The following is a 72,089-nucleotide window of genomic DNA, read 5'->3' as shown; positions in this document are numbered from 1 at the left end:
AATTTCTATAAATTTTGTGTTTTTATGATTATGGAGTAGTTTATTGATTAGGGTTTGGTGAAAGCTCAACATTGATTGGTTGGGCATTTGTGATTGGATTTTAGGGATTTTCATGATTAAACTATTACATGTTTAAGCATTTCCAATACATGTTGCATTTAACTTGATCAATTAAGTGTTCCATGATTGGTTGGAGTAGTCTAGTTGGGTTGGAAAGGGATTAAAGACCTAAGCTTGGCTATTTGGTTGAATTAGGACTTTGATTTACCCCGGGTATGATAAGGTAGAGCGAGAGATCATCCTTGATGCTTAGGGAAATTGTTCGCGCATCGGGAGATGGTTGGAGCTATTTGTGAATTCAACGCTTATCATGCAGTGCTTGTGAATCTTCCCCGTTTTCAATTCTTTTATGTCTATTTCATGATTTTTTGTTGTTTGACCCATTCCCTAATCTGTTTTACTTTTGATTTCTTAGTTTAGTTTAATTAGTTTAGTCTATTAGGATTTTCCAAAACCCCGTTCCGACCTAGCTTGTTGTTCCATTAACATAAATTAGCGCACCTTAGTCCTTGTGGATTCCGACCTTTGCTTACCGCTTTACTTGTGTTTAGTGGTTAGTTTAGGTAATTGGTTTGATTAGGAGAGACTAGTAAAAACATAGTTTTCCCCTTGATCAGTGGCCTACACCACAGCATCAACTATAGTTTACCATCTAAGGAAATCTAGGAACTCTAGCATCTGGCACCTACAAGCTCCTACTACTCAGAAAATCTTTAAGGAGATTTAGTGTGATGTCAAGAGTAAAGGGCATAATCTGATTGGCAAGAAAGTGTCTAGTAGCAATATAGATTGGTTACATATTTTGTAATTTGTTTTCTGTGATTTAGTAGTTTAGGCTAAGTGTTCTTAGCCCTTTGGCTTGTTTTAGGTCTGTTGGAGAAGTCTTTCTCCTCTTCCCATACTTGGTTTAACATGGTTGTTGATTGATTAATAATATCTTAACTTGCTTGCCAAAAAAAAAAAAATTAATAAGACCCAACACGACTATTTTTTTTCTTATGTATAAATCACAAAAGGAAGTCAAAGGAGATTGTGTGAATATTGTCGAAACCCAATTGTGTGATGTAAATTAGAACGGACGAAGTATGAGTTATGATCTCATATGAACGTTCTTGGAGGCTTTGTAAAATTCAAGAAAAAAAATACAAAGAAATGTAAATGATTTGATCTTCTAGATGGAGGTTTCCCTGCTTGAGATCCAATTGCTTAATTTTAGAACTTGGATTTTGTGTTTGATTTTTGAAGAATTTGTATGTTGAATATTTTGAAGGTTTATGTATTTTGATGGAAAATATGAGCAGAGTTACGTTGTTGATTTGTTAGATTTTTCTCCTCCATTTTGTGTAAAAATATGAGGGTATTTATAGCAAAATGGGCGAATGCTACCAGTAGGGGCAACGCTGGGCTCCGGACTAGCGTTGAGCTTTAGGTCGGGTTCGTGCCAGGTGCCTGCCCTATAAGCAGCAGGACATCTGCAACCGTCTTTGGGGCGTTGGTTGTAATACCTCGTATTTTTATAATATTTATAAGTATATTTTATTATATTTATAAAGCATTTTACGATTAATTCGCATTTAAATAATATTTAAATGTATTTTATTTAAATGTATTTTAAATAATTAGAATATTTATTATTTAAATTAATTACGAAACGAATTTAATTCTTGAGTCGGGAAATTTAATGGGTTGCAAATGATTTTAAAGGCTTCGGGTTTTAAATGAAAATTCCAATTCGTTTTATTAAACGAGCCCAATCAAAAGAATTTAATTCCAAACTCTTGGCTAGCCCAATCATTAATTGCTAAGCCCAATTCCATTTTGCTAAGCCTAGCCCATTAAAAAAAGGAGCCTATAAATAGGACTCCTCATCATTAAATGAGCCCCTAAAATTCATAAACCCTATTTTTGCTTTGCTTGCCCCTCACTCCAACTCCCTCTTCTCTCTCTCGTCCGCCCGCACGCACGCCCGCACAGCCTCGTGCTCGTGCCTTCGTGCTGTGGTGCCATCGCCCCTGCTCCTCGAGTGCTGCGTGCCTTGTGCCGTGTGCTCGCCCGTCGCCCACACACACACTCTCGCCCTCCCTTTCTCTCGCAGCCCGCCCAGCCAGCACGCATCGCTGCTGGTGCCGTGCTGCTGTGTTGTTGTTGCTTCGTGTGCACCGCACACCCCTGCTCTCGTATATCTCTTGTGCGTCCTCGCGCCAGCTTCTGCCGCCAGAACTCTAAATTAGGTGATGATTTTAATTATGATAATCAATTATATTTTCAGATTTGAATAATGGCTTAAAGTGTTGATTTTTATTGATTTTAAAGGCGAAAAAAGTATGTTTTCGTACTAGGGATTGGTTTTGCAAATTGAGACGTTTATATTTTTGAAAAACGATTGAATTCTAAAGTTTAAATAAGGTTTTAGATTTTATAAAGTTGCTGGAAATTTAATGAACATGGAAATAATTTAAGTTTCATTATTTTGATGATAGGAGGTGATTTCTAGTTGAGTGCTCGTTATTGCAAAGTGGCCCCTACGCTTAGGTATTCAAGGTACGTACAAGTCTAGGGCGACCACACTTTTGTCAAGGACATTACATGATTGTTGATGATGTGAATTATATTATGTGGAATCATGTTTATTTTGGTGAACGATCATGTGGATTAATGTTATTGGAATTATTGAATTGTTGGTTGAACAAGCATGTTGGGATTATTATGAGTATGGATTTCATTGTCAATCATGTTGTTCAATATTTATCATGTATGGTTTGTTTCACATGCAAAGGATGATCATTTAATTATATGCTATTGTACGGGATGTCTAGCATACTTTGAGCCAATTATTCGTACCTCGTTGTACTATTTATTTTACCACATGTGAAGGGTTAGCTCATGTAAGCCACCGCACATGTAGGGTTCAGTTGGGAGTATTATGTATGAAATGAATTAGGATTTGTCGTGCAAGGGAACAACCCCTCATGTTAATGTGCATGATGTGGAGTCTCACTTTGGTGAGGAGGAACATGGTAGTAATTTCACAAGAGTCTTGCTTGGTTGATCACAAGTCTTAAAGCATTCAAATGAGATTGTTTTGGTTGTCGTTTATTAATTGTATGTGTGTATATTGTTGAGTCTTGAGTTCGCCTTCAAATAAAATATTAATAAACGTAAAGTGCAACCGGAACAAGCTTCAAAACTCTTGGAACGTATATACCTTGAGTATGAACAATGGGGGGAGTCTTGTCGGAAAGCTCGTACTCCTACTAATGATACAAGACGTTGTTTCATTTATAACATGCGCAGGAATTCCGTCGGTATGGCCCGACACTCGTTATGACCCGATTTTATTATTTATTATTTGGTGTATGGTTGGCTCCCATCACCTTTTCCTTTATGGAACTTTCTTTTGGCCCGTTCGAAGCTTATTCTAATTGAATTGTGAGTCAAGAGTCGAGTCAAGAGTCGAGTCTTGTATCCATGATTGATTGTTTATTATTATATGGCTTTTGCATGTTGATTAGTACTTAGTGAGTGATGCATGTTTTAGTTTCATTCACTCTATGCTTGTAAGTACTCAGCTTTTGCTGACTACGTGCTTTGTGTATTTTGGTCATGGCCTTTGCCTTAATGACCCTATGATGATCTATCATTTGCACTTGCATTGATGGGGAGTAGAATAATATAGCAGGTTGGTAGATCAGAATCATGTGGCTTGGGATGATCGGGAGAGTTGCATGTTTTCGTACTTTGAATATTTTTTAATAATACTTTAATTATGTATGAAATGTTTGAACTATTTATGTTTTGGTTTTTGGGCCGTTATGGTTCCAAATTGTAGGAGGCCTCAATATTACATTAATTATGTTGAAAAAATTAGTTGACATTAAGTAATTCTGGTAATAGCCTTAACCGTTATCACGGTGGCGGTAATACTTTAGTAATTCCTTTATTTTAAGTTGGAAATAAAAGCAAGGAATTATTAGGGTGTTACAAAGTGGTATACTAGAGCTTAGTTTAATTCCTTCTTTGTAGTAATCAATACTACAAAGTGGTAATCGGAGACTAATGCGGAAATTTAGGATTTTTAAATATTATTTTCCTAAAGTCAAAACGTATTATTTTGAGCACTCAATAATTTAAGGGTCAAATATTAATTATTATGGGTCGTTTGAAATAAGTTGAAAAGTTGGGACTATTATTTAATTTAATTAGTTGTCCGAAATTTTATTTTATTTTATAAATTTTATTTTCGAACTTTTCGAATTAAATTCGAATTTATTTTATTAATTTTAGAATTTCTTTTATTTAAATATCCGAATTATTTTATTTATTTATTTATTTATTCGAATATTTTTTCGAATTTATTTTCTATCTATTTTCGGATTTTTCTTTTATTATCCGAAATTTATTTATTTAATTAATCAATAATACTTATTAATTTTCGATTTTAATTTAAATAATTTCAACTAAGTTAGGAATTATTTCTTAATTAATTTCGAAAATTAATATTATTTTCAAGTGAGAAATGGGTAGAATAAGAAGGGCATATTAGTTTAAGTATGCATTTTATGTGATTATGTGGATTATTAATTGCCATGTCTATGTTCTAACCATGTTTTATCTTGCTTTGTGTGATTAATTGCATCATACTTCATGTTGAGCATATATTTGTGCATTGAAAATTGTATGGCTCCACGAGCTATTTATTGTATCCTTTTGGGGTTGGAATCTCTATGGAAACGCGTTAGTAAGACTTTTTAGTTGTGAATTTTCAGGAATTAAGGATGCTACCTTCTAAGTTCACCAGTCTAGGATACTTAGAGAAGATGGATAATGAGACTCCTCGCATGTATGTTTAGAAGATCGTGTTTGCTTGTGACTATTTGGCTTCGACCAAGGATATGCCCCACCTTAGGCACAAAGATATGATGGCTAGTATGGTTATACATTGGTTGCCCCATAAGAACCCTTACATAGACCTCAAGAACAAGTTCAGTGACATGCATTTTGGTGATGGTACCCCTAATTGGTACAAATATGGGACTAGTGATGGTAGGTGGAAGTATGATTCTGAGGTTCTTGCTACTATCTTAGAGGTTGGGGGAAATAACTATGAGGATGGGAAGTATTCTGCGGGTCTAGGTATGTGCTATGGAGGAATAGAAAGTGATGGTGAGGATGGCATGATCCATGATGAAAAAAGCTAGTGATGTTGAGGAGGATAGTGATGATGATGTGGTAGAGATTGAAAATCCTAATCCTGTAGTTCCTGAACCAACCATTAAGGTATCCAGTGGATATGAAGATGAGCTTGAAGAGAACAATGTGGTTGATAGTGAGTCACAACAGAATGATGAGGCTATAGATGAAGACTCGGATCCAGAAGAAGACTTGGATGATCCTAATGATCAAGACTTTACTTCAGAGCAGTACAAGGAAAGAAATGATCGTCGTGATGACGTTTGTCTCTAGAAAAATATAATCCTTAGTTTTACTTTTCATTGATTAATAAAATGGCAAAGCTACTATTTATGGTTTTTAGTTTCATTATAGTTGGAGAATAAATGTTATGGCATTAGGGGATTTAAGACTTATTCATTGGAGTTTTAATACAAGAATAGAATTTCCTTTTCGTTATCTCTTAAGTTCAATTCTCAATTCTAAGTCTTGTGGGTATCGCAAAGGGATTAATTGTTATTTCTTCAATGAAATTTTATGTGCAAGGTGGTCAAGTAGCAACCATCTAAATTTACATGCATTGAATAGTGGGGTGAGAAGCCCCAAAAGTGGCGCCAACTCTTCCCCTAGGGTGCGCCTAAATGTGTTCTTGTTGTGAGTAGGTACGTTGTCGAACTAGTGCCTTAGTAATTTCATGTCCAACCAATATTAAAGTTAGCCTTTTTATTTTATTCAGGAGAAGGGATATGGCTAACCAAGAGATTTCGGAAGTGGTTAGACAACTAGCTGAGGTAGTTCGAGACCTAGCTCAAACTAGAGCCAACCTAGTGCATGATCAGACTGGGGAATTTTTTTAAAAAATAGCTCAAAGCAAGCCTCCACTGTATAGCGGAGAGATTGAACCAAGTGTGCTTGAAAGCTGATTGAGAGAGTTTGATAAGCTCATTGTAGCTGTGAATTGCCCCGAAAACCTTAGGGTGAACAGTTCTGTGTACTACCTGAGAGGTGAAGCTGATTTATGGTGGCAACGATGTGAGAATACCCTTAGAGCCACACCTAACTTTGGGTGGGAAGCATTCAAAACTGCACTAAGGAACACGTTTTACCCACCTTATCTGAAGAAGCAAAAGGCGCAGGAGTTCATTAAACTCAAAATGGGGGGTCTGTTTGTGACGGAATACTATTCCAAGTTTATAGAGCTGTCTAGGTTTGCACCTGAAGTGGTGGCAATGGAAGAGCTCAGGGCTCAAAGATTTGAGAATGGTTTAACCATGGACTTACAGCTGTTGTTGTCTGGAGAGACCTTTACCTCATTAGACACCCTGTACGGAAAAGCTGCTCACCTGTATGGGTTACAACAAAGGAAGAATGGTGGTACTGAAAAGAGAAAAGATGGTGGAAGCTCGAATCAAGGGAATAACCATCAGAATCAGGGGAGTTTTAAGAAGCACAAAGGAAATGGAAATTTCCAGTTTAGGGCTAACAATGGTGGTAATCGCAACAACCAAGGTGGTGGAAATCAGTCTGGAAGGAATGGAGTACGGACCTGCGACTGTAGGCGCTGTAACATGAATCACCCTGGAAAGAATTGTGATGGAAATTTGGTGACTTGTAGATTCTGTCGGAAGTTAGGCCACAGGGAGTATAAATGCTATTCTAAGAATGGGAAGCCTAACCAAGGTAACCACCAAGGCAATAATCGGAACAGTCAGAACCGAAATGGGGGAAACGGAGGTGGGAACCAAAGGAACCACAAAGGTGGTACCAATGGCAACAGCAATGGCAGTCACCAGAACCATGGAAAGCCTGGAGGAAACCAACAGCAGAATGGGAACCGAAATAACAATGGGAACACCAATTGAGGTGGCTATAACAAAGGAGTTGCCCAAGGAAAGTTGAATGTGATATCTAGGCAAGAAGCGGAAACCTCCTCTGACGTCATAGCGGGTACTTTTTCTATTAATTCCGTTTTAGTTAAAGTTCTATTTGATTCTGGTGCGACTTATTCTTTTATATCAGTAGATGCTTTGGGGAAACTAGGGCTGAAAGAGCCTGAAACAATTGAAGTACCTATAGTCATACCTACTGGTAGTATAGTGAAGTGTAGCAAAATCCATAGAGATGTGCCTTTGACCATAGCCAAGACCGTGTTCTTATCTAACCTAATCGAGTTTGAGTTAGGAGAGCTAGATGTAATTCTAGGAATGGATTGGTTGGCCATGTTCAAAGCCAAAATAGATTGTGAGAAGCAGAAGGTTCACTTGAGGTCTAGCCTAGGCAAAGTAGTGTCATATCGTCGTTTTGGTAAGCCTAAGAACATAGGAATCATCACGGCAATGGAACTCGTGAAGCTAGTCGGTAAAGGGAACCAAGTTTTCTTATGTATTGTGAGAAACCTAGATCATGTGATCAGGATCAACCTAAAGATATTGCAGTAGTTAATGAATTCCTTGATGTGTTTCCGGAAGAGATCCCGGGGATGCCTCCCAATCGACCTATTGACTTTACCATAGATTTAGTGCCTGAAACCGCCCATATTTCAAAAGCACCCTATCGAATGGCTCCAGCAGAAATGAATGAGTTAAAAGGCCAACTAGAGGATCTATTGGAGAAAGGTTACATTAGGACAAGTGCATCGCCTTGGGGAGCACCAGTGTTGTTTGTGAAGAAAAAGGATGGAAGTATGAGGCACTGTATAGACTACAGGGAGCTCAATAAGGTCACGATCAAGAACAAGTATACTTTACCTAGGATAGAAGACCTATTTGACTAACTGAAAGGAGCTGGAATCTTTTCAAAGATCGATTTGCGTTCGGGTTATCATCAATTGAGAATCGCTGATCATGACATACCAAAGACCGCATTCAGGACTAGATACGGACATTATGAGTTCACTGTTATGCCTTTTGGGTTAACCAATGCCCCTGCAATATTTATGGACTTAATGAACCGTGTATTCCATGCCTATTTGGACAAGTTTGTAGTGGTTTTCATAGATGACATCCTAGTGTATTCAAGGAGTGAAGAGGATCACGCGGAACACTTGAGATCTGTGTTGAGTACCTTGAGAGACAACCAGTTGTATGCCAAGTTCTCAAAGTGTGAATTTTGGTTGGAAAGAGTTGCATTTTTGGGACATTTTGTATCTAAAGAAGGAGTGGCAGTTGACCCTGCTAAGATCAAAGCTGTTAGTGAATGGCCTACACCCAAGAGTGTGACTGACATTCGTAGTTTTCTGGGATTAGCTGGCTACTATAGAAGATTTGTGCAAGACTTCTCTAGGATAGCCAAGCCCATGACTACCTTGATGAAGAAGGAAGAAAATTTTGAATGGAGTGACCAGTGTGAGGAAGCATTCCAAGCCTTAAAGACGCGATTGACAACCGCGCCAGTGTTAACCTTACCATATGAGTGTGGTGCATATGATGTGTATAGTGATGCCTCTAAGAATGGTTTAGGGTGTGTATTGATGCAGAACGGGAAGGTTATTGCGTATGCGTCAAGGCAATTGAAGCTATATGAATCCAATTACCCTACCCATGATTTAGAGCTAGCTACCATAGTGTTTGCATTGAAGATATGGAGACACTATCTGTATGGTGTGAAGTGTAGGATATTTACGGATCACAAGAGTTTAAAGTACATCTTCACACAGAAGGACCTGATTATGCGCCAACGAAGGTGGTTGGAGTTGATTAAGGACTATGATTTGAATATCCAGTACCATGAAGGAAAAGCCAATTTAGTTGCGGATGCCTTGAGTAGGAAATCAAGTCATAGTGTTAATGCGTTACTAGTTGCTAACGAGTTGTGTAAGGACATGCAACGTTTGAACCTTGAAATAGTGAGTGGTGAAAGCCTTGAGGGAATGATGAATGCCTTAACCATCCATCCGTCAATATTTGATGAGATTAGGGAGAATCAAGCTGGTGATGTGAAGTTGGAGCGAATCAAGGAATAGATTTTTCAAGGTAAAGAGTTAGAATTCAGAATCCATGACGATGGATGTTTGAGGTACAAAGGCAGGTGGTGCGTGCCTCAAAAGTGTGGAGAATTGAAGGAGACATTGATGAAAGAAGGGCATAATACGCCATATTCTGTGCACCCAGGTGGTGACAAGCTGTATAAGGACTTGAAGAAGGTCTATTGGTGGCCAAGGATGAAGAACGAAGTGGCTAAATTTGTGGCTAGATGTCTGACTTGTCAGAAGGTTAAAATAGAGCACAGGAGACCTCAAGGGAAGGTCCAATCTTTAGAGATTCCAAGCTGGAAATGGGACTGTATTTCTATGGACTTCGTCACTTGTTTGCCTAAGTCAAAGACTGGAAATGATACAATTTGGGTTGTGGTAGATAGGTTGACTAATTCAGCAGTGTTTATACCAATGAAGGAAACCTGGAAAATGGAACAACTTGCTAAAGCTTACATTAAGAATGTTGTGAGGATACATGGAGTTCCTAAGGATATCGTGTCAGATAGGGATTCAAGGTTTCTTTCGAATTTCTGGAAAAGTGTGCAGAAGAGCTTTGGTACGACATTGAAAATGAGTACAGCCTTCCACCCAGCCACAGATGGACAAACGGAGAGGACTATCCAAACCCTAGAGGACATGCTTCGGGCATGCGTTATTGATTTCCAAGGAAGTTGGGAAGATAGCCTAGATTTGATTGAGTTTTCCTATAATAATAGCTATCATGCTAGCATTGGAATGGCACCATTTGAGGCTTTGTATGGACGAAAGTGTAGAAGTCCACTTTGCTGGAACGATATTAGTGAAACCGTAGTGTTGGGACCTCAAATGATAGAGGACACCATGAACCAAATCCAAACCATCCAATCAAAGATTCAAGCGGCGCAAGATCGCCAAAAGAGTTCTGCAGACTTGAAACGTAGGGATGAAGAGTTCAGCATAGGTGATAAAGTGTTGCTCAAAGTGTCACCTATGAAAGGTGTCATGAGATTTGGAAAGAAAGGGAAGTTAAGCCCTAAGTACATAGGCCCATATGAAATCTTAGAAAGAATTGGAAAGGTAGCTTATCGACTAGCCTTGCCTATGGACCTGCATCGAGTGCATAATGTGTTCCACATATCTCAGTTACGGAAATATATCCCGGATAAATTGCATGTGTTGCAACCAGAGACCATAGAATTAGACCAAAGTCTAACCTTTGAGGAAAGACCTGTCAAAATCCTTGATAGCAAAGTGCGTAGTACGCGTACTAAAGATGTGAAAATTGTAAAAGTGTTGTGGTCTAATCAAGAATCTGAGGAATCTACTTGGGAAGCGGAGGACGAAATGAGAAAGAAATATCCCGAGCTTTTTCCCGAGGTTAATTGAGTTACGGGGTCGTAACTCGTGTCTTTTAAGGAGGGTAGAGTGCGGTAGAATTTCGCGCTTTTTACCTTGTTTTTCCCTATTTTATGCTCAATCTAGTGCTTTCTATTGAATTTGCGCTTATTATTGTCCTGTTTAATCATGTAAAGAGTACAACAACTTAAATTTTTTGCAAATACCTCGTAAGGAGGGTAGACTGTAATACCTCGTATTTTTATAATATTTATAAGTATATTTTATTATATTTATAAAGCATTTTACGATTAATTCGCATTTAAATAATATTTAAATGTATTTTATTTAAATGTATTTTAAATAATTAGAATATTTATTATTTAAATTAATTACGAAACGAATTTAATTCTTGAGTCGGGAAATTTAATGGGTTGCAAATGATTTTAAAGGCTTCGGGTTTTAAATGAAAAGTCCAATTCGTTTTATTAAACGAGCCCAATCAAAAGAATTTAATTCCAAACTCTTGGCTAGCCCAATCATTAATTGCTAAGCACAATTCTATTTTCCTAAGCCTAGCCCATTAAAAATGAGGAGCCTATAAATAGGACTCCTCATCATTAAATGAGCCCCTAAAATTCATAAACCCTATTTTTTCTTTGCTTGCCCCTCACTCCAACTCCCTCTTCTCTCTCTCGTCCGCCCGCACGCACGCCCGCACAGCCTCGTGCTCGTGCTGCCGTGCCATCGCCCCTGCTCCTCGAGTGCTGCGTGCCTTGTGTCGTGTGCTCGCCCGTCGCCCACACACACACTCTCGCCCTCCCTTTCTCTCGCAGCCCGCCCAGCCAGCACGCATCGCTGCTGGTGCCGTGTGCTGTGTTATTGTTGCTTCGTGTGCACCGCACACCCCTGCTCTAGTCTCTCTCTTGTGCGTCCTCGCGCCAGCCCCTATCGCCAACCCTCGCGCCAGCCCCTGCGCGCAGCCCTGCTCGTCGCCCCTCAATGTCGCGCACGCACACACACGGACGTGTGTGTGTGTGTGTTGTTCGTGTTCGTAATTCAATTCTTTTTTGCCCAATCACCCTAATTCGTGATTGTTCCGTGCTATAGGCCGAATTGGTATAATTCTCTTCTTCCTTACCTATTCTATTTCAATTCCGTATTTTAAATTATAATATTAATATTGTTTTGAGTAATTAAAATGCTAGGAACCGGTTATGAATACCGTGGTTTGAGGATTTGCGTGTTGTGATTCATTAGGCTTGTTTTAATTATTAAAGGACGAATTTTCAGATTTGTTTATTGGATAAAGAATTGATTTTTATGATATTAAATTAGTTTTAATGGGATTTTCAAGTTAGGGTTTTAACCTAGACCTAATGAGTCAATTGATTAGCATAATTAGGTGATGATTTTAATTATGATAATCAATTATATTTTCAGATTTGAATAAAGGCTTAAAGTGTTGATTTTTATTGATTTTAAAGGCGGAAAAAGTATGTTTTCGTACTAGGGATTGGTTTTGCAAATTGAGACGTTTATATTGTTGAAAAACGATTGAATTCAAAAGTTTAAATAAGGTTTTAGATTTTATAAAGTTGTTGGAAATTTAATGAACATGGAAATAATTTAAGTTTCATTGTTTTGATGATAGGAGGTGATTTCTAGTTGAGTGCTCGTTATTGCAAAGTGGCCCCTACGCTTAGGTATTCAAGGTACGTACAAGTCTAGGGCGACCACACTTTTGTCAAGGACATTACATGATTGTTGATGCTGTGAATTATATCATGTGGATTCATATATGCTTTGGTAAATGATCATGTGGATTAATGTTATTGGAATTATTGAATTGTTGGTGGAACAAGCATGTTGGGATTATTATGAGTATGGATTTCATTGTCAATCATGTTGTTCAATATTTATGCATGTATGGTTTGTTTCACATGCAAGGGATGATCATTTAATTGTATGCTATTGTACGGGATGTCTAGCATACTTTGAGCCAATTATTCGTACCTCGTTGTACTATTTATTTTACCACATGTGAAGGGGTTAGCTCATGTAAGCCACCACGCATGTAGGGTTCAGTTGGGAGTATTATGTATGAAATTAATTAGGATTTGTCGTGCAAGGGCACAACCCCTCATGTTAATGTGCATGATGTGGAGTCTCACTTTGGTGAGGAGGAACATGGTAGTAATTTCACAAGAGTCTTGCTTGGTTGATCACAAGTCTTAAAGCATTCAAATGAGATTGTTTTGGTTGTCGTTTATTAATTGTATGTGTGTATATTGTTGAGTCTTGAGTTCGCCTTGAGTTCGCCTTCAAATAAAATATTAATAAACGTAAAGTGCAACCGGAACAAGCTTCAAAACTCTTGGAACGTATATACCTTGAGTATGAACAATGGGGGGAGTCTTGTCGGAAAGCTCGTACTCCTACTAATGATACAAGACGTTGTTTCATTTATAATATGCGCAGGAATTCCATCGGTATGGCCCGACACTCGGTATGGCCCGATTTTATTATTTATTATTTGGTGTATGGTTGTCTCCCATCACCTTTTCCTTTATGGAACTTTCTTTTGGCCCGTTCGAAGCTTATTCTAATTGAATTGGGAGTCAAGAGTCGAGTCAAGAGTCGAGTCTTGTATCCATGATTGATTGTTTATTATTATATGGCTTTTGCATGTTGATTAGTACTTAGTGAGTGATGCATGTTTTAGTTTCATTCACTCTATGCTTGTAAGTACTCAGCTTTTGCTGACTACGTGCTTTGTGTATTTTGGTCATGGCCTTTGCCTTAATAACCCTATGATGATCTATCATTTGCGCTTGCATTGATGGGGAGTAGAATAATATAGCCGGTTGGAAGATCGGAATCATGTGGCTTGGGATGATCGGGAGAGTTGCATGTTTTCGTACTTTGAAACTATTTAATAATACTTTAATTATGTTTGAAATGTTTGAACTATTTATGTTTTGGTTTTTGGACCGTTATGGTTCCAAATTGTAGGAGGCCTCAATATTACATTAATTATTTTTTAAAAGTTAGTTGACATTAAATTCCGCTGCGTAATTCTGGTAATAGCCTTAACCGTTATCACGGTGGCGGTAATACTTTATTAATTCCTTTATTTTAAGTTGGAAAATGATTTTATAAAAGCAAGGAATTATTAGTGTGTTACATTGGTGACCTTAAAGACAAGCGTAAAATTGTCCTTTTTCTTGTCTTGGAGGTTAAGGAATCTGATTTGGATTTCGTATCCGAAAACGACATTTTTGAGGTGTTTTCGGGTTTTTGTAGTTTTTGCTAATTTTTGCTTGATTTTGTGAATTGGAGACCCTGGAAACGGAATATGACGAACTGAGATGGGCGTTGTTACTTCTTTTATTGGGGTAGAAGGTTCAAGATACACTAATCTTTGGCATGATGGTCGGCACAACGCAGTTGTACCGTCCCTATGTATAAGACAAGTAGCTTTAGTATTTTGGACCCATTTGGGAAGAACTTAGTTTAGACTCAGAATTTTCGAAAATGGTTAAGAAAACATGATTTTGGTGAACTTCAAGGATATTTTTGCATGAACCTTATAAAGTTGGACAATATTATGTCACTAGAATGTCTAACGGTTACTAGGATTTCAGGATTAAGCATTTAGCGTATTTCAAAACTTCCCATGCAAAATGAACCAGGGGAAGGCGCTGGAAATTTCTAGCGCCAGCCTACCTAGCGCTGGATTTTTCTAGCGCCTACAGTGTGTTCCAAGGCTTATTCGTACAGGTTTTTAGTTATTTTAGTTTGTTTTTCGTTGTTTGATTTACTGAATTTGGCCCTTTTTTTGAGCGTTCTTGACTCGAACGTTCAACATTTCGACACAAAAGTTTAATACGCGCGTACTCGCCTTTGGGTCAATTTGTGAGGATGCCTTTGGCGCGCTTTTTAATATGCGTTATAAAGAATATCCTAGGCCAGATAAATGTAACACAAAAGGTAATTCACATTAGTTCACCGTTGAATTAATTGCACGAATGTCGAGGTCAATTAATTTAATTTCAACTTTGAAATATGCATACTTTTCTTTTAAGAATGTGCAAAGCGAGCATTAGAAATTTTTGGAGCATATGAGGTAGGCGCTGGAATTTTCTAACGCCAGCCTGGCAGATGCAAAATATTTATAGCTCCTTGACCTAGAATATGCATCCTTGCCCTACAAATTTCTTGCGCCCAGTTGGGCAGCGCTGGAAATTTGTCGTGCCTTCCTGGAAGTCGTTATATTTTTCTTGCGCCGGCAGGTTTGCTGAGCAGGAATTTATGGTGGACTCGTTTGTTTTAATCCTTGACGTTTTAAGCATTTTTTTGGCGTTTATTGACCCTAAACTTTATGTTGATTAGTTTCACATAACACGTAATTTTCTACATAAACTAACACTTTGAATGAAACATGATAACTATGCACATATTAGTTTTATGCAGTCTCTCTATGTGTCAGGGTAGGTGCCAAAAGGTACCAAACCTATCGTTACTTACCATTCAAGCCCTAGGCGGAGAAGACAAGGAAGTTTGCGAATTTTATCACAAACATCCTACTAAGATATAAGTCGTACCTTTGCTAGATGTTTTATGTCTTTTGGTTGGTGGACGTATACCAAAGAGTAATCACTTTAGACAAGCGATTTGGTTTGGGATAGGTGGACTACTTTGAAGTACGCTGAGTGGACTTACCCTAAAGAGTATGCACCCCCCCTTCCCCGAAACAACGGTTGGACTTTAGTTTGTGCTTGTAGGATGTAACATGTCAAGGAAGCCAAAGTTATGCGCTCTATCCCACTATTAATCCATTCGGTGTGAAGTTTCGGAATATCGGGTCTTACCCAGTTAATCGTGAAATAAACGTTTAGCTAGGGCCCCAAACTATGGATGCATTCAATAATTCAGAATTATTATTTTAGATACTCCCTAGTGGAGTCACCACTGTGAGGCGGGTCGAAAAGTGATACAATTTCCATATGCATAACCTTTCTTTTTCGGGAATGGATTGCATATTGCAGTTGATTCTCATCTATTCCCTCATAATGTTGAAATCTATTACCGAAGGTAGATTATCATTCCTTAACTAGTTCAATGGAGCCGCCAAAACTCACCTCTTTCAAATATTTCAATATCGATTATTTTTGCCTTACCATGCTTATTTAACCGTTTTAAAATTAAGTTCTTGTCATTTCCATTCGTTGAGTTACACTAAGTTTTTGTAGGTGTTGTATATTTTATTTCTATGTTCTAGTTTCCATTTTGATGTATGTTTATGCTTACTTGCATCACCACCTTTTCATGATAAACACAAGACCTACAAAATCCAATAATGACTAATAAGATAATTTTTGGATAATCGGACTATGTTTGCATTGATTTTGACTAATTCAAAATGATCACGAAATTCTAGATTTAATGTTCTAATTTCAAGCTTGCTCAACTTGCCTAATTAAATTTATGCTAGGATTATAGCACGAAAATGATTCTTGTATTATATTTATATACACCTTATTTATTTCGAATAAGTGTTTCAGTCCCGAATCCGGATCTCTATCGTGTTTCAATTCAAATGCTTTATCTTCGAGTAATATTGTTTTCCCAAACAGACTACAAATTGTTGGTGGCAAATCTTTCAAGATGCAAAATTAAAGCCGTAGGGGCATCCAAATATCTAATATTTTAAGTGTACAAAATTAAGTTTTATTAATCATGAACTTTAGGTGGCTCCCCATTTGAGGGTAGCGTCGTAAAAAATCAAGTCCCTTGGTGCATACATGATTTTTGATATTCTAATTCAAGTTTGCTGTTTTTAGCATTTTGGTTAAATAGTTTGTTAAAACCACTAAAATTCGACATTCGAACCATTTTCAAGTCTAGCCAAAAGTTACCGCCTACATTTGGCATGAAGCTAGGCCTTATCCTTGGCCCAAACCCGATGCTTCCCCTGAACCTGAAATTTTCTTACTTCCGTCGAAATTAAAGCTACCAGAACCTCTAAAGTGTTTATGATATTCTAAGTTGGAACCTAATTGTGCTTGACCTTGGCCTAAAGCTTGGCCTGACCCTTGGGCCACACCCGATGCTTGTCCTGAACCTAAAATTTGATTAGTTCCATCGTTATTAAAGCCACGAACACCTCTAAAGTGTTTATCAAATTCCAAGTTAGAACCGAATTGTGCATGACCATGGGCTTGGGCTTGGGCTTGGGATTGAGCTTGGGCTTGTGCTTGGGCTTGTGTGTGTGCTTGGGCTTGGGCTTGACCTTCTAATTCTGCTTGGGCTTGGGCTTGACCTTGCGCACGGGCTACTTCTTGACTTTGGGCTTGGGATACTGCTTGACCTTGGGCTTGGGATACTGCTTGACCTTGGGCTTGCACTTGGGCTTGGGCTTGGGCTTCAGCTTGAACTTGTGCTTGACCTTGGCCTACCCCTTGACCTCCGCCATAAATTTCTTTATTTCCTCCTGCATTATATCTACCAGATCCTCCAAATTCGTGATTAACATTAAAGTTACCACCAAAATTTGCATCACCTTAATGTTTGACATAAAATACAGAAAAAAAAATTAAAACAAAGAAGTTATAGAATTAAACATTGAACTTATTCTAATTCAACATAAATATTAAAATATTTTCTTCATTCTTTTAAATGAATTTTATAGATCATGTGTAGTTACAATGAATTTTCCTTACTATAAGCTAAGTGTGAGTAAACATGAAAGGAAATGTAGGTAAAATGTACAGAGTCAAAATGTAAGAATTGATATATTGAAAAATATTTAGGTATAATTTCAATAATCTTTACCTCCATGGTGAAATCTTCCTCCCAATATGCCTCCTATAGGAAGAAGAAAAGTCGCTTCGGTAGCTGTTATTGTTATCTACACAAATTAAAATAAAAAGAAGAGTAAAAAAACTTTCACATAAGAAAACTAAACAAAGAAGAAACTAGACATATCACTGACGAAGAAAAAGGATAATGTGCTTTACATAAAGAATAATTGTTATCTTTACGATATAAGACTCCATTGAAAGTTTTTCAATAGATTAATAGCTATATGAAATGTAGAGATGGATAAAATCTTTCTTTTTCTATATTCTCCTTTTTTTTCCTTTTTGTTTTTTACTTTAATAACTAAGATGGTGATATAAAAAAGATAAGAAAATTTAAATATATTTTGGCATGATAAAGAAATTTCGGACTTGGTATTTAAAGGAATGGGAAAAATGAAAATGATTTATCTTCCACCATACAATAATTAGCGGAAAGTTTTAGGACTAATGCATGGCTAAAAATATAGTGAGATTTTCAAACAAGCAAATGTAACTGTATTATTTCTAATCTAGGATAGAACAATTATTTTTCTAATGGAGAAATTAGAACTAGTTTGTTGATTAAAACTGATGAATATTTATATAAGTTTCAAAGAATGATTTTTTTTTTCACATCCTTTGTGATGGACTACATTACTAGTTAAAAAGATGAGACCAAGTTTAAATGCTACATCTACATGCAAAATCTAGTTTATATTTTTTCAATATTAAAATATTACTTGATTTCAACCGTTTAAAACGATCTCAAAATACAAGCAACGAATGTAGCCAAATTAAACTATAAACTAAAATAAACAAAAAAATAAAAAAACTATGGCAAACTAATAAATTATGACTGTTTGATATTTCTCAACACAATCATATCTAAAGGTACATGTTATTTTCGTAGAAAGCTAAATAAATCAACATTTGTTTACGACGACGTGTTGTTTTGTATGTATATGTAAAATAATAATTAAATTTCAATATAAACATGCCAAAATATTTAATTACCTGTCAAATTCTTACAACAAAAAAGTATTTAATTAGCTAATTTAATTCCGGCATAAAGTATGAGGTGTATATGTTGATTACTCCCCTAGTCTTATATTAGAATAACTGAGATGACGGAAAATAGTTCATAGTAAGTATTGTTCGTCGAATTAAGAAACCCAAATCCTTGTGCATATGTGTAAACTAAGATAAAATTAATATGTATTAATTCATAACTAATGTTTATGCACAGATGGCGTGTTCGAAATTTGGAGGGATAATTATAATTATTATAAAACAAAATATATATTTTTAAAGTACTTACTCCATGTAGACGTCTACATTTGACCCCTGGTCGGAAAGGATAATTTCAATTTTTAGTAACTGTCACTTATAGTAACTTTTATGCTTAACAGCTACCAAATATAGAACCATACAAGATAGATATTCAAAGATATTACATTGCACTACAATTAATCCGTGGAAAAAGATAAGAGTTGCACTCCAACCTATATCGTAGAAGAGATAAAACCGTGAAAGAGATAGATTCCGGAACAAACCGGAATGATTTAGAAAAATCTGCGGATAAAATTTACCAGCGATAGACTTTTCTAGCGTGTGGCACACACGCGCCGCTCTTTTCTAGCGCACACGCCGGCGCAACTTTTTTGAGGCGCTACAGTTTGGTTCTCACCCAATCACGGCACAAATATAATTCTAGAATGAGTTGTCGCTGACTCAGCAACTGACAAATCTAATGCACCCTTACCAGCGCTGTTTATTTCTAGCGCTGGTCAGGTTAGCTAGAATTTTCTAGAGCTGGCATTTAAATTTTAGTAAAAATCAATCTCTTCAAACGTCCATCTTTATTCGACCGGTTACACTATACTACAACCCTCTAAACTCCAAAAATCGGTATCAATTAACAAATCCCAAAGAACCCATTCTTAAGCTTGAGTATTCACCGAAGCTTTAAACATTTCCCGTATTAGTAATAGCTCAACTGTATTAACTCTTATTAAGCAGACATTTGTCGGTATAAACACCCAAATTAGTTCATGTACTGTCAAAGTTATAGTCAATTCTTAAGCCAAAACTGAGAAATCTAAGGGGAAACTCTGGAGAAGTTGTAGTTGAAATCAAGAGCAATCAGTCAGTTACCATGAAGTTCAAAGCAGAAAAGGAAATCTAGCAAGGACAAGTGGTTAGTGTTCCTGAGAACCGCAAAATATCCTAAGCTATATCCTAAGCTATAAAACGGTTCACTTAAATCTTCTATATTACTCACGCCTAATAATATAAGATATGGACAAATTTGTTACTGTTAAGCACCGTTAATCAATCTAAATCATCCCTTTTGACGTTGTTAGTCAATTATCAAAGCATTAAAATCAACTCAGATTAGTAATGTAGCCTACCGCATGTCCCTTTCGTTGTTGAATTGAACTAGTAAGGACCGTAGCATGGGCTAATGTCGGACATTCCCCGTATTAGTAAATTTCCCCCAGACCCTCAATCCCTACTTTGCGGATATGCATTGAGCGATCTCCACATCAGGGATCACTAGGGAACCTAAGGTCGTTGTGGTCAAATATGTCCGCATGGGCTTCGGCATTACTTAAATATCACAATAACCGTGTTTTGTCAATTTTCCTCATTGCCGTTGAAAATTGAATGGCGAATTCACGATCTAGTAAAAAGGGGCTATCGCCCACAGTTAGTCCTTTTTTTACTTAATATGATGACCACATCCACGCGGGCAGTCGATTCGAAACATTTCTTAGAAAAAGAGCCTCGTCCTTTTTTGACCCCCTCACAATGGCAACTCTGCTGGAGAGAATATTGAAGTACTTGTGCTAGTAGTGCGCCGACAAAGCCCGAGGGCATAAATAGAATGCTACGCCGCGTTTATTTCCTTATTAAGTTGGGACGAACTGAAGTATTCCAATGCAACGTTACGATTGCGAAAGAACCGCATACCAATCTTGGCTTCCTTGGCATGTTTCATTTCGAAAGTTGGGACTAAGGACACCTAATCACCACAGGGGATTTATACGCTTCCGATATTGTCCACTCAACACTTTCTCTAGTAGTCCACCTATCCCAAACCAAATTGCGTACCTCTTGGGTCAATTCTTGGTATGTTCCACTCCAGCTCATATTGGATAGGCCTTTTATGGTAAAATTTACTCATGAACTTGTCTACCTCGAACGAGGACTGCTGGAAATTGACGATAGGTTTTGGTACCATCGGCACTCAGCCTATAAAACTTTAGAGACTGAGCTTAAACGAAGTTTGCATTATAACTGAATGCATGCTCGTTGCTAGTTTTGTGTAGAAATCTTATGTGTTATGTGAAACTAACCAACCATACACATATTTTAGGGTCAACAACGTTAGTAAGTTCAATAAAACAAGCTTTAAACGTTAAGAAACTGATAAAAAGCTACGAATCAACGACCAGACTTGTGTGTTCCGCAAACCTGGACTGGCGCCAGAAAATTCCAGCGCCTGCCGGGATGGCGCTACAAGTTTCCAACGATGCTTTGTTAAGCGCAAGAAATTTTCTGGGCAAACATGCATATTTTATTTACGATTCAACGTCTTATCGTATAATATGTTTTCCGAACTAAATTCCCGAAAAGAAATTAAATGGATTTTCGATTCATTTAATCCGGCAATTTGTTACATGTCATTGGTGTGACCTTGTAGGTCCAGTCAAGAGAAAGTTGTGAGCCAAATAAGGATTAGAACTCACTGACCGGGAACATGGTTCTAGCTAGCCGATCCGATCGCTTGATCTTACTGAATTAATTATTCGTAATTAATCTGAACCTTGATATTAGACTAATGCACCTTGGGTGAAGGACATATTTCCTTTAATAGTTTCATCATCAAACTTTCCGCTTCGGGTTGGGAATCAAATGTAGGAGTCTACTATAGTAAATTTTCATTTTACATCTTTAGATAAGTTAGAATACAGTCTTGAAAGAAGACTACCCTTACTTTCGTTAAAAAAAAAGTTAAATTAGCCTCTTATATTTAATTAATTAATCTACAACTTTTGTGTAAGACCGTCTTACCAAAAAGACCACTTTGATGGCAGCCTTGTTGGCGCGTGTGCTGAAGTCAACATTTTTATTAAAAAAATTAAATAAAAATAAAATTAAAATTAAAACTAAAAATAAAATTATATTTTTCAAAACTTTTTTTTTCGAAATATATTTTACTTTTTTTAATTTAAAATCTTTTTGTTAGTACTAACCAATGTAAAAATAACTAAAAGTAAAAAAATCATAACTAATTGAATATCCAAATAGTTAAGGTACAAAGACAAAATAGCTAGTTAAACTTATGAGACGAATAATACTGATTTTTAAACAGGCTTATTATTAATTAAAACTCATACAATCTTAACTAATTAGTTCCATGTGTTAACTAATTGGTTTTATTGGTTAACTAATTAGTTTCAGTGCTTAACTAATTGGTTCCATTGCTTAACTAATTGGTTTTGTTTCTTAACTAATTGAATTTCAGGCTTAACTAATTAAATTCCAGGCTTATCTGATTGGTTCCATTGCTTAACTACTGGGGTTCCAGTGCTTAACTAATTGTTTCATTTCTTAACTAATTGGTTCTAGTGCTTAACTAATTGGTTTCATTGCTTAATTAATTGGTTTCGTTGCTTAACTAATTGGTTATGTTGCTTAACTAATTGGTTTCATTGCTTAAATAATTGAATTTTAGGCCTAATTTAACAAATACTTTCTTTATATGTGTGAACTTATTAATTTCATTTCATAACTAATTGTTTCAATAGCTTAACGTACCAATTGATTTCAATGCTTAACTAATTAGACCCGGTGCATAAATAATTCGTTTCATTATTTAACTAATTATTTTCATTGATTCATTAATTATTTCAAGTAATTAACTAATTGAATTTCAGCCTTAACTAATTGAATTTCGGGCTTAACAAATACTTTCTTTATATCTATAAATTTATTGGTTCTAGTGTTTAACTAATTGGTTTCATTGTTTAACTAATTGGTTTCAATGCTTAACTAATTAATTTTAGTGCTTAAGTAATTGGTTCCATTGTTTAACTACTCCATCCGTTCTTAAATATTAGTCCTGTTTTGACTTTTCAACTCGTTTCAACTCAATATTTAAACGTAAATATCTCCAAATACGTATATATGTTAAAAAAATACAAAAATTTGATATTGTTATACTACACATTAAGACGAACAAAATAAGATCTCGCAGGAATATGTTTTGAAGTACGTATTGGAAATAAAATAGAAGATTCTCTTCAATTGTGAATAGTATCAAGATTCCAAATGGGACTAAAATTCAAAAACAAAGGGAGTAATTGATTTCATTGCTTAACTAATTAAATTCCAGGCATAACTAAAACTCAAAAAAAACTTATAAAACTCAGAAACACGATTAATCCTAAAAAAATTCTAACTAAACTATTTTATTTTTTAACTGAAAATAACAAAGATATAACTAAAATAATAATCTACGTAAATGGAAAAAAATCTAACTAAATCATTTTATTTTTAAACCATAACTAAAACAATATTTTAACTAAAACTTCTAAAATCATAACTATAACCCATAAAATCTTAACTAAAACTTTGTAAATCATAACTAAACCTCAGAAAACATTAACTAAACCTTTTAAATTAATAACTAATATCAGAAATCTTAACTTAAACTTGAAAATTTATAACTAAACCTCAGAAAATATTAACTAAAACTTTTAAAAAAATCTTAACTAAAACTTAGAAATCATAACTGAACCTCTGAAATTTAATCTTAACTAAGACAGGAATATTCTTACTACAATGAAATAATTTTTAACTAAAATCAAATTATCATAGCTAAAACAATAAAACAAAATAAATTGTACTCCTTCAGTATTTTATTAAAGGATACACTTTCCATAAGTGGTCGCATTTTATTAAAGGATACATTTTCCTTTTTTTGGCATTTTATGATCTCCACTTCTAATTATATTATTATTTCTGTCATTTTTATGGTCCCCACACTTACTCATATCATCTTTTTACTACAATAATTAATTCAACCACTACCACACTTTCATCTTATTTTAATAAATTCAACTCGCTCTCCTAAAATTACGTGCTAGTCAAGGTGTATTTTTCCATAAAATACAGAGGGATCGGAGTAACTAAAACAACCATATCCATCTATCTATACTAATATATGAAATGGCGTTGAGAAAAATGTCTATATGCCACGTAGTTCTATTTCCTTTGCGCCACATCATTCACTCACCAAATAATATGTCATATCATGGACAACCAAAAATAGATACATATTGTGAGGTTTGAACTCTAGACCTCAAGTGTGGATGATAACTCTCATTGTTAGGTTATGAAAAATATAAAACATATATTTCATGCGGAAAAACCATAAAGCCAGGAATCCAAATTAATTGCAACATTACCAATTAGCATAATTAAGGATACATACATGTGTAGCGTGCCTTCCCTAGCTGCTCCCGAACCAAACAAGAACAAGTTTAGGACTCCAAGTGTAGTCCCTCCGTAGATAGTTCATAGCACGTTCAGATCCGCCTTAGATTCAATTAGCTAGAATTTAGCCTATGGTTTTATGTTATTCGTACTTCATTATTTGGCAAATTATTAAGCTTAGTTTTTAACTTAAAACTATATGAATGCTTTGAATTGATGTGTATAAATTGTGATTTCCATCACCTATTTATAGGGTAGGATTATCGAAACTAGAAACCAACTAGGATTCAATTTATCTAATTCAATTAGAATTAGACTTAAATTAAATCTATTAATTTTAGTGTTTATCTTAAAAAGTAATTCTAGTAGCTTCAGGAAAATAGTCTAATCGGATAAATCCTAAATGCCTAAGGATTCGAAACATGCACGAACACAACAACACGCACGAACAGCCCGCTAGGGGTGCTGCCCGCACACGGTGGGTTGGCTTGGCGAATTAACATGCTGCTGGCCTTGCCTTGCTTGTTGGGCCTGGCCTTGCTTCATTGCTCGGCTGGGCCTTGCTTGCTTGGTGGGCTGCTGCTCGCCTGCTGTGCTTGCGCGGGCTTCGCTAGGCGCGAGCCTAGCTTCGTGCTGGGCCTTGCGTCTAGCAAGCTCGTCCGATGTTTATTTCGTACGTCGCGCTTCCGATTTATTTTCCGATTCGAACAATATTTAATATTTCCGATTCCAGAATTAATTTCCGTTTCGAAAAAATATTTAATATTTCCGATTCCGGAATTTATTTCCGTTTCCGATAATATTTCCGATTCCGGTGATATTTCCGTTTCCGGCAATATTTCCATTTCCGATACGTACCATGTTTATGTTTCCGGCAACATCTACGACTTGGATAATATTTTATATTTCCGATACGATCCATATTTCCGTTTCCGGCAATATCATCGTTTCCGGAGTATTCATAATTCGACCTTTTGACGATTTCAGCTCCCACTGGAATCGAGATCCGTCGATTCCAAATATCCATAAATGTAGTATTTAATTCACTTAAATACTTGATCCGTTGATGTACTATTTGTGTGACCCTACGGGTTCAGTCAAGAGTAAGGTGTGGATTAATATTATTAATTCCACTTGAACTGAAGCGGCCTCTAGCTAGGCATACAGTTCCCTTGATCTCACTGAATTATTAACTTGCATAATTAATTAATATTGAACCGCATTTATTAGACTTAACATTGAATGCACACTTGGACCAAGGGTATTATTTCCTTCAGTCTCCCACTTGTCCTTAGGGACAAGTGTGCATTGCCTAATTCCTTTGTCGCTTGATGCTTGCTCATGAACATAAGGTAAGAGTTGTCATCCTTATTATGTCCAAAGGTATTTCTCGGTTTCAGAGTTCAACTGATCAAATAAACAGATAATCATAGCCTATGATTCATTTGAGCACGACCATGCATTTTACAGTTTCTAACTCTCCGAGTGGCCTTGTACAACTTTGAGCATCTCATCCTGATTTATGGGAGGACGATCCCAATCTTGTGATCTTGATATTAGACTTCGTTTGATAGGTGATTACCCGAGCGTTGCTGTTATAGCCTCCTTATACGGTGCGACGGTTGACAACGTTAAAGTAACCAGTTCTCAAACAAGTAATCTCAAATCACTCAGATAGTGAGGATTAGTGTCTAATAATTTTAATGAAATTTACTTATGACAGATTTTCATCTCTCAAAGTAAAGTTTCATAATTCTGTCCGATACTAGTCTTCTCAAAGTAAGTATCTATGCAAATTATGGCGACATTGCCATGTCCACATAGTTCAAGAAACAGAACTACTAGTCATCTTGCATTCTAGTCGTCTAGTGTTTTCTAAGCGTCCACCTTTATAGAAAACTCCGACCAGGGACCTTTTTCAGCTTTTGACATTCAAGTTCACTTGATAGACATTTCTTAGTTACAGGACTGGTCCTGACCGTCTATCTTGAATATATCGTCAAATTGAAGGGACTCATCAATTAATACTAAACCAAGATTAAATGGAATATGAAAATACATTTCATATATGATAAATGTTCAACCCCAATGGTTTACAACCATGGGCCTCTAACCCATTTTTAAAACAGTTCATGGATTTTAAAGCTATGCTTGATTTCCAGTGCTACAATGTGAGTGTTGCTTCTCACTTGTTGCATAGGTTTAGTTATCATTCTTTTCCGATCTCAACATCCCTTTCATCGAATGTGTTTCGGATAGGATGATAAGATCTTTTGAGTTTGTTTATTATGTGATCTAGTCTTTCTTACTTAAATAGTGGTTCTACGCATTTTGCAATGAAGAACCATTAAGTCAACAGACATGTGATCTACCCAAGTTCAATGAAGAACTCTTTACGTAAAACAACTCTGTTTCATTGCTTCTTAGGCAATAAGTATTTTTACTTCAACTGTATAGGTTGCTAGTGATGCTTTTGTTTGGATTTGCTTATCCAAGCAGTTCATGGATATGTGGAAGACTTTCCTCCTGTATCTTAGAACATAGAAATTAATATTTAATTTCCCACGTAACATATCATGCTGTTCAATCCATGTTGCCATTTCAAAACACGATGCTCTTTAGCTCCTCTTTGCCAATGGTTAACTCCAAAGGGATCTTTCTTGATCCTTTGCCAGTGTTCATGCGTGTAGCATCAATATTTAGCATATCTTTATTTCCTTGAATCAAGAACTATTCCTATGTACCTTTTCAAGTACCATAAGTTTTTCTTGATCTCAATCTAGTTGATCTTCACTTAGATCAATTAGATATTGGTATATGTTCGTCATGCCTAAAGTCATACGATACGTTTTTGGCGATCCTTATATTATATCATACATGATGAATTCTTTTGCAGAATAATTCCCAATTGAATTCTATTCATGTAATTTTAGCTCATCTAGTTTCAGTAGATACTAAATCCAGCTAAATTCTTTGACATATAATATAGGTTAAGAACCTCATTTAGACTCTTTGATGTTTAACTTAGTAAATGCTTATACATAGTTCAAACATCTATTACTTAGATTTATTCATATGGGTCGAATATCTCCAATGGAGTCTTTCGTGTTTGATTTAGTAAATGCCATTACTTAATCTAAAACAATATTATAAGATCTTTGTAAATAGATCTTAATACCCAGTATGTACTAAGTTTCGCCTTGGTCCATCATTGAATGATTTCAAATCTAAGTCATTAGCATTTGAATGTTATTTCACAACAGAGAGATATGTGCATGATACACATAGGACCAAATTAAGTTTTACGTACTCCCACTAAACTTTCTTATACATCTACAAGAATCATGTACATTTTATGAAACTTATTAGTTTCACTAAAATACATTTCCAATTCCCAATTTCTTGCATAAATCTGTACTTAGATTTCATAACCTAGCTTTCCTTTTCAAGTATTTATTTGGATCCACAAATCCTATGACATACCATGTACATAGTTTCTTCCAACATTTAATTGAGGAAGATGTTTTGTATTCCAATTGCCATATGTACCAATATGCAATCATTTCTTGAATTATAGACTTGAGCATTAAGATTATGCATGAGGCTTCAACACAAGCCACCCCATGAATTTGCTTGTAACCATTAGCAACCAATCTAGCTTTGTGTGTGAACACAATTCCATGTGTGAACCAATTAAACATTAAGTCTATATATGGCCTCTAACCATTTTAGGGAATCTATATTTCGTCATAGCTTTCTTACAATTCATATACTCATTATTATCTTGATAATAGTTTGATTGCAAGTTGTAGGTTTCTTCACTATCTAGTAGAAGAATCTCATAGTTTCAGTGACCTGAACTCTATTTTTCTTCACTATCTAATAGAAGAATCTCATAGTTTCAGTGACTTGAACTCTATGTCTACTTGGGTATAGAACATCAAACAATAGAATATCAACAGGCACTTTGAGAGTCCTTTGAATATTCTGTTCTCCTTGAAGCACTTGTAAAGTCTTCTAAGAGATGTCTATTCTTTAAATCCACTTCTAAAGTCCTTAAAGAATACGTGTTCGGATTTTCTAAAGAACTTCGAAAAGCCTCTGGAATGTCCGTTTATGTTTGTTGTTCGCCTCGAATACTTTCGAGGTCTATTTTCTCCCACTTGTCATTTTGGAAACGAATCTCCAAAAGGACATTATTTCGAGCAAACAAACATTATGTTCTCAAAAAATCGTGGTGGAAACAATACCCTTGTGTCTCATTTGAATAAATCACAATGAAACATCTATCTATACTTGGGCCTTAGTTTGTCAAATAAAAAACACTAAGCTCCCACTGAGTCTAGCAAGTCTTTAGATATATATTATTGAAAAGATATTCTGATATTACTTTTCAATAGCTTTGACGATTTTGGTTTAGTTTGGTGGTAGTTGAGCATTTTGTTTTAGAAATTATAGGAAAAGGTTTTGTTTTTTATATGATTCATCATTGATCGAATCAAGTATAATTGACTTCGATTATTCCAATGTAGATATGCCATATCTTATTGTGCTAGATCGTGAAATTACAACACACAATCATTGATGATCATTTTTGGTCTTAAAGTAATCATATTCATGATCTAACCTAGATCTTTATGATTACTTGCCAAGTGGATTTTATACTTCTGAATCTTTGAACTAGCCAAATAGATTCAAACTTATATCACTTTGAGTAAATAAATCCTTATTCACTCAAAACCATGTGAAATAATAAAGTCATAAAATCTTTCTTTAGCTTTGAACTCTATTGTCTAGGTGTTTCTAACAATATTTCATATCTTTTGTTACTTTCAACAAGTAAGATTAACTCGTCTTGAATGATCTAGAAATCAATCAACTTTCAAAAGTCCATCAAAATAGAGCTTTTGAATGTTAACTTGTGGACATGGTCTAAGTAACAATGCCAAAGTTTAGTGGAACTCAAATCAAGAGTTTGATTTGAACCTAGTAAAGTTCTTATTGTTTAAAAAGTTTTTTGTTTTAATCAAGCATATTGACTCAACCCGTAAATGACCATGTCATTCAAATAACAAACAAACATTGTTTTTGTCTTTCGTGAATGTGAGTCTTTTTGTGTTTGAAGCGGAAATTCAGGTATGCTGATTATGGAACAAAATAGCCATTAAGTTCCAGCCTTGAAAGGACTTAAAACAAACGAGATGACCCTACAACGAATGTAGCATTGCCATAATTCATTTCCCACTTGTAGATCATTAGTGTATCCTAGCTTCCATCATTTGAGTTATTACCGAAGTAAGAACTTCAAGCGGTATATGATACCAAGGAAGTTTGATTGCTAGGTTATTTTTCTTTAAACATAAACTTATACGTAGAAACGGAATCATAAATTCCTTTCATTTGTTCCCTGTTTTCCTATTTCTTGTACCCTTTCTTATAGTCTTAAAAATTGACTTCTAGTTTAGACTTTTTATACTTTGCTAGACATGTCCAATGTCACTCCAACAAAGTTCTTACCATTTTATTTATGTTGAATATTCTTTTTCAACTAGATGATCATACCAGAAGCTTCTAAAGTTCTCTAAGCATCGATCTATTCAAATGTCTAGGGATTAGACTCATTCGAGAATTAAATGGACAAAGATATTAGGTTGTTAACCATTGGTAAAGCCGAGCGTTTAAACTCAATTCTTTATAATCTCAAAACTACATTGTATTTTGAATTCACAAGCACCAATCGGTTTTCCATTCGACTTTGATATTCGAAAACAACCATAAAAGTCGCTATAAAAAAGGTACATTTAAAATGCTCATTTTCTCTCATTTCCGTGAATCGTTCTTGGGTTCACTGCCAATCAAAGAATTTACTGCAGCGCAAGACATTTAATTATAAGCAATAATTAAAACATACATTGAAGCATGCAAAATCTCAACATTTATCATGAGTAATAACTTGAGAATTAAAGCAATCATGCAATCAAGTCATTGGCATTTTATTCGAATTTATTGTTCCGGTAGGTGTGAATAAAATGATTCCAAGACCCTTAAATCATTGAAGAATTAAGCACATTATGTATTTAGACTCAATTCTAAAATATTTAAGGTAAGCAAATCCTTTGCTAATAATCTAGAAACTACTCTTGGTTGATAAGTACGTCTAAGAACTTATTAGGTAAACCCATCCCGTTTGCCACGACATAAAAGGACTCCTTACTTATATCATTGAGTTTCACCAAAACTAACATGTACTCACAATTATTTGTGTACCTTACCCCTTTAGGATCAATAAGTAACACCTCGCTATGGCGGAAAACTATTACTAAGATTGATGTAAAGGTTATCCAAGTAAGTATTATTTTGGCATGGCACATTTTAACTCAATTTTTGAAGTTTGGAACTTAAGGCTCTTACTATGTTGGTTAGATTTTAAGTGAACTAAAATCCTTAATCATGCAACATAATCAAGCCATAATCTGATGCATAATTAAGACATATTTAAAGCAATAAATAACTTAAAGCATGCATAAGATATAAATGTGATCTAGTATGGCCCGACTTCATCTTGAAGCTTCAACTTCAAACTCCGTCTTGAAAATGGATTAGAAACTCCGTCTTCAATTTCACCATGGGAGGCGCCATTTTCTTCAAATAGGATAAGCTATAATTGAAACTAATTACAACTATTTGATGGTACGCAGACCATATTTAAAGCAATAAAACTTTGGTACTTTAGACCAATTTTACATTCAAATTAATGGTACGCAGACCATATTTTTTATCCTATTTGGGCAATACTAGTCACTTTCCATAACCTGCAAAATAGTACATTTACAATATCACATAGCTGGTTAGTAGAACATATTATGCATCACATAAATATTTGCATCAATTAATCAATGCTTCCAATAATCTACAAATTATTCAATCCTTATTAATTCTAATCAAGTTGTTTTAACCTTAAAGGAATGTAGACCTAATCAAGAGTTTATGAATAAAACGCTCCCACATAAACCAAGAATTTTACATGCTTTACGAATTTTAAACATAAAATTATATTTCCTAGTCTAACAGGAAACTTACAAATTTAATTAAAATTTAAAGCTTATATAAATTATTATTTAAATCCTTTAATTTATTTTCAGTTGATTAAATTAATTAATTTAAATTTAATCAAGGTTTTAATTTTAGTAAAATAATTAGTATAAATAAATTTATAATAATTAAATTATTCAAAATTAAATTCCGAGAAAAAATTAAATTACGAATTTTAAATTTAATTAAAAACGTTTTTCAACCATAAAATAAAAATAAAAATTAAAACGGCCCTTACGTACTGAGGCAAGGCCTTAAGCCGAAGCCCAAGCCTCGCCCAAGCACAAACCTGTCGCAGCGCCATGGGCCGCATGCACGAAGCAGCGCCCAGGCCTGCTTGCGTGTGGCGGAGTGATGCGGGCTTTGCTCGCTGCCCTTGTGGCTGTTTGCTCGCTCGCTGATGCTGCCAGCGCTGGGCAGTGGCATGCGCAGCGCATGCGAGCTCCTTGCTCGTATGCTGCTGCCTTGCCTCGTGCCTGGCGCTCCGTAGCATCGATGCCCTTTGGTTCTCGACCCCTACACGGCACACACGGCACAACAACCTTGCTGCCGCGCATGCCTTGTTGCTCCTCGCCTTGGACCGCATGGGCGACGAGCTCCCTTGCTCGTCGTCGCATGCCCGCACAATGCAACACCCTTACGAGTAACACTTAGCTTCTTTTGCTTCGTGCGCGCAACATTGGTGGTCGGTTTTAAAAAAATTAATAATTTTTATACTTTAATTTATTTGACGAATTAATAAACCATATTAATTTCATTAAATTCGGGCAAAAATCGAAAATTTATTATTCAAATTAATTTCCAATTATATTTATTTTCATGGATTCAAATCTAGGACATAAAATTTTAAAACTTTTCAATTTTAACAAATTTTATGGTGGTTTGTAATCATAGGTTCCTAATTAAATTGCTTATTAATTATGAAAATCAAATCAAATTATAAATTATTCAAATTTCAACAAATTAATTACAATTACAAATTAGGTTGTATAATTAACAAGCTTAGGCATTAAAATTTTTAAACATATACAGTAGGACAATCATAGATTGAAGATTTACAAACAAGAATCGCAAATATTTAATTTAACATCCAAAAAATTATAAATTTTGCGTTCGAAAAACTAAAACCTCCAAAAAGTCATAGTTAGGCTTTGAATTTGGGAATTCTGGGTTCGGCATCAAATCTATGATTTTAGTAAAAATTTAAAACGCCGTTTACATGCGAAATTCACTATTAAATTATACGATTCCGACCATTATTGACTAAACTGCTGAAAATCCTGCGAACATATAATTAAATAATTGCACGAATTTGCAATTAATTACAAAAATCGAAATTAATTCATTGCAAATTTATAGAATTTAACCATGCTAACTATAATTGATTATGGAATTAATTAGAGGCTCGTGATACCACTGTTAGGTTATGACAATATAAAACATATATTTCATGCGGAAAAACCATAAAGCCAGGAATTCAAATTAATTGCCACATAACCAATTAGCATAATTTAGGATACATACATGTGTAGCGTGCCTTCCCTAGCTGCTCCCCAACCGAACAAGAACAAGTATAGGACTCCAAGTGTAGTCCCTCCGTAGATAGTCCACAACACGTTCGGATCCGCCTTAGATTCAATTAACTAGAATTTAGCCTAAGGTTTTATGTTATTCGTACTTAATTATTTGGCAAATTATTAAGCTTAGTTTTTAACTTAAAACTATATGAATACTTTGAATTGATGTGTATAAATTGTGATTTCCATCACCTATTTTAGGGTAGGATTATCGGAACTAGAAACCTACTAGGATTCAATTAGAATTAGACTTAAATTTAATCTATTAATTTTAGTGTTTAGCTTAACAACTAATTCTAGTAGTTTCAGGAAAATAGTTTAATCGGATAAATCCTAAATGCCTAAGGATTCGAAACATGCACGAACACAACAACACGCACGAACAGCCCGCAAGGGGTGCTGCGCGCGCGGGGGCGCAACCCACGAAGGGCGCACCAGCCTGCTGGCCTTGCCTTCCTTCATTGCTCGGTTGGGCCTTGCTTGCTTGGCTGGCTGCTGCTCTCCTGCTGTGCTTGCGCGGGATTCGCTAGGCGCGGGCCTAGCTTCGTGTTGGGCCTTGCGTCTAGCAAGCTCGTCCGATGTTTATTTCGTACGTCGCGCTTCCAATTTATTTTCCGATTTCAGAATTCATTTCCGATTCGAACAATATTTAATATTTCCAATTCCGGAATTAATTTCCGTTTCGAACAAATATCTAATATTTTCGATTCCGGAATTTATTTTCGATTCCGATAATAATTCCGATTCCGGTAATATTTCAGTTTCCGGCAATATTTCCGATTCCGGCAATATTTCCATTTCCGATAATATTTTCCGATATGTACCATGTTTCCGTTTCCGGCAACATCTACGACTTGGATAATATTTATATTTCCGATACGATCCATATTTCCGTTTCCGACAATATCATCGTTTCCGGAGTATTCATAATTTGCCCGTTTGACGATTTCAGCTCCCATTGGAACCGAGATCCGTCGATTCCGAATATCCATAAATGGAGTATTTAATTCACTTAAATACTTGATCTGTTCACGTGCTATTTGTGTGATCCTACGGGTTCAGTCAAGAGTAAGTTGTGGATTAATATTATTAATTCCACTTGAACTAAAGCGGCCTCTAGCTAGGCATATAGTTCACTTGATCTCACTGAATTATTAACTTGCATAATTAATTAATACTGAACAACATTTATTAGACTTAATATTGAATGCATACTTGGACCAAGGTTATTATTTCCTTCACTCATTACCATCTTAACCAACAACCAATTATGGTTTATCTCTTCACATTAATTTATAAATGTACGTTAACATGAAGTATAAAACAACTAAATGTTTATGTGGCTTTTTATTTTCTATTGACTTTTTGAATTTTTTTTAAAGAATTGGGACAACCATGAATAAACATGATGTCATAAGTTTCATAAGTATCAACTATAGAAATGCTTGCATGACTGCATATATCTAATTTAGTGTTTATTAATTTTATACACTTAGTTTCACTAGAAAATAAATTATACCATTTGTAAGATGATGTAATTGAAAAATAATTTCCAATGATACACGACGTAGTGTGTTTGTGTAGTTAACGAATTTAATAGATGTTTTTGATTTTATAGTATACATTTATTTTATCAAATATTAAGCTAAAGAAAAATCCAAAAGTTTAACTATTCAATATAACAATTGGCGCATCGCCCGAGTCACACACTAGTTCTTAACTAAACGAAATCAATAACAACAAAAACAGAATTATTCTAACATAAAACTAATTAAATAACAACAACAACCATGTTCGTTCGCGACGACCGTCAACAATTTCCAGGCTTCTGCAGCTTCCCCTCGTTTGCTCGCAGCCACAACAAGAATGAGCACTAATTGCCCATTCGCCACACCGCAAGGCTTATCAATCGCCATAAGGCTTTTGCAGCCTCCCTTCTACATCAATTGCTCGTTCACGAAGTCTGCTGATTACTACACCAACAACATGAACAGCACCGCCAGCCCGAGCACCGCAACCTACAGCATGAAGGAAATATGTCCTTCACCCAAGGTGCATTAAGTCTAATACCAAGGTTCAGATTAATTGCGAACAATTAATTCAGTGAGATCAAGTGATCGGAACAGCTAGCTGGAGCAATGCTTACGATCAGTGAGTTCTAATGGATATTGAACTCACAACTTACTCTTGACTGAACCTACAAGGTCACACCAATGACACGTAACAGATCACCGGATTAAATGAATCGAAAATTCATTTAATAGCTTTTCGGGATTTAAGTTGGAAACGTATTATACGATACGACCTTGCATTGGAATCGTATATCGTATCGCGAATATTCATAAGCTAGGCGAAACGAATAAATCGTATCGTACGACGGTGATTCGTCGTATACGAAACGATAAATAATATATCGGAAATATATTAAACGCGAATACGAAGACCGGCCTACGAGCCGAGTGCACGAAGCACTCGAGGCCCATGGGCGCGCGGTAGGCGAGCAAGCAAGGGCCAAGGAAACACGGCAGCGCTGGCCCATGGCCGAGCGGAGCTGCGCGTGTGCGCGCGGGCCTATGCAGCGACACAACCACAACAGCGAGGCCCATGGCCCAGCGCGCTGTGCATGTCTCACGCGTGGCTTGCTAGCCGGCCTTGCCTCCGGGCTTGGTCGGTTAGTAAGGTTATGTAAATAACCTTATGACCTAATTTCCAACTTACTGCAATCACAATTCAGATTACTCAAAACCCTATAGACACAGAGAACCCTAATTCTCTCTGTGCCTCCAAAGTGAGTTCTTCCCAAAAAGCAAAGTATCTTGATTAATTGTCTAAGCTACGATTATCAAGACGGATCTGATCGTGTCGGTGAACCAAGTAGAGGAACGACAATTGGAGTTCTTTGTTCGTGTTCGTTGACGGATTATTGTGGAAAACACGCTTCGAATGTAAGTATGCTTAATCTGTGCTTTATACATGTTTCCTGGCTTTGGGGATTGTTCCGCACATGTTATTATGTTTAACTGTATTCCCCTACTGTGGTATCATGAGCCTTATGTATTCAAAGCATGAATTAGCATGATTATTATTGTTTTTGCATTGTCGAAATTCTTGGAATTTTTGTTGATTTTTCGGAATTTTTTCGAATTATTGGATTAATTGCGAAATTGGCAGTTCTGAAATAAAAAATATTCGCTTTCTCGATTTTTAAAACCCTAATCTGATGGAAAACGATTTTCTAAGATTAACTCATGCGAATAAAATTGCGAAAACAGGCCTCGAAGCATCGGTTTTTGGGCGTTTTTGTTAATTTTTCATTAAAAATTAATTGTGTCGGACGGTAATTCAATTAAAAGGTCGACCTAAACTACTCGGAATTGCTTGAAATTTTGACACATTGTTGCTGGGTACATGCTCGATCTATGGTAAACATTTCAGATTTTTCCAACAAGTATAAACCCTAATTTTGCCTTTCCCCAATTCGTAAAATTTACAACCCTAATTGAATTTTAATTAATTTTGGATTAATAATTCGGTTAATTGGGGAAGGGGGTATAATTTCATGGATCAGTGGCTAATTTTAAAAATTATTGGATTAAAATTTTGAATGGTTTCGTTAATTTTAATCGCACTAAAACCAAATTATTAATAATCTGAAATTTAATTGTTTATGAACGATATAAAGTTTCGGATTTTATTAATTAAAAGTTCAAACTTTAAAGTTGATTCGATCGTTCTTAAAAGTTTGAATATTGTTAGCCCTTGATTTATTAATTTTACGAAATTGGATTGTCGTTAAAGTTTATTAAATCGTTAAAAATCGTTGTTTTCAAAAATTAAATCGTAACCTTTTTGAAAAATAAAATTAATGCAATTTCGTGAATTAAATTTAATTTTAATTAAGTTGGTCCGTTTTACGAACCAAAAACACGAACATGGGCATGATGGAAGTATGGCTCGTCGAGCCATACGAGGCCATTGTGCTCGCCGCGCCATGCGACATGGGCAGCAGCACAAGGCTGCGTGCCTCGTGCGTGCTAGGCAAGGCAGGGGCAGGCATGTTGCTTGCGGGGCTGCGACGAAGCAAGCACAAGGCTTGCGACGTCCAGCACACTCGACGCACAACACACACGCAGCGGAGGGGCAGCTAAGCTGCGGGTACGCGATGCGTGCGCGCGAGCGATGGGGCGGGGTACGCGAACAGTGCTCGTGTGCTCCTTGGCCTCTCGCACGATGGGCTGGGGCGCGCGGGCAGTGCTCGTGTGCTCTTGGGCCTCTCGCACGACGGGCTGGGCGCAAGCCTAGGCCGTTTAATTGAACTTTTTTTTTGAATCGTTTAATTAGTTGGGCTTCGTATATTTGCATTAATTTGGGCTAACGTGATATTTAATTTAATATTTTATTTGCTTGGGCCGGGCCGCGAGCTTTAATTTAATATTTCATAATTAATTATCCGGAATAATTATTGGTTTGAATGGGAGCCACTAAATGAAATTAAAATGAAATAATTATTTTAATTGTTTCGTAGGTCGCATTATTTTAATTAAATTCAATTTTAATTAGAATAATGTCTAAGAATTAATAATTTGGAAATTGATTAATCTTTTAGGACGTGTTTATGTGAACGTGAATTTTAATTAATTCACGTAAATACTTGCATATTAACATGGGCCATTCGTTTTAGCATACGAATGGGTGAATGCGTAGAATATATATTTTATGCAATGCAGGTACTCCAAGTGACTAGTATGGCCAAATTTAGGATAGTTAAATACGGTCTGCGCACCGTTCTATCTTTGAATGTAAAGTTTTAAATATGGTCTGCGTACCATGGAAATTTAGATGTAATTTATTATTTTCAAGTATTTCTAGTTTAGAACTTTAAGTTAGCATTTGAACAAAGATTCAAGACGATGCCAAGCTAACAAAGGAGGTGATGAAGATTGGATGCTTCAAGACAAGAAGTTTTGGGCCATACTAGATCACCAATTATTTATGCAATTTAATATATATATTATGCGTGAATGTATGAATGTATGTATGCTTTGCATGAACAGGTTGTTTCCTATGAATCGATTAGTTTTAAGTTCACTAAATAATCGAACCAACATAGAAACAACTAGGTCCAAGTAATATTGAGTGTTAAAAATTGCCTTCCAAATCAACACTTACAAAAATCTAGGGATCTAAGATACTAGGTTTACGCTAAAGCGAGGTGCTATTTTAGTTGACTTAGGTGGTAAGGCGTCCTAATGGAGCACGTTGATTGTGGTTACAACTCAAACAACAATGGCATTAAGTTGTGGCAATGGGATAAATTATGGCATTAATTTATTAACCAAGAGTAATTTGGAGATTACTAGCAATAGGTTTTGCTTACCTAAAATATTAAACTACTTAAGACATGCTAAAGCTGCTTAAGGATTTAGGACTTTTGGGGTCTTGGAATCGTTTCATTCATTTAGGACCATGTTTTTGTTTTTTGCATGAATGAGATGTTTTTAATAGCTTTAATGATTGCATGTTTTGCTTTTATTTCAAAGTTATTGAATTGTATGAATGGTTATTTATTGAAAATTCTTTTCGATTGTAGTAATCAAAATGGCCGCAATCAAAACACAACTCAAAGTAACTGAAATTCTGGATGTAAAATTGAACCTATCAAACTTTCTTGATTGGGAGAGGAAGCTTCGGCAAGTCCCTAGGTGGAACAACATTGAATATGTAGTTGACCATCCCATCCCCATCTATTACTCAAAGGATATGACTCCGGAAAAGCACTATACGTGGGCAAGCCACGTATCGCTAGTGATGGATCTTATTCTTGGCTCTATCCCCAATGATTGGAGTGCAAGGTTCGTTGCATAGGAGCCATGGGCACTCCTAAGGCATCTTATGGATATATGTCGTGGTAGATTCCAACATAGTGGTCAACATGTCGACCAAAATGTTTTTGAATTGGTAAATTCATTTGAGGATCTAAAGCTTAACGCTCCACTGGGTTGTTGCTTTGACGTCGAAAGACAAAAAGCAAGGGAAAGGGTCATTGATCTTGAAATGACAAAACGGACACCAATCAGAACTCATACAAAGAAAATGGTTGGGCTTCTCAACCGGCTTGAGTTACTTGGTGATCCATTCCCAGATTCTGCAGCTGCGGGAATACTTTTGAATTCTCTTCACCCTGGTTATAAGAAATTCAAACTACTCTATTTTTCCAAGAAAAGGGAGAATACTCTTAGGGAACTAATTTACTTGCTTCATCAGTACAAATTGGACTTTGTAAGTGATAAGCAAGCATCACTAAAAGTAAAGAGTAAGAAAATCAAGAAAAAGGTTCCGAGGAAGATCCAAAGCAAGGGTGCATCTCCATCTACTTCAGGAAGGCAAGTGGCGCCATCCAAGAAGAAGATGAAGAAGGACCGTTCTCCATCTACATCGCAATGCTTCAATTATAATGAAATTGGTCATTACAAGCGAGATTGCCCCAAACTAAAGGAAGAGAAGAAGGACGGAAATGTTGCTTCTCCTTCAGGTATGTATGTTTGTAGACACCTACTTTTGTCCCCATTCCCGAAAGGGAAAGGTTTGATGATGAAAGCGTAAATCTCCACTTGACAACGCATCTCCTATAAAATAAACGAATCTCAATTCCCCTTTTCATTTCACCCGAAACCTGCTATTTATGGAAACTTGCTAAAAATAGTAACTGTCGTAAAAGGTAGCTTCTAAAAGTGGCAAATCACAAAGGATAGAAACCTGTCAGAATTAGGTGTTGCATTCCAACATAAATCCTAAATGAGATAGAAAACTGCGAGAATCCTATTCCTAATATGATTCGGAAATAAGAGTTACGTATTAATTAAAATCCTAACGAGCCTAGAGTTCGTAACGGGCCCAGACGCATTCCGTCATAAAATTGATACGCACTAAAAGACTCGATTAAGTCTCAAAAACTACGGATTTCAGGAATCCGAATCTGACTAAGAAAACAGCCCAAACATCAATTTCAACGCCCAGCCCTGGGCACTGAAATTGCATGGGTCCTATTTTCAACGCCCAGAGCTGGGCGCCGAAATCTTTGACGCCCAGAGCTGGGCGCGGAAATTACCTGGGTACGTGTTTTTTCCTAATTCTTTGTGGATTAGAACTCTGCAATTCTATCTTTCCACAAACTCTTCCCTATAAATACAGCCTCAAATTCGACGTGAAAAGGACACACAACACAATTATATTCTGAGTATTGACTCCAACCCTTAGCCTAAGCCTCACGCTGCGAAATTGTTCACGCGTTCTGTCGCAATCGATCCATAAATAGAACAGAACGTATCCTGTCCCATAATTGAGATTCGTTAAATAAAAAGGAGAAATAGCAAAGTCAAAGTGGTTAGTTTTCTGAGAACCGTGACGCACCTCTCAAGGGTGCGTCGTAATGTGCCCCTTCTCGATGATTTAATTGCTTTCCTCGCCCTTTTTATGAACTGTTAAACTAACTAAATCTGATTGTTCTATCACACCTAATAAATATGATATTTTTGGGAAATTGGATTATCAAGCTAGGTCCCTTAATACTATTTAAATCAGATAATCACGATCGATCTAGTATTATATGTTGCATATTGCTAAAATCAACTCAGATTAGTTTAATAGTTAACGCATATCCCTTCAATTATTTATGCTGAGCTAGTAAGGATATCCTGCCTCTGGAGTTATCGACGAGCGAAGTACTCCTCTCGGTAGTTACAGTCCCCCGAACCCTCAATCTCTACCTTGCGGGTGTATGTTGAGAGATCCCCACACCAGGGATCACAAGGGAACCTACGGCCGTCGTGGTCAAACATAATTGCACTCCCTTTATGTCACGATAACCGGGTTTTGTCAGTTTTTTTCATTATCGTTAAAAACTGAATGGCGACTCCTATATTACTAGTCAATTGGGTGTAAACTCACAGGAAATCCAATTACACTTGATTGAATAAAAAGAATCGTCACACCCACGAGGGACGAGGTCACGCATTAGCCTCGCGCTTTTTCGACCCCCTCACAGTGGCGACTCCACTGGGGATAGTGAAGGAAATATTCGTGCTTGTAGGTAATCAAAATAGCCGAAGGGTGAAACGATCCTACCCCGCGTTCATTTCCCCATCAAGTTGGGACGACCTGAAAATTAGCATATTAATGTGAACGGGCAGAACCGCATAACGAATCTCGGCTCCCTCGGGAGTTGGGACTAAGGATACCTTTTTCCGCCAATAGGGGGGTGCATACGCCGCGCATGTTGCCCACTCAGGTACTTGTGCAGGTAGTACACCTATCCCGAACCCAATCGCTCGCTCATTAGGTCCCTCTCGCCTGCATGCCCCCTTGGCTCGCACTTGCGGATTGGCCTCTTAAGCGAAATTCGTCTGTTGAAGACACTACCTCGACCGGGGCATGTGTTGGATCTACGATAGAAGCGGTACCGAGCCAGGCGCAAATAAACTACCCATAGAAGCCTATCATAAACTACGTGACATATTTAATTTTCAAATCCATGTTTGTAATGTAGTTATGTGTAGCGAACTGTGTGACTATGTTATGATTGTGCGTACAAATGATGCTAGACAAATAATGCTAGAAAACCAACGACCTAAAAAAAAATTGCCCAAACATTCATAAATCAATTTGCCTAAGAGTTATACCGAAACACGTGTTCCGCAAACCCGAACGATCGCCACAAAAATAAGCGACGCTCGGGATGGCCTGTAACGAATCCCACAAACGCTGCACAACGCGTAAAGGACGTTATAAGGCAAGCACGCAAAATTAAAGTCGCAAAAACAAAAGTATACGCAAACAGAAAACGAGAACCAGCCAGGGACGCATTTTCAACGCCCCTGGCTGGGCGCAATTATTTCTCACGCCCTATGCTGGGCGCTGAAGTTGCTGCTTGGCCTTCTGGTCAGGCACAGCAGCCTCGGTGCCCGCGCATAAAAAAAATATACGTAGCAAAAAAAACTTTTCAAAAAAAATTGTTGCGATGGCATATGAAAAGGCACTCGATTCTAAAAGCGACTTGTAAAAAATAAAATAACTCTTTGTGTCGTTGTTAGGCCTCCTATGACGACAATGTTCGGCTCCAAAACCGAACATGCTAATTAAATGACCTTGAATGTCACATGGGCAAAGTATTCAAAAAATAATGTTCAAATGAAGTTTTCAAAGAAAAATAATGTTCGAATAAAAAAAATAAATCCGAGTCTAGACTAGGCTATGCCAAGGTACAATCTAAATCCTAAGTATTAGTTGTCTTATCCATAGAATCGGTCCTAATGCTTGGTGTCGTTCTGCAAGTTAAAAGGTTAAACCATATTGAGTCTCCCCTCCTAACATTTAAATCAATAAGCACCCATATGTAATTGTTATCCCTTGCTAAGAATCCACGGCCTCAATACTCTCTCTCACCAATAAAAAGAACATATTATTTAATTCAAGTACTTGCAAAATGGAAACAGTCACATTCTGGAAATCATTCCCCCATAGTCGCACAACCCCAAAGTGAACCTAAGGTGTCAATACCATTAGCAAAAAATTAATGGCCTCAATGCTTATAATCACATTGGGTCACAACTATCATAGTCCTCTCGAGTCACTCACTCCTTGAAATACTACTAAGTACGGACTAAAAGATTTTCCATGAATGCAACATGACCAACCATGAAAATACCCAAATCGGCATACCATAAAGCTACCATTGGGGTAAAGCAATACACATTAAGAGGGAAGCCGCACTAATGATTCTAGTCTTGCAAAAATAAAAATTCGATCTCCCCAACTAACTACCTTGCCAACATTAAGCAAAATGGCGCATGACAAATGAACACCCAAGGGTTAAAATCTAAAGTGTCAACCAACGAAAGTTATGGTCCAATTAGCCTAAGTTAGAGAGTCGCTTGGTCAAGTATTATAGGCTTACGCCATGTCATTATTTTGAGTCTAGGCCACCTCCTTGTATTCATACACGGGTTATAATCAGAAAGATTAATGAAAGTTTGAGTCTAAATCACAACTTCCAGTTATATCCCGGAAACCGGAATCTGAAAAGAAGCAAAAAAAATTATTTTCGATGTAATTCTTTCGTTAAATTTCAATAAGGTAAAAATAACATTTTGAATCTACGCTATTTGCACATTTTAAGAAACGACTAAATACGCTTGCAAAGTAAGACAAATTAAAGGTCCACCCTAGGCCTACTAAAATTAAAGGTCCACCATAGGCCTACCAAACGAGGCTCACTCAGTCTCGCCTCGTGACTCAAAAACCACAACCATCTACCTTTTAGCCCAAATAAAAATTTGATGGATTTATGTTGGGGAGAAATCCCAAGCAAAAAGAAAAAAAGAGAAAGAGAAAAGGGAGAGCGAAAAGAACAAGCCATGAAATACTTAAAATAGAAAGAGAAAAGGGAGAGCGAAAAGAGCGAGCCATGAAATACTTAGCCCGTACCTCCCAAAGTGCGAAATTTACCCAAGTGAATGAAGGAAAAGAATTGAGTCAACCAGTCTAAATCATAAGATTCTACGATGTCTACCCTTTCCAATCCTTATGCTCTTAGACGCCTTCGCTCTAGGGGTCCCTGTTCAGCTCATTTAATCCATCCATGTTCTCACCGCCATAACCCAAGAAACCATTAACTCGACTCTTGTTCTTGAACTTGTTATCAACCGCAAACCACGCACGGCCATCGACACGTGCGTCATACCCATTATTTGCAAAACCTGCTCTTGCACATCCATTAGCATAATGACCATATAACTTGTATGGATACATCCTGTTGATATACCCTTGAGCCGTCCCCATGCTACTCATTGACCTTGGTTGATTTAAACTCATGACACTAGCTTGAGGCTGCAAATTGTGAGTCCTAGAGGATGTAATCCTTATGCTTGACCAATACCTATTCAACCCATTCAACCCATCTTTCAAACCGTCTTGAGTCACGAATAAAAAGGAAAGCAAATGAAAAGTACAAAAAATAATAAATGATAAAAAAGCAAACTTTGCAAAGCGCCTTTAAAAATTCGTTTAAAAAGAAAAAGAGAATTTAGCGCACAAAAAAGATTCACAAATATTTGGCACAAAACCAAAAAATCTGCCCAGATATCATTTTCAGCGCCCAGAGCTGGGCGCCGGAATCTTTAGCGCCCCAGTCTGGGCGTTGATTCTCTCTGCTTGCCAAATTTTGTCCAGAAGTGCTCGTCATTTTATCCACACATACACGGAAAAATAACGAACACTTGGGGGGGTACAGCACGTATTCAGATATACGTACCACCAAGAAAAAATACATGTACTGAAAAAAAAAATATAAAACAAATTTTGGCTTACGCAAGGCAGCAGATTAAAAAAATAATAGACTTCACTTATTCTACCGTTTCAAATAATATGTTTCCACCTTAGAACGTACTTGTTTAACATTGGCATTCTAAGAAACCATTTTCTAGGCTAAGAACTACGCAAGACCTGATTCCAAATTAAATCTATTTAAGGCGGATACGTAGGCAATCCATGATTCAGTCCAACCAATTTGCAAAAATATTAAAGCCTATAGAAAAACAAGAATAAGAAATAAAGTCCCTTATTGAAATTTAATAACTTGCAATCCAAGTCGAAAGAAAAATTTAAGTTAAAGGAAGAATCCAAGTCATCAAGATGCCAAAATTAATAAGCACACATCGAAAAATAATAAGGGCACGTACCCTTGCCAGAAGGAGCACTCACACTCCTAGGCACTTAGCCAAGACTCAAAAAGATCGCTTTACCTCAATTGAATGGGGGCTAGCGCAAGCGTCCATGACCTCTAAAGTACTCAACTTGACCCCCCCTAAAAGCGAACTAACTCACTTAAAGACTTTCTTTCACCACTAGGCATAGTCGTTCGCTTAAAGGCCTTCTTTCACCACTAGACACAGTCATGATCGCCAACAAGTAGTAAAGGCAGTAAGCTTGCAAAAAAAAAGAGAATTGTTCTACGGCATCGCCCCTTCGTTCCTTCGAACTCAGGGCACCCGTTCGTGGTAATTCAAATGCTTGCTAATCCCCTTTGGAAAAAATAAGACATTGTCAATAGGACTTGGCACTTAACCAAGGCTCACCCTACCCAGACATGTAGCACGGGCATCTAAAATCGAAATCTAAAAGCATCATTAATGGGAAGACATAATAGCAACTGGGGGCTAAAAATTGAAATGAAAGAGCTAGGGAAAGAACTAAGTATACCTTGACCTTCTATGCAGACATACACCAAGTAAATCTAAGTCGATTTGAAAACGGTTTATATTCTCGCAAATTCTGGAAAAGATGGCCCTAAAAGCCTAAAGCATACGCCAAACGGGCACAAGTATATCTTGACGCCTGCACCCTGGCTTCCAGCAAATCCTTAGACAGCATTCCGAAAATCGTAACAGTATTTTGATTCACTCATGTAATCCTGTACGAACCCTTCTATAAGTCAACCTACTTAGGACACCTCGGATTGTACACAGTAGGATTCGGATTTTAAATAATTTTAAATAATAATTTTCAAAGACTTTTTCGAACATAATAAAGTGTCGTTGGTTTAAAGCTAAGTATGTGTTTATCTCGATATTGCAAGTGAGTCAAAAAAGGATTTCTAAATATGATTATGGGTAAAGAAAGGCACCTAGCTTTTGGCCAAGGCATACTACAACATGTGACTACCTTGACCATGGCAATGTCGCATAATACGACATTTACAAGAGACGTAACAGATCACTACTCGAACGTACCTCGCACTAAACGAGTCTAGTTCGAACTATTCATGATCCATGTCACCATGAATGCATAAAAACGTATGCAAGGCATTATAGCACCAAGCCAATCCCGTAGCTACAGTTGGAGGCTTGAGAAAAACACTCTAAAAACGCTCGAAATGACGATTTCATCGCAAATTCTCGACGCTAATGCTATACATATGTCACAGGGGCACAATCCTAAGCTTTAATCGTGTAAAACGAACCTTAGAATGGCTACAACCCCTCCCAAATTCTAAGCACTACTTAGAATATATAAAGTCACCCCACTAACAAGGGTAACTGAAAATCGGGAGTCACCAAAACTCCGATCAAACCACTGCACATAAAGCTCGCCCTACAAAGCGCCCGTTACACAGTCTACATCGTTCCAAAGCAAAAGCGAAAGAAAAATCAAGGATAAGAACTGTCAAAATATACCCAGAAATCATTTTCAACGCCCAGAGCTGGGCGCCGATATCTTTAACGCCCCAGCCTGGGCGCTGAATCTTTCTGCTAGTCACGTTTTTCCCAGATATAAAAATAAGAAAGAAACACCCATGAATCCTCGCATCGAACGAAGTAATAAGCCGTGCAAACCCACGCAGAAGGTGCTACACTTGTTCAAGCACCCGAACGAGGCGTGATGAAATACTCCAATACAAAAAAATATATAATAATGATATCCCAACACCTGGAGCAATGTTCTAAGACACGCCGTTAGGCCACACAAGCCTACGTCGCGCCATAAGTTCAACCATCCCACGGTACAAGTCAAAGAAAAAAAGAGTAAGGCATATTGCACTAATGTAGGCACGACCAAAGAGCATGTGTAAAAGAGGCAAAGACTACTTATCGCCCAAATTCAAAATGCAAGCCACACGACTTCTACATTAAGGATTAAAAGGTAGCAAAATATTACCTACCACGAAAGGGATAGCTCGCACCTACACGAGCGGAACCCCAAAGCACCTTTCTAGAAGGAACCTACAAAAATCGTACGCCAAAAGGAAGCATCCCAACATGCATACTTGGGGGCTCCAAGTTACGAAACGACCATAGCAAAATAAAAAAAATCTCGAAGCAAATGTTTGAACAATCGAAAGGGCACGATGTTTAAGCCCACCTCGTGCATGGGCCTGAACCCTATCAAGCTTCTAAGCAAACTATTCAAAATCAGTCATTGCTAAAAAAAAAATGATTCAAGCAAACTGATTGATGGACCGCACACAACGACCATTCTATGAACACTCGTTCGCACATACATATCATCATTCTAAGTATTGAACATTCACGAACGCGTTCAAAAGGAAAAATATGCAACAACAAGAGCGGTCAAAGTCTTACAGGTATGCTCCTCGGGCCATATAGACTCGCCCAACTATACGCCTTAGTCCACCAATCGGCTACGGCTTCTTAAGAAAATCGTCTCGTTCTAAAAACAAAGAAAAAAAAACAAAAGAAAAGAGAATACATAGAACTTCCAAGTTAAATAAACGAATGAACAAGAGGCCAACTGTGTCATCAAAAGACCAGCCCAAACAACACACTAGTGGAAAACTCTTCATTTGCGTCGGTCATTTAAGCCCATTTGCGTCGCACATTGGTCCGACGCAACTGGCTGCGACGCAAATAAGAGTCATTTGCGTCGCAGATTTACTAAACTGCGACGCAAATGACTTTTTTTTTCATATGCTAAAGAGTCATTTGTGTCGCAGATTTACTAAAATGCGACACAAATGACTTTTCAGCATGTAAAAAAAAAAGTCATTTGTGTCACAGATTTACTAAACTGCGACACAAATGACTTTTCAGCATGCTAAAAAAAGTCATTTGCGTCGCAGTTTAGTAAATCTGCGACACAAATGACTGCTTTTATTAAAAAAAAGTGAGCTGCACATTTTATACTCTATGCAGTGCATAGAGTATAAAATGTGCAGCTCATTTTTTTTTAATTAGCTATAGTTCATGAATGAACAAAAATAATGATAGCATGGGGGTGCAAATAATATCGTGCAACAACACAAACTAAAAACAATAGCCCGGAAACCAAAGTTCCTTTGACATATTGAAAACAAACAACACAAATTATCCAAACAACAAGCTAGATGATAGAAACAAGAGCCATTCATTTTAACAAGCTGGTTCTGAAATTGTCCGCCTCCTCAGCCTTTTCTGGCTGCATTGCTGTTGGAGCTATTAAGAGCGGCACCGGCTGGCTGTTTGCCCTGCAATAAGTACTGAAACTGTCCGCCATCTCAAACTGAAATTGTACTGAAATCTGTGTCCAATTTTCCCAAGGAAAAACAACAAACCACCATCTCAAACTGTCTCAATAAAATTCATAATAGAGTCCAGACATGTATTATATTTCAAGGTAAGCATCTGAAATGACTCCAATCCCCACCAGCAAACAAGTTCCTAACGACCCCAATCCCCACCAGCAATGCTATATTATGCAGATACTAGAATTTTAATATAAAAGCTTTTGATTATATTTAAAAAAAACAATTAATGGAAAAATAAACACCCGAGTGACTTAAAACTGTCAGCATTTAATGAAAAGAACATTTATTAGTCAGGATTTGACAGTTGATAAATACAGGATTTGAGACCACCTATAAGGTAGCTTTGAATTTATTAGTCAGGTCGTGATCTATTAGGTGCTCAAACTAACGCAAATCGGCCTCGGTATCATAATGCACGGACATAACAGAATGAACAGAATTGAATGCACAGAACAGCAACAGAACAACACAGAACAGAACAACAACGAAACAGAACAGAACAACAACTAAAACGAACAGATCACACCTGCTGCTGTCAGAACTGCTGCTAGCTCCCAGAACTGCTGCTACCAGAACTGCTGCTACCAGAACTGCTGCACAGAAATAGCAAGACCATAAATAGATTAAAAACTCCCTTAGATACTTTGGTATGCAGATGGCAGGAACGCTGAAACTTTCACCTGCTTATAAATATTCTTATCAATATTTGAGGTATAGTTCGATGAAAATAACCCCGCCATCAATCTTATCAATATGATCAAGAGCTCTGCTTGCGAGACCCTCACATGGTTTTGAGGTTCAACGTACTGTCACAAATGTTCAGTTAGAATTATGATAAAAAGTACTGAGACATCGATGAGAGTACCTAACACCATGCAAAAAACTGGCAAACTCTCTCTAAGCTTCGTAGATTTATTGGTGCTCGGTTATACTAGAATTGATCTCATGTGGATTAACAAGATCTTGTTCTAAGAGTACAGTCCTCTTTTTCCGACCTCCCACACTGAGTTTAAGACATGAAACTAGACAGCTAAGCAGCCAAGGGAACTATATATCTATATTTACACAAATGGAAATCACATCATGTTAAGCACACAAGGGACTATATGGACACGAGAATGGAGCATGCGATGTGAAACAGGAACATTACTTTAACCTTATTGAGGAGTTGGCGAGCATATTTTTTATCAGTTTTGCGGAAGACAATAGAAGCAGCAGCCATGGCAGCAGAAGTTTCAGCAGCAATCTCAGTACCAGGTTTATGTTCCCTTGCAGCCCGTACTTTACATTGTCTCCATCATCATAATATCCCCCTAGCAGGTCCACCTACATTCATTAAAATTGGTGCTAAACATGAATCACTTGTTCACTATGCAAAAGGAATAATAAACAGAAAGTTGGTTCCTTTAAAATCAATAATAGATCTACATATGCAAATGAAACAAAAATAGAGATAGTGGTGCCATAGTTAAAAAAGGGCAGGAAACAGAAAATTATACTTGAAGTGATATTAGGGCAAAGGAGGTAGCAACAATCTTCACAAATTTTGGGAGAACACGTTACATATCATTCCAATGCCACTACCAGTTATGCCAGAGTTGAATCAACAATAAAGCAATATAAGATTCATGAAGAAAAACAGTATACTAGAAACAAAGCAATAAAAACAACATAAGCTGAGGCATTACCCACTCAAGTCAAGGAGCTCTAACTTTGAAAAGTTGTAAGCAATGGCAGCATACAATTAAATGTGAAGATTGAGAAAATTAGGTACCTATTTGATGAATCTGCTGCCCTAGTTCCATCGCATACAATCGACCTATCAATCAAAATTTACCAAAATTAACACCAAAATATCATCTCCAAACCCAATTGGTCAGCTATATCCTTTACATTAAATTCCCACAAATAACTACAACAAAAAATCTCCGAATCCAACTATTCTAAGTACTCAAAGCTTAGAACTTTACTTATTAGTACGCACGAAGCCTATGGAAAACATATTCAGAGCCTTAAAATGTTCCAACACACTACATTAACCAGTCTCCACCAACGAATAGCCATACAAATACATTAGTGTAGGAATTTCTATATCTCTTGCGATGAAGAACCTACAATAGCTATAGCTATAGCTAAACTAAACGAATTAAACCAAAGTAAATATTCCTGTAAATATGCAACGGCAGCCCAGCCCCTACCAGAGGGTACATACATCTTGATCTCATGAGGTTCAGTTCACAATTAAACACCAATTTCACAACAATTTAGCTTCATATTTACATTCCACAACACAACAAGTCAAATTCCTTCCAATTTTCAGTGTTACAACACAAAAATTAAACTAAAACCCTAATTTAAAAACCTAAAACAAACCCAGAACCAGAAGCTCAAATTCAAATTCAAATAGGAGAGAGACTAACCATCGGCGGGAGCCATGTCAACATCATCCAAAGTAACAAGACCCTTATCTATCAACTCCTTTTGATCCTAATTTTTTAGGGAAATTATTAATTAAATCAATTAATTCGACAATAATGAAGATTGAAACCAAGAACAAAAATTAAAAATATATACCCGGCGCCATTTTTTGAGGTTCTTTTTCTTGCGCTTCCCGGAGACAGATTGAAGTTGCGTCTGGCGTTTAAGCTTCTTAGTGAAGGGAACACCGTGCACCGCTCTCTTATTCTGTGAAATTAGTGCTCTCCTTTTCTTCTGTACTTCGTTGAATTTCGCCATTGTTTCTCAAGATTTTCTCTCTCCTCCGACTGTAAAACCCTAGTTTCTGGCTCAACTGTTTTTGCGTTCACTCTTCAGCCGTCAATACTTGACGGCTTAGCGACAACGTTTCATTGAATTAAGAAAAAAAATTAAGGATTTAAAGTAATGAGATTTCGGCAAATCGAGATTTTACTGAGATTTCTCCTTCTTCTTAACGGAACCAAGGTTTTGCCTCCTTAGCCATTTTCGTGGAGCTTATTTTTCAGAGAAAATGGATAAATTTGGATGGGTTGCTGGTTATAGGAGATGGAGATGGAGATGTTGAATGAACGCACAAGATCGATTATAATTTATTTTCAAAGGGGGAGAATTTCTGAGGTTTCAGATCTGGAAGAACGGGATGAGAGAGAAACAAAGGGTAGCCGAAAATGTGGTGGGGTCTTGAACCGATTAGAGTAATACAGCTTTGCGTCATTGTTTAAGTTTTGTGCGACGCACGTGAGTATTCAATTACGTCGCAGGTCCGTTAACCTGTGACGTAAATGATAAACTGACCCGTCTTAGATACATTTACGTCGCAGGTTAATAAATGACCGACGTAAGTTGTATTTTAAAATTGAAATAACTTCTTTTACGTCACACAATAAAATGAGCGACACAGTAATGCCGACGCAATTGAACACTTTTGTACTAGTGACACTTTCAACGCCCCACCTGGGCGTGAACTATTTCAACGCCCAGGCCTGGGCGCCGAAAATGAACCCAGGCTCAAAAAAGGCCCTAACTTCTATTAGGCCCTGCCGCATCCATTACCGATTTCCTTACTGAAAGTCGCACCTCACGACTTTGTCAAGAATTGCACACTACTACAAAGATCGCTCGCACTTACGAGCACGATCCCAAAACACGATCAAGGACATTACAAAATGCGTATCCCCAAGGAACCTCTTTGACAAGAAATGACCGTCAAGCACGAATGCTTGGGGGCTCGAAAGAAAATATATATTTCAAAAGAAAGTATGCAAAGTTAAAACAATATTCCCAGACTACGCTGTTCGAAGTCCCGTGTTTGGAGAATCTCAAAAGAAAAAAAGAACCGGTTTAAGACCTCAAGACAAAGGTCGCCGTTGATACTTATACATGGTCCCCCAATCAAGGACCCAGGTAGTGGCAAAATTGAGCGGTAAGGACTAGCTCAAAACCATGAAGGAAGATGACCACAAGACAATGGTCCGCCTAAGCACGTTGTCAACCCACATTCAGGTTGCAACTAAATCCGAGCATCCCTCGAAAGAGTTCGCTCTTACAAGAATAAACAAAAAGAAATTCTCAAAAGAAATCACGATGAACAAAAGAAATAGGGACTTGCCCACCTCAATCGGGCAAGATCGCACCATGAACCACGCGAATCCCAAATCAAAAAGGACGAATTCAGGTTCGCTCACCTCCAGCGAGCGGGGCGTCCACCCTTAGCGGACAGGGCTCGCCCACCTTCAGCGGGCGGGGTCTGCGTCACTAGCCGCGCAGATCCTCAGTTTTCGAAAAATAGAATCTTCAAAAGCAAAATGAAACAGGCTCGCCATGTTTAGCCGGCGGGGTCTACGTCACAAACCGCGTAGGTCCTTATTTTCAAATTTCAAAAAAAGATTCGTCCACTTCTATCGGACGGGGTGTCCACCCTTAGCGGACAGGTTCGCCATCTTTAGCCGGCGGGGTCTACGTCACAAACCGCGTAGGTCCTTATTGCCAAATTTCAAAAACAGATTCGTCCACTTCTATCGGACGGGGTGTCCACCCTTAGCGGACAGGCTCGCCATCTTTAGCCGGCGGGGTCTGCGTCACTAACCGCGCAGGTCCTTAGTCGCTGCAGCGATAACCTTTTTCTGGTTTTCCCTTTTCCAAAAATTAAAAGGATTGGTTTCCCGTTTTTTTCAAAAAAGAGCGATGTGCTGGATTTTCCTTCGTTTTACGTCCCATAAAAACAAGGGGGTTTTCTCGTTTAGCTAGCCCTAAAAATGAGAATCTTTAAAAACATTTTTACCTCGTGGTTGGGCTTGGCCAGGCCCAATTACACTTTATAGCTTTGATTTCGAAAACATCTGTAGCTACTCCCTATGACAAAGTGAGGGAGTTTCTACGCACCTTTAGATCCTTCCAATGACAAAGTGAGGAAGTTTCTATACTATCAGTTGACAAATCTCAATGACACGTGAGGGATATGTCGACATTTCAAGTGATGACCCTTAAGTCAAATGTTATCACTCGGGGGCTCGTGAGACCCTCGCAAAACAGGTCACATACACCATGGCTTGTGTGACGCACTCTGTCTAGTACTTTGACCATCGTCTTACTCCAAGACTCAGTCAAAGTGGGGGCTAACTGTAGACACCTACTTTTGTCCCCATTCCCGAAAGGGAAAGGTTCGATGATGAAAGCGTAAATCTCCACTTGACAACGCATCTCCTATAAAATAAACGATTCTCAATTCCCCTTTTCATTTCACCCGAAACCTGCTATTTATGGAAACCTGCTAAAAATAGTAACTGCCGTAAAAGGTAGCTTCTAAAAGTGGCAAATCACAAAGGATAGAAACCTGTCAGAATTAGGTGTTGCATTCCAACATAAATCCTAAATGAGATAGAAAACTGCGAGAATCCTATTCCCAATATGATTCGGAAATAAGAGTTACGTATTAATTAAAATCCTAACGAGTCTAGAGTTTCTAACGGGCCCAGACGTATTCCGTCTTAAAATTGATACGCACTAAAAGACTCGATTAAGTCTCAAACACTACGGATTTCAGGAATCCGAATCTGACTAAGAAAACAGCCCAAACATCAATTTCAACGCCCAGCCCTGGGCGCTGAAATTGCATGGGTCCTATTTTCAACGCCCAGAGCTGGGCGCCGAAATCTTTGACGCCCAGAGCTGGGCGCTGAAATTACCTGGGTACGTGTTTTTTCCTAATTCTTTGTGGATTAGAACTCTGCAATTCTATCTTTCCACGAACTCTTCCCTATAAATACAGCCTCAAATTCAACGTGAAAAGGACACACAACACAATTATATTCTGAGTATTGACTCCAACCCTTAGCCTAAGCCTCACGCTGCGAAATTGTTCACGCGTTCTGTCGCAATCGATCCATAAATAGAACAGAACGTATCCTGTCCCATAATTGAGATTCGTTAAATAAAAAGGAGAAATAGCAAAGTCAAAGTGGTTAGTTTTCTGAGAACCGTGACACACCTCTCAAGGGTGCGTCGTAATGTGCCCCTTCTCGATGATTTAATTGCTTTCCTCGCCCTTTTTATGAACTGTTAAACTAACTAAATCTGATTGTTCTATCACGCCTAATAAATATGATATTTTTGGGAAATTGGATTATCATGCTAGTTCCCTTAATACTATTTAAATCAGATAATCACGATCGATCTAGTATTATATGTTGCATATTGCTAAAATCAACTCAGATTAGTTTAATAGTTAACGCATGTCCCTTCCATTATTTATGCTGAGTTAGTAAGGATATCCTGCCTCTGGAGTTATCGACGAGCGAAGTACTCCTCTCGGTAGTTACAGTCCCCCGAACCCTCAATCTCTACCTTGCAGGTGTATGTTGAGAGATCCCCACACCAGGGATCACAAGGGAACCTACGGCCGTCGTGGTCAAACATAATTGCACTCCCTTTATGTCACGATAACCGGGTTTTGTCAGTTTTTCTCATTGTCGTTAAAAACTGAATGGCGACTCCTATATTACTAGTCAATTGGGTGTAAACTCACAGGAAATCCAATTACACTTGATTGAATAAAAAGAATCGTCACACCCACGAGGGACGAGGTCACGCATTAGCCTCGCGCTTTTTCGACACCCTCACAATGTTATACATTGTAATCTAGCTAATTCTACTTCTTGGGTATTAGACACTGGTTGTGGCTCACACTTATGTTCCAATCCACAGGGACTAAGGAAAAGTAGAAAGCTTGATAAAGGCGAGATGGATCTACGCGTGGGAAATGGAGCACGGATTGCTGCATTAGCCGTAGGATCTTATTTTATTTCTTTGCCTAGTGGGTTTGTTTTGGAACTAGAAAACTGTTACTATGTTCCTAGTATCACCAGAAACATCATTTCCGTTTCAAGTTTGGAATCTAAAGGTTTTAGTTTTCAATTTAAAGACAATAGTTGTTCTTTTTCTTTGAATGGAATGTTTTATGGTTCAGCACAACAAGAAAACGGTCTTTACGTGCTAGATACGAGCAAACACATTTATAACATAAATACCAAAAAGGCTAAAACTGGTGATTCGAATCTCACATTTCTGTGGCATTGTCGATTAGGCCATATAAACATAAAGCGCATGGAATTACTTCAACGGAAAGGAATTCTAGAATCATTCGACTTAGAGAAGATTGATCAATGCGAATCTTGTTTACTTGGCAAAATGACAAAGAAACCTTTCTCAAAGGTGGGAGAAAGAGCAAGCGAACTACTAGGGCTAATACATACGGACGTATGTGGGCCCATGAGTACGAAAGCTAGAGGTGAGTTCAGCTATTTCATAACGTTTACGGACGACTTCAATAGATATGGCTATATTTACTTAATGAAGCACAAGTCTGAATCGTTTGAGAAATTCCGAGAATCAACATGGCAAGAAAATCAAAGCTCTAAGATCGGATCGAGGAGGTGAATATCTTAGCCACGAGTTTGATGACCATCTAAAAGAATGCGGTATTCTTTCTGAATTGACTGCTCCGGGGACACCTCAATGGAATGGAGTGTCAGAACGGAGAAACAGGACCTTCCTCGATATGGTCAGGTCAATGATGGGTCAGGCCGAACTTCCTTTACAGTTCTGGGGACATGCGTTGCAAACTGCAGCACTCACACTGAATCGTGCCGCGTCAAAAGCTGTTGAAAAGACTCCATCGAATTATGGACTGGGAAACTTCCAAAGTTGTCTTTTCTGAAGATTTGGGGTTGCGAAGCATATGTCAAGCGATTAATTTCGGACAAGCTACAACCTAAATCTCACAAATGTTTCTTCGTTGGGTATCCAAAGGAAACTATGGGGTATTACTTCTACAACAAGTCAGACAACAAGGTATTCGTTGCTCGTGACGGTGTCTTTTTGGAAAGATCATATTTCCAAATTGACAAGTGGGAGAATAATAGACCTCGAAGAGATTCGAGACGAACAACGAACTCAGAACTCTTTAGAAGCAGTTCAAGTTGATGAACCTCCAAGGTCTTTAGAAGAGCCAGTGGGAGTAGTTCCTCAAAACGTTGTTGCCCCTCGTAGGTCAAATAGAACTATTTTTCAGCCGGACAGATGGACAGGCGTCCTCTTGACTGAAAACTTAGACGTTCTCATATTGGATAGTGATGAACCTTTGACTTACAAGCAAGCTATGACAAGCCCAAGCTCCACAAAATGGTTAGAGGCCATGCAATCTGAAATAGACTCCATGTCTGAAAATCAAGTCTGGGATTTGGTTGATTTGCCGGATGGGTTCACACCTATCGGATGCAAATGGGTCTTCAAATTGAAGAAAGACAAAGATGGAATTGTATACATATACAAGGCTAGATCGGTAGAAAAAAGGTTACAGGCAAGTTCACGACGTTGACTACGATGAAACCTTTTCTCCAGTCGCGATGCCTAAGTCTATTCGGATAATCCTTGCGATTGCCGCTTTTCATGACTATGAAATATGGCAAATGGATGTCAAAACTGCCTTCTTGAATGGTGTTCTTGAAGAGACTGTGTTCATGACACAACCGGAGGGTTTTGTCGATCAAAAGAACCAAGGAAAGGTATGCAAGCTTAAGAGGTCCATCTACGGACTAAAGTAGGCATCAAGGAGTTGGAATAAACGATTTGATGAAGCAGTCAATAAGTTTGGCTTCATCAAGAATTAGGACGAATCTTGTGTATACAAGAAGGTCAGTGGGAGTAAAATTTCATTCCTAGTCTTGTATGTTGACGACATACTGCTTATTGGAAACGACATTCCTATGTTGGAGTCTGTAAAGACTTGGCTCGGGAAGTGTTTCTCAATGAAGGACTTAGGAGAGGCACATTACATATTGGGCATCAAGATCTATAGGGATAGATCTAAAAGGATGATTGGACTAAGCCAAAGCACTTACATTGACAAAGTGCTAGCTAGGTTCAATATGATGGAAGCCAAGAGAGGCCATCTACCCATGTCACATGGCGTATATCTAAGCAAGAATCAGTGTCCCAAAACATCTGATGAGCGTAGAAAGATGAGTGGAATTCCATACGCTCCGGCTATTGGATCCATCATGTATGCTATGATTTGTACAAGGTCGGATGTTTCGTTCGCACTCAGTGCAACGAGCAGGTACCAGTCAGAACCAGGTGAGGCGCATTGGACTGCTGCCAAGAACATCCTAAAGTACTTGAAAAGGACCAAGGATCAGTTTCTGGTTTATGGTGGTACAGATGAGTTGATTGTTAAGGGCTATACGGACGCAAGCTTTCAAACCGACATAGATGATTTCAAATCACAATCTGGGTTTGTGTTCTGCCTCAACGGCAGAGCAGTAAGCTGGAAAAGTGCTAAGCAAAGCACTATTGCGGATTCTACAACTGAAGCCGAGTACATTGCTGCCTCAGAAGCAGCAAAGGAAGCTGTTTGAATTCGGAAGTTCATCGAAGAACTTGGTGTTGTCCCCTTCATTAAAGGACCAGTGGCTTTGTATTGTGACAATAGCGGAGCCATTGCCCAGGCAACGGAGCCTAGGAGCCACCAGAAGTCCAAGCACGTACTGCGGCGATTTCATATACTTCGAGAGATCGTTGAAAGAAAGGAAATCGAGATTTGCAAGGTTGGAACTGACGACAACGTCGCGGATCCATTGACTAAACCGTTGCCACAAGTGAAACACAACGCACATGTAGCAACCATGGGAATCAAGCATGTTGGAGAATGGCTTTGATTTTCTAAGTATTGTTTTAGAACATCTGTTTGATCTATGTTTAAAACAATTGGTTTAACCATTTCATATTCATGAAATTTATTATTTCATATTCATTTAATTGTGGTTTAGAATTAAATGATAAGTCCATGTGATTCAAATCATTCAAATGGGATGTCAAGATGGATTCTTTGACAAAGAAACACCCATAAGTGAACTTGAATATTGAAGTCACAAAGGATCCCTAATCCAGGTCATTGAAAGGTGGACAACCAATGACTAATGAAGATTAGATTGCAAGTAGATTACTTAGTTCTGTTTGTTGAACTAGAGTGACTGGAAGTCAGAATCTTTTGCATATATACTTATTGGATCTTGTATCGGATTGACCATGAGAACGCTTTAAGAGATTAAAGTCATGTCATAGGTAGTTCTCATTAATAGTGATTAGAAACCGTTCCTCAGAACATGAGCGATTATGTCTGCTCGTTTGAGAATTAGTTCGCTTTGATACTAGCTAAACGTCGCACCGTAAAAAGAGGCTATAAAAGCAGTTATTGGGCGCACTATGAATCAAAGTGAGTGTTCATAGATTGCAAGAATGGATTGTCCTCCTATCTTTGATAGGATATGGTGTTGTTGTGTAACAAGGCCTCTCGGAGAGTTAGATACTGTAAAATCCATGGTCGTGCTCAGAATGGTTAGGCTTAACCTTCTGCAAAAGTTTGACAGTTGAACTCTGTAATCCGAGAAACACTTCTGGACCTAATAAGGATGGCTTGGATCTTACCTTATGTTCAGTAAGTAACACTAAGCGACAAAGGAATGTGGATGCACACTTGTCTGAATGACAAGTGGGAGATTGAAGGAAATATGTCCTTCACCAAAGGTGCATTAAGTCTAATACCAAGGTTCAGATTAATTGCGCACAATTAATTTAGTGAGATCAAGTGATCGGAACAGCTAGCTGGAGCAATGCTTCCGATCAGTGAGTTCTAATGGATATTGAACTCACAACTTACTCTTGACTGAACCTACAAGGTCACACCAATGACACGTAACAGATCACCGGATTAAATGAATCGGAAATTCATTTAATAGCTTTTCGGGATTTAAGTTGGAAACGTATTATACGATACGACCTTGCATCGGAATCGTATATCGTATCGCGAATATTCGTAAGCTAGGCGAAACGAATAAATCGTATCGTACGACGGTGATTCGTCGTATACGAAACGATAAATAATATATCGGAAATATATTAAACGCGAATACGAAGAGCGGCCCACGAGTCGAGTGCACGAAGCACTCGAGGCCCATGTGCGTGCGCTAGGCGAGCAAGCAAGGGCCAAGGCAACACGGCAACCCTAGCCAATGGCCGAGCTGAGCTGCGCGTGTGCGCGCGGGCCTATGCAGCGACACAGCCACAGCAGCGAGGCCCATGGCCCAGCGCGCTGTGCTTGTCTCACGGGTGGCTTGCTAGCCAGCCTTGCCTCCGGGCTTGATCGGTTAGTAAGGTTATGTAAATAACCTTATGACCTAATTTCCATCTTACTGCAATCATAATTCAAATTACTCAAAACCCTAGAGACACAGAGAACCCTAATTCTCTCTGTGCCTCCAAAGTGAGTTCTTCCCAAAAAGCAAAGTATCTTGATTAATTGTCTAAGCTACGATTATCAAGACGGATCTGATCGTGTCGGTGAACCAAGTAGAGGAACGACAATTGGAGTTCTTTGTTCGTGTTCGTTGACGGATTATTGTGGAAAACACGCTTCGAATGTAAGTATGCTTAATCTGTGCTTTATACATGTTTCCTGGCTTTGGGGATTGTTCCACACATGTTATTATGTTTAACTGTATTCCCCTACACAGCATCAGGCGGTGACTTCTCCTTCCTATCCCTACAGCAGTAGTTCTGATCTCGTAGTCAACCGAGACAACCACCTGTAGAAACCACCAGCAGCATCGTGTATACTCCTCAACGTAGGTGAAGAGTAACTAAAACCTAATTGTAAAATCAACAAATCTATAACTTTTTAAAAAGTGGGAGTGAACTTAATGTAGCTTATCTACAGTGATCCAAAACTCCTTATTTCATTGGTTTTAATTTTTTCCTTCGTGCCAGTCATTCGCACATTCTTTGGTCTCTTCACTTCCCGTCTTCCACCGTTATTATTCTCTCTCCTCGAATATCCCCTTTTTCCGTCAACGTTGGAGGGTGGAGACAACCCCCAAGTGTAGGGGGGTTTTTCATCCGGTTACAAGTTTGTATTTCCCCTATGGAAGGCTTTTGTATATTTTGGGATTTCGAAGGAGTCGCCACCAAACATTTCTAAGGGTCCCGTTTGGAAAGACCAAAATTGACTCTATATCGGATAAGGAATTGAATCTTAGAAACGGATGGGTGAGATCCGGGCAAGGTAACGAGATGCTTATTCCGCAAGCCTTAGAAATTGTACTCAAATGCATGGCATAAAACATTTTCGAAATACCCTAGTCATGACACTACGTGGGTTTGAATTTAGAACTTGCACAAATAGAATTTCTACTTTTGTATCGTGACCACTTTGCTTTAAAGTTAATTTAAGGGAACCTTAGGCCGGTTTGTCCAAGAAATTATCTTTGTTAAGCGTGGTATAACTTTGTATTTTGTTGTATTTATCATGTGAGGTGATGAAAGCAATAAACAAGTAAAGCAACATCACAATAGAAATTAAGTGCATACTTAGTAAAATACATCACCACCTAGAGAAGGACTAGATTGTACTTGGATTTTGAAATTTATTTTTGGAAATTGAATTTTGTACCGAGTTCCGTAATGGGAACGGTCTCGGGGATTGTACTTTGGATCTTGGATTTTGGAATAAGTTTTAGCAATTGGGACTTCCGCACGGAGTTGTTCCAACCACCTATCAAGGATAATGGTATCGTCATCATCCCAATGGGGAGACACAATATAGGTGTCTACACCAAGTAACCACCGTCTTCACATCGTCGCTAACTCATCTTGCCTTCTCTCTACTCCTCGGGGGCGACTTTGTAAAATCTTCTTTTGGTAATTTTTCTATCCCTTTTTGCACTCAATTGTTAATTTCTAGGTTTTCTTTTGTTTTTAATTCGGTACCCATTCTTCCAGTTTCTGGTTAAATTGCAATTCCTCTTGTGAATATATATTTTTTATTCTGATCAAATTATTGTATGATGGTTTTGTTTGATTTGAGTAATTATTGAAATTTTCTTTTTCCTAATGGTATAATGAGCAAAACGAAATTACGATTAACCTCCAGATTTTTATGTTTTAATGGATGATGAACGTTGTTGGACACAATTACAAGCAGCTCTTAAGCTGCTAATCGCTTCTTTCCTTTTTTTGTCTCATTTTAATTCCACTAGATCCAACAAATAAAAAAATGCAAAATTATTGTGAAAATTGATGGGATAAAATAATAGAAATCTTTAACGGATGTAAGTTATATCCTTCAGTTTGATGAGCTAATGTGTTTCTATTAAGCCAAGAAATGTTTGATAATGAAACATTAAATGCAAAGGAAGAGTCGAAGACATATGATTTATGGATTTAAGTTGATGTGCTAAATTTTTTGAGTTTGAACTGTATAAATGTTGGTTTTAAGATGAAAGTTAGGTAAAGTCTCGACGATGTTGTTAGTAATGAGACTCTCATGCCCATGTCAACTTGTTAGGGCCATATCTGGACAGTAGTTTTATCATGGTCCACAACTCACTTCTGTTGTTGTTTTAGTTTAGACTGATCAAGGCCTCAAGGGTGGTTGCCTACATCTCCAATAACCTCTGCACTTTCTCAAACGTCAATGAACTGCAAACTCACAGTTAAATATCTACAAATTTATCAAATCATAATTGAATCTAAAAGGAAAGAAAATTGAATCCAAATATTCTAGAAAACTAAGCTGATACACAAGAGAAGTCAGGCACATCCTGCAGCCAAACCAACTAAGAAAATCCTAATCTAACTCTTAGCCAATTCTATGGGTTCCAAACTTCCCTTTACTATGGACAGATGAAAGCAGAAAATATCAGAATAATGAACAAAATCCAATATATTAGAAATTATGACCTAGTAATGTAATAGGAGTATCAATACTTTTGCTATCACTCTCTTGCCTCTTTTAACTTTTTTTACTGTAATGTTTTAAACAAGGGTATTCCCTTGCTAGATGTCATTTATGTACATCAGAGATCACTAATATGGTTTATTTTTCATGTCAAAACCAAGGTTGAGTGCTTGATGCAATTGTGGGTTCTAAGTCTATTTTTATTTTAGGATATATGGCACGTATTATAAGCCTTATTATACTAAGTTTTCGTTAGCCACATAAACGATAATTAGATTTTGTGATAAGAGTTTTTATTACGTTATACAATACATAAAATGCTTGGTGAAAATTAAGATGTACAACTTCAACTACATTAATCACTTCATATAGGAAGACTAAACTATTCTACTAAGAACTGTCATTTCAATTAGTCAGGCATAAAACACATCAAGGTGCTGCTTAAAAATGCATGAACAAAGCGCTTTGATGAGGCACCTAGCACACAAATAGAAACATTGGTTGTTTTAATTTCATGTTTGTAACCTTATTTTACACATAAAATATATAATGTACGTTATTGTTAGTGTATACCATGCGTTGCCGAGGCGCTTGCCTCTCACTCTTGCATTGTACGCCTATGTTCTAAGGCCTTTCTTGCTGCACCATCAGACCTGACAAACACTGGAACTCTTGAAGGTATGTCTGTGGAAAATAATAGTAAGCGAGTAGAATGAAGATCACTCCTGCAAGAATAATTGGAAATTTTTCTCCATGTAATTGATAATTATCTATCCCTGCGACCAAAGAACCATCTAAATCCTGAAGACCTTCCCCTTCAATGTAACACCGATTATTTTGATTAAGTTAATTGGTAAATCTTGTGAGATCATGCATACAAGTCTAGGTGTTTAATGCTGACATAAAAATGTGCATGTGTTTCTCTTTGCTCGTGAAGTCTATTTTTTGTTATATCATTAATCATTAGGTGGTGAGGTATTGATAACTAATGGTGGTGATGCTATTACTTATTTAGTTCTTAGGCATAAAAGGATCTTTATTAGGCCAACACGATTAACATTTTAACCAATGAAAATGTTTTAAACCACGTATTGAAGCCATCATCTATCAACAAGCAAAAAATCACCACGGTAAGTGCTACTTTCTATTTGGCTATCATTTTATAGTAATATTTTTAGTTGAGAAGTGGAATGTTAGAGAAGATCTAATGAATTAAAAAGTTATACCGCAAGTGCACGTCGTCTGTTGTTAGCAGATACTTAGCAAATACGGGTCAATCCCACAGGGAGACAAGTTATTCAATTAGTTTTTGCCCAATTATATAAAGTATTTCAATAAAAAAAATGTGATTTTGGTTTTTAACTAACAAAACTAAAACAATAATATAAATCCATAATTTATCAATGAATTAAAGGTCTAGGGTGACGTTCGGTCCACCATGCTTATACCAATCCAAGAACACAAAGCAATTAGACAATGAATAAACTAGGCCGAGTAATTAGAGTACATGTTAATCCTACGGTCAGGTTTTAACACTTTCAATCCAACATATGCAGTACGGTCGCAAACATAATCAGAATTTACAATTGCACCAAGCCTCTAAAAATACGATCTTTCGATTTTAATTCCTATTACCTAGATAATCAATCCACGATATTGGCCAATTACATGAATCAATAATTAAAAACAAATCAATTTGAATTACTCAAGCATAATCTATAAATTAACAAACTTTAATGCATAACAATCATGGTATAAACATGGCTTCCCTTACTTAACCCTAGAAAAAGACTACTCGTTCATAATTGAACTAACAAACATAAAATATGAAATTAAGATGAAATTCATAACTAACAATAATAAGAACAATAAATGAAAGCAATAATAATTATAAAAATACCTCTATATTGATCAATGGAATGAAAATGTACTAGAACTCGATAATATGAAGAGTGAAAACAAAAAAATAACGTTGAAAAGGAATTCTAGGAATTAAAATCATAAGGGAAAATAAAATAAATCCCTTGAAGTATTTATAAGTTTCTGAAATAAAAATATAAGTCGTCAATGATTGGTCGACGGACGATGACGAGGCAATGAAACCCAAGCACGGCCAAGTCACCCAAGAGACGCACAACATGGGTAAGAGTGGGCGAAACATAGCAGCGAGGGATCTCGTGTCCCATCCCTCGCTGGCTGGTGGAACGCAAAACAATAGCAAGGCGAGGCAGCCAGGGATCTTGTGAGCCATCCCTTGCTTGCCTATGAAACGCACAACAATGCTAGGTGTGGCAGCATGGGATGTGAGCGAGTGAGCGAGGGATGTGAGCGAGGGAGCTAGGGATGTGAGACAGGAAGCGAGGGATGTGAGCGAGGGATATGTCGAGGCAACGAGGGATCTTGCAAGCCAACGAGGGATGCAGCGGGCCAACGAGGGATGCAACCCTCTATGTACAAGAGATACATCGAGCTAATCATCCGGATTGACATAATCATTCCCGGAAAGCTCAATGCTCCGATCAAACACTTCGTCTTCATCTCAAACCATTTGGTGATCATTCATTGCACCTAAAAACACTCCGAAAGCGCCCAAATGATTATAAAATCACCTGAAACATTAAGGAAAACACAAACGGAGCGTAATAGAGTACAATAACAACAACTTATGCAAATATGACTTTAAATGCAACTAAAATGAGACAATGCTTAGAAATGTAACCTAAAAGCACCTAAAAAATTCCCTATACAAATATGAATCATCAATTTTCCCGAAGCTAGATTGTTGCTTGTCCCCAAGCAACACCAAACCAAAGGCAGAAAAATGAGACACCCCTAACTTTCATTAAACCTAAACAAGACCTACTCAACTCTCAAGCAAAAATCAAACCGAGTTATTGAGACAGAAATCTAGGTCGGATACAAATAGAACTACAAAGCATCATGATCCACAATTGAAACAACCAAGCTTAGCCACAAACTGTTCTCGATCAAGCTAGTCGTCGCCGCATACCTTGTAGAATATAAATATATGATGCATCATGGGGTAAGATGACAATACCAAGAAAGAAGTGTCACTTATTCACAAAACAATCATGCCAATCAAGAGGTCTTTATAATAAGCTTGTAATGGGGCTAGGTACAAAGGAATGGTAGGATATAATTTGGTAAAAAGTGAGAGTAAGGTCCAACTTGGGGAGCAAATTAAGGTGAACTATATGTGTCGGCGTGATAATGCCAAAAATCCAACTCAATCGAACCATGAAACCCGAACAACCAACCAAGTTATAACCAAGGGGAATAACATAATATAATGCTAATGATCTTTCTTCAATCCCTTTTCTAGCCTTCAAATTATATACAAAATGAATAACATATTTTTTTTATTGATTCTTTTTTTTTCTATATATAATTTTTTTTAATATAAAATAAAATGAAGAAAATGAAAGTACAAAAATAAATAGTTATTGTTACAAGCTTGCCAAAAATTATATACACCATTTTTGAACCATAAATCCAAACATAGCCTCGAACCACAAACTATTTGCTTAGTATGCCAATCAATCAACATCAATTAAACCATTACTAACACCGAAGCTCCCCCAAGCTAGACTCAGGACACGTGACCTACGGGGCTAATAGGGCCCAATTTTATGGAGATAAAAGAATAAACGAACAAGGATACAACATGGGTATGAAAGGAAGGAACTAGTGTTTCTAAATTAATCTGAAGGCTTACAAAGAGAATGACCTTTGTTATACGCGGCATGCGTGAGTTGCAACTGAACTACTAATGAATCTCAAGCCTATATCATACAATAACAACTCATATGAATCACACATACACATAGTAAGGTGACCTACAAGATAATTGGCTAGTTATTCTTGACACGAGACAAACATCTTACTGTAGGGGTATACAGTTAAACATAATAACATGTGCGAAAACAATCCCCAAAGCCAGGAAACATGTATAAAGCACAGATTAAGCAAACTTACATTCGAAGCGTGTTTTTCCACAATAATATGTCAACGAACACGAACAAAGAACTCCACTTGTCGTTCCTCTACTTGGTTCACCGACATGTTGAGATCCGTCTTGATAATCGTAGCTTAGACAATCATTCAAGAGTTTGTGCTTTTGGGAAGAACACATCCATGGAGGCTGAGAAAAAATTAGGGTTTCTCTCTCCTCCTTAGGATTTGATGTGTGTGGCTGAATTGTGTATTAGGTTAGGAAAACTTGTGTAGAATAATATTATAACCCCTTAGGTTATAATACTATCCGGCCAAGCCACAAGGGAAAGAACCTGATAGCAAGCCCATACGCGCGCACCACACAGGCGCTGGGCCTTGGGCCGCGTTGTGTGCGCTGCTGCTGCTACTCCTCATATGCGCGCGCGCCCAGCCAAGGCATGGGCCTTGCGCGTTGGCTCGCTGCTACGCCCAGTGGGCCTTGCGCGCTTGCGCGCCTTGGCTCGTTGGGCTGGCAGCGTTGCCTCCTCGTATCCGCGATTAATATATTTCCGATACATTATTTATCGTTCCGTATACGACGAATCACCGTCGTACGATACGATTTATTCGTTTCGCCTAGCTTAAGAATATTCGCGATACGATATACGATTCCGATGCAAGGTCGTATCGTATAATACGTTTTCCAACTAATTCCCGAAAAGCTAATAAATGAATTTCCGATTCATTTAATCCGTTGATCTGTTACATGCCATTGGTGTGACCTTGTAGGTTTAGTCAAGAGTAAGTTGTGAGCTTAATATTCATTAGAACTCACTGATCGGAAGCATTGCTCCAGCAAGCTGTTACGATCACTTGATCTCACAGAATTAATTGTTCGCAATTAATCTGAACCTTGGTATTAGACTTAATGCACCTTGGGTGAAGGACATATTTCCTTCAATCTCCCACTTGTCATTCAGACAAGTGTGCATCCACATTCCTTTGTCACTTAGTGTGACTTACTGAACATAAGGTAAGATCCAAGCCATCCTTATTAGGTCCAAAAGTGTTTCTCGGATTACAGAGTTCAACTGTCAAACTTTTGCAGAAGGTTAAGCCTAACCATTCTGAGCACGGCCATGCATTTTACAGTATCTAACTCTCTGAGAGGCCTTGTTACACAACAAACACCATATCCTATCAAAGATAGGAGGACAATCCATTCTTGCAATCTATGAACACTCACTTTGATTCATAGTACGCCCAATAACTGCTTTTATAGCCTCCGTTTACGGTGCGACGTTTATCTAGTATCAAAGCGAACTAATTCTCAAACGAGCATACATAATCTCTCATGTTCTGAGGAATGGTTCTAATCACCATTAATGAGAACTGCTTATGACATGACTTTATCTCTTGAAGTGTTCTCATGGTCAATCCGATACAAGATCCAATAAGTATCTATGCATGATCCGCAAATGATTTCTGACATCCAGTCCATCTAGTTCAAGAAACAGAACTATAAATCAACTTGAAATCTAATCTTCATTAGTCATTGGTCGTCCACCTTTCAATGACCTGGATTAGGGATCCTTTGTGACTTCAATATTCAAGTTCACTTATGGGTGTTTCTTTGTCGAAAAATCCATCTTGACATCCCATTTGGATGATTTGAATCACATGGACTTATCATTTAATACTAAACCAAGATTAAATGAACTATGAAATATATTTCATAAATGATAAATGTTTAAACCAAATGCTTACCAATTTGTGGGCCTCTAACCCAAAATCAAGCATTTAATGTTTTACAGATATAGGACTTTCACCCAACACTTAAAACATTCATGGAACTCAAACTTGATTCCATTTCTGCATATGAATGTTGTGTCTCATTCAATACAGATGTTTAGTTTATCATACTTTGCTATCCTTAGACTCTTTTCTATCGAAAGCCTTTTGATGTAAGATGAAAAGATCTTTGAATATGTTTCTAGAATGATCTAGTCTTTCGTTGCTGTTTAGAATGATAATCATATCTAAAATAGAAAATCATCCAGGTAGTAGACTTGTGATCAACCTGGGTTCATTGAAGAACTCCCACTAAAAACAATTCCCTTTTATTGCTTCTTAGGCAACAATGAATTTATTTCAATTATGTAGAATTTCAAATGATGCTTCCCTTTTGGAATGCTCCAACCAGTTCACATAGATGTCGGAGATACATCTTTCAACTGAGAACTTGGAAACTAATCATTGATTCAGTTTCTCATGCATCACATATGGTTTAGAACCTATGTAACCACCTTTTAATCACGACGCCTAATTGCCCGTGTTTGTTTGTGGTTTGCCTAACAACAAGATTCAACTTTTGCTTAGGCAAATGCATGTAGCATCAAAACTTTAGTTATCTTCACTTCCTCTTATCAAGTGCTCATCCTACATATCCAAATGTATTGGATGTTCTTGATACTATTCCAATGATCTTTGATCCAGATCAATAGAAATTGGTATAAACTCGTCACAATCCAATGTTCACGAGTTATCTTGGCGATCTATATATCACATTATACATGATCGATTGTAATGCAAAAACCATTCGCATTTTAAAATCCATCCATGTAACTTTTAGCTTCATTCTGTTTCAAGAGACATTGAATCTTGCTAAAATCTTGGCATTGCCATGTGATATAAGGTGAAGGCACCTCTTCAAGGTCCTTCATGCTTAACTCTAGTGATAACAGCCTAGCTTTATACTTAGTTAAAGCATTCATAACTTAGACTTAGTCATATGGGTTGAGAGTCTCTTTTGAGTATCTTCATTGTGTTTGATTTAGTAATCACTTTTACAAAATCCAAACAACACTTTAGATCCTATCTAATAGATCTTTAACCCAGTATGTTCTAAGTTTCGCCATGGTTCTAATATTGACAAATACTTTCAAATCTAACCATTTGGATTTTGAATGTCATTTTCAATAGAGAGATATTTATCTCATATATAGAACCAATAATCTTGACTTAGCTCCCACTAAACTCCTCATCTATAAGATGATCCATATTTTCATAAAGCTATGATTGATCAATAGCCTTTTAGACAAATATGGTCCAATTCCCACTTGCATGCTTTAATTTATGAATAGATTTCTTAAGCTTGCTCTTTTATCTAGCATCCAAAACTTTTACATTGTGTGATGTACACAATTCCTTTCTACAAGTCCAATTGAGTAAGGTGTTTCGTTTTCCAATTGCCATATTGCCATATGCAATGATTGCTAGATTTATCCAAAATAATTCAAGCATTCCGACTTGGTGAAAAAGATTTCAACATTATCAACGCCGTGAAGTTGTTTACAATCTTTAACCACCAATCTAGCTTTTCTTTTGTATGTGTATACAATATCATCTTTGTATGTTTTGAAAACATGTTTGCAACCAATGGGAGTAAACCCTTTATGCAAATCAACGTTGTATGTTTGGAAAACATGTTTGCAACCAATGGGAGTGAACATTTTATGCAAATCAACCAAATCATAGATTTGATTCTTTAAGATGAAGGTACTTTGGATTAAATGGCTTCAAACCATTTTGTATGGCCTCGAACCATAATTATGTTTCTGATGGCCTCAAACCATACTTGGAAATTTTTAATTCGTCGTAGTTAACCTGTAAGTCGTATGTTTTGAAGCACTTTCCAAAGTCTTCATAGTTTTCATTCCTCAAGATATCTATGTATCTATCTTGGTTGAATTCTATTCCTTATACGATTTACATAGGTATTGAACATCAAACGCTACTGTCTATAAAGACATTACTCAAGTCCTTTGAGTATTAGGATTCTCTTGAAGCACTTCTAAAGTCTTCCTGAAGCTCTTCCAAAGGCTTCTAAGTACGGAGCTTTTCCAAAGACTCCTAAGTATCCTACATTTGTTTGTTGCTTGACTCGAAGTCCATTCGAGGTCATTTTTCTCCCACTTGCCTTTTTGGAAATATGATGGTTTCCTAAAAGACATTATCTTAAGCAACAACCATATATTCTCAGATTTGTGGTAGAATCAATACCTTTTGTTTCTATGAGTCGTTCATAAAGAAACATATATCTATTCTTGAGTTTGTTTGATGTAAACACTAACTCCCACTGGGTTTGACAACCCTAGATATATATGTACTGAAAAGATGTACTGAACCGAAGTTCAATCCTTATGACATCTTATCCTTAGCTTTGACAACTTTGTTTAGTGTGAAAGTCACTTTAGAGTATCATTTAGAAACTATATAGGAAAATAGTCGTGATTATCGTTAATCGAAATAGATTCCGATTTCTCCATTTGGACATACCATATTCTTATGGAGCTTCGATTGTTATAATGCCACATAAACAATCTAGATAATCTTTCTTGGCTCATGCAAACATCACCTTGACCCAGCCTAGATGTTCCAAAATTCTTGCCAAGTTGATTTTATACCCTTTTGTGAATCGCATTGAAGCATTTCACATATTTCACGTTGAGTAAATATAGCCATACTTTCTCAAATTCTTGTGAAATTGGTAAGTCATAAAATCCATCTTTGGCCCATGAACTTTATTGTCTAGAAACTTCTAACAATAGTTCATTTCTATGTCATGTTCAACAAGCAAGACCCATGTGTCTTAAATAAACCAACTTTCAGAAATCCATGCCATAGAATCTAAGAATGTTGACTTGTTGATATGGTCGTATGACATGGCCAAAGATATGTGGAACACAAATCAAAGTGTTTGATTTGAACCTTCTGAAGTTTGAGTGTGAAGAGATTCGTTTGTTTATTAATCAATCATATGCCTAAACCCTTAAATGACCATTTCATTCAAATAAACACTCAACGAATGTTTTTGTTTACTTTGAATGTGAGTCTTTCCGTTGTCCAAACAGAAATTGGATTATGATGATTAATGGAACATAATACCATTAAGTTCTATCCTTTAGAAGGACTTTAAAACAAATAGGATGATCCCACAATTAATGTAGCACAACTTTGCTTCATTTCCCACTTGTAGGTCAATAACCAGACTTAGCTCCCTGAATTTGAGTTCCTAACAAGAGTTAGAACCTCAAGCGGTAATCTAATACCACAGGAGTTTATTTGCTAAGTCGTTTCTCTTTAACATAAACTTCAAGGTAGAAATTGAATATTGAATCTATTTCTTTTGTTCCCCTTTCATATCCTTTCTAGCACGTTTTCTTATAGTCCTAAAGATTTTACTCTTTGCTTGATCTTCTTACTTTGTTATGCGTACAAAGCCCTTTTCTTTTATTCACTTTGAATGACCGCATCCAATGAGTCTAGTTCATTATCGAATCAAAAGAAAATTGGTTGTTAACCATTGGTTATACATGAGTCTTTAACTCAATACTTCATTATTTCAAAACTACCCAGTATTCTGAATATATGGGGTCCAATTGGTCTACCATTCAAATTTTAGTTTGAAAACAACCATGAAAATCACTATAAGAAAATAGCATTCAAGATACGCTCTCACTTTCCTTTTCTTTGAGAATCGCTCTCAAAATAGTTACCAATTGATCGAGGAAATATCGATGTTCTATTGTCCGAACGCAATAGAGTTGAAGATTTACAATTCTACACAATAAACTAGCAAAGAAAACATTTATCATACTTTAATAACTTGAAATAAAAGCATTCACGCAATCATCAAAGCTATTAAAACATTTCATTCATGCAAAAGAAAAAACATGGTCCAAAATGAATTAAACGATTCCAAGACCCCAAAAGTCCTAAATCCTTAAGCAGCTTTAGCATGTCTTAAGTAGTTTAAGATTTTAGGTAAGAAAAACCTATTGCTAGTAATCTCCAAATTACTCTTGGTTAATAAATTAATGCCATAATTTATCCCATTGCCACAACTTAATGCCATTGTTGTTTGAGTTGAAACCACAATCAACGTGCTCCTTTAGGACGCCTTACCACCTAAGTCAACTAAAATAGCACCTCGATTTAGCGTAAACCTACTATCTTAGATCCCTAGATTTTTGTAAGTGCTTGATTCGGAAGGCAATTTTTAAACTCAATATTACTTTAGACCTAGTTGTTTCTATGTTGGTTCGATTATTTAATGAACTTAATCTAATAGAGTCATATGAAACAACCTATTCATACAAAGTATACATACATTCATACATTCACGCATAATATATATATATAGAAGTGCATAAATAAATGGTGATCTAGTATGGCCCAAAACATCTTGTCTTGAAGCATCCAATCTTCATCACCTCCTTGTTAGCTTGGCATTGTCTTGAATCTTCGTTGAAATGCTAACTTAAAGTTCTAAACTTAGAAATACTTGAAAATAATAAATTACATCAAAATTTCCATGGTACACAGACCATATTTAAAACTTTACATTCAAAGATAGAACGGTACGCAGACCGTATTTAACTATCCTAAATTTGGCCATACTAGTCACTTGGATTACCTGCATTACATTAAATATATATTCTATGCATTCACCCATTCGTGTGCTAAAACGAATGACCTATATTAATATGCACGTATTTACGTGAATTAATTAAAATTCACGTTCACATAAACGCGTCCTAAAAGATTAATCCTTAGACTTTATTCTAATTAAAATTGAATTTAATTAAAATAATGCGACCTACGAAAATAATTAATAATTATTATTTCATTTTAATTTCATTTAGTGGCTCCCACTCAAACCAATAATTATTCCGGATAATTAATTATGAAATAT

At 37.1% G+C, this 72,089-nt stretch overlaps 1 protein-coding gene and 1 long non-coding RNA gene across 3 annotated transcripts; both read right to left on the bottom strand.

Annotated features, from left to right (window-relative positions):
• Nucleotides 1–16,221: 16,221 nt before the first annotated feature.
• LOC130463866 (uncharacterized) lies at nucleotides 16,222–17,734 on the bottom strand. Its single transcript, XM_056833145.1, has 3 exons — nucleotides 17,539–17,734; nucleotides 17,354–17,429; nucleotides 16,222–17,081 (listed from the first exon to the last, which is right to left on the bottom strand). Exons 1-3 carry the CDS (start codon nucleotides 17,575–17,577, stop codon nucleotides 16,465–16,467), a joined length of 732 nt encoding a protein of 243 aa, XP_056689123.1. The 5' UTR covers nucleotides 17,578–17,734; the 3' UTR covers nucleotides 16,222–16,464.
• Nucleotides 17,735–47,368: 29,634 nt separating this feature from the next.
• Nucleotides 47,369–50,633, bottom strand: LOC110779689 (uncharacterized). Of its 2 annotated transcripts, XR_008923717.1 has the most exons (5): nucleotides 50,031–50,633; nucleotides 49,385–49,429; nucleotides 48,291–48,936; nucleotides 48,137–48,185; nucleotides 47,369–47,603 (listed from the first exon to the last, which is right to left on the bottom strand). It is a non-coding gene; the product is annotated as an uncharacterized lncRNA (long non-coding RNA). The 2 variants fall into 2 exon arrangements; XR_008923718.1 differs by lacking the exon at nucleotides 49,385–49,429.
• Nucleotides 50,634–72,089: the final 21,456 nt, after the last annotated feature.

The sequence above is a fragment of the Spinacia oleracea genome, chromosome 6 (genome assembly GCF_020520425.1).
Source record: "Spinacia oleracea cultivar Varoflay chromosome 6, BTI_SOV_V1, whole genome shotgun sequence".
Taxonomy (NCBI): domain Eukaryota; kingdom Viridiplantae; phylum Streptophyta; class Magnoliopsida; order Caryophyllales; family Amaranthaceae; genus Spinacia; species Spinacia oleracea.
Note: the sequence above shows the minus strand (reverse complement) of the source record. Positions and strands in the feature narration are given on the sequence as shown.

Bases quoted from the DNA above. Each gene is read 5' to 3' on its own strand.
- LOC130463866 (XM_056833145.1), bottom strand. From the start codon at position 17,577: ATGGAGTCTTATATCGTAAAGATAACAATTATTCTTTAT. The intron at 17,430-17,538 runs GTAAAGCACATT...TAATTTGTGTAG, and splicing joins AGATAACAATTATTCTTTAT to ATAACAATAACAGCTACCGA. The intron at 17,082-17,353 runs GTAAAGATTATT...TCAAACATTAAG, and splicing joins AGGAAGATTTCACCATGGAG to GTGATGCAAATTTTGGTGGT.